The sequence below is a fragment of the Triticum aestivum genome, chromosome 2B, assembly GCF_018294505.1.
Source record: "Triticum aestivum cultivar Chinese Spring chromosome 2B, IWGSC CS RefSeq v2.1, whole genome shotgun sequence".
Taxonomy (NCBI): Eukaryota; Viridiplantae; Streptophyta; class Magnoliopsida; order Poales; family Poaceae; genus Triticum; species Triticum aestivum.
In genome coordinates, this window is record NC_057798.1 from 207067856 (window position 1) to 207139944 (window position 72089).

The 72089-nt window shown below is 44.5% G+C and overlaps 2 protein-coding genes and 1 pseudogene across 2 annotated transcripts; 1 reads left to right on the plus strand and 2 right to left on the minus strand.

Moving 5' to 3' along the window:
• The first annotated feature begins 39630 nt into the window (after positions 1 to 39630).
• Positions 39631 to 48211, plus strand: LOC123044381 (SUMO-activating enzyme subunit 2). Its single transcript, XM_044467109.1, has 11 exons — positions 39631 to 39901; positions 40070 to 40159; positions 40841 to 40924; positions 41026 to 41244; positions 42171 to 42272; positions 43033 to 43473; positions 43553 to 43782; positions 44092 to 44185; positions 44279 to 44461; positions 44617 to 44714; positions 47619 to 48211. The coding sequence occupies exons 1-11, from the start codon at positions 39851 to 39853 to the stop codon at positions 47920 to 47922; spliced, it is 1896 nt and encodes a 631-aa protein (XP_044323044.1). The 5' UTR covers positions 39631 to 39850; the 3' UTR covers positions 47923 to 48211.
• A 771-nt stretch (positions 48212 to 48982) lies between these two features.
• LOC123044383 (uncharacterized) lies at positions 48983 to 49721 on the minus strand. The gene has a single exon (XM_044467111.1). It carries the CDS (start codon positions 49642 to 49644, stop codon positions 49114 to 49116), a length of 531 nt encoding a protein of 176 aa, XP_044323046.1. The 5' UTR covers positions 49645 to 49721; the 3' UTR covers positions 48983 to 49113.
• A 235-nt stretch (positions 49722 to 49956) lies between these two features.
• On the minus strand, positions 49957 to 53004 carry LOC123044382 (protein EFFECTOR OF TRANSCRIPTION 2-like; annotated as a pseudogene).
• Positions 53005 to 72089: the final 19085 nt, after the last annotated feature.

Sequence of the window (72089 nt, forward strand, 5' to 3'; positions counted from 1 at the left end):
CCCTTGCCCCATGACGCCGAATACCCCAAGGAGTTCTTTGTCCAGGACCTTGAGTACTTGCCCCACACAGTATATCATATTATGAGGCGTACTCAGTGGCCTATCAAAGGCAACTCTTCTGAAGCCAAACTCGAAGGCGCCCATGAAGACATTGGTCTTCTATTTCATCAATGGCATCAGATTCAATATCCAAGATTTCTTCGTCTGACAGCTTGTTGCTTCTGGCATTGATCTCTTTGGTCTGAAGTTTTATGCTCCCTGGGTTATGCACTTGATCAAGCTTCATTCCACGGTTAACTATCAACCTTCAGCTCGCAATCACGTTGTATTCTTGCCTAATGTTGACATGTCCTATGAAGCCATCTACACTGAGCTAGCAAGTAAGCCACTCCACTTGCAAAATGGAGAATATCAAAGCTTCACTCAGCCAACTGAAGGCATTCATGTGCCCAATTCTACTACTACTACTTATCCTCTGGCTGGCAACTTGCGTTTGCCGCATCATGCCAATACTGAAGCCGGTGCCAGCACAATTGCTCAAAGTCCTCAGAAGTGTCCCCGTGTCCTCAACGACCATGAGCTTCTGGTATCTCTACATCAAAAGCAGGATAGGCATCATGAATGGCTGAAGCACCAAATGCAGAGTCCTCTAGTTGATGTTAATCGCATTCGCAACTTGGCCACCAAGAATTCCTTCGTCGCGCACGAAGCCTGTCGGTGGTCCTAGAAGAACCTCACACTGCTTTGCTCTAAAGATGATCTTCGCGAAGATGGCTTCACAAAGAAATTCAAGTGTGACTCCAGGCCACTACAATCTGCAAGTTGGTGTCCAACACCTTCCATTGAAGATTCTGAGTACTCATCTTCGGTTGCAACTGTTGTTGCGAGAGTCTTCGATGAAGAAGACGACGCCACTTCACCGGCACTGGCTTAACTGCGTCAAGATTCTACACCAGGCCCGTCTACACCGCCCAACTCCAATGTCGACCATGTTGCTCCAACATCTACTCCACCTGGGAACGAGTAGGTACTCTATGTCTTCAAACCTTTTTGGTCCTTACTGACAAAATGGGGAGAAGCATATGAGGTTGGTAGTCTTAAAGCGAGTCCATATGGAGTGGTTGCCTTATTTTTGCAAAGTGCTTGCAACTCTCGTTCTGAAACTATTTGGCTCTTGAGTTGTAACACTTAAACTTGATGGTCGACTGCTACTTTTGCTGCTACTTTGTGATGCGATGATAAATTCCGCATGAAGTCATTCTGCAGACGTCCATTTCTCATTATGCATATTATTATCTTCATTTCTTTCACATATGCATGATGAATTGTCTTCATGATTGAAGAAGGTCTCCACAAACCAAAACCTGCCATGTGCATTTGCATTCAAAGGCAAACTACTTATATGCACATCTTCAGGGGGAGCCTCTTTTAATCTATGAAGACAATGCATATGTACCTGAACTTTCGCATACTTTTATCCCCATTGAAAACTTCAACCAGTTTGTCATCAATCACCAAAAAGGGGGAGATTGTAAGTGCATCTAGTGCCACCCCTAGTTGGTTTTGGAGTATTGATGACAAACGTGGTTGAGGGACTAATGTGTTTGTGAGAATTGCAGGATAACACATGTAGTAATCCCTCATTGATTCGGTTTACCTACCAGAGATGACCCCTAAAAATGTGTGAAGACATTGAAGACAATGGTGGTTAGTGAAGACATTCACGATGAAGATTATGACGTGTGAAGACATTCACTTGAAGACTATGGAGTGCGAAGACATAGTTGTTTCATAGTTTCCTTTTCTTATTTATTGAGTCATAGGAACCACCGTACTGTTAAGTGGGGTCCAAGTGAACAAAGTCAGAGTGACTGATGTGATGCTCAACCAAATCCTATGTCTTCGAGCGAAGACAATGAGATCAAATCTTATCCAGAGCTGGTTGAGTCAGCTTTGCTTGTAGCCCAAGCCAAGCTGTCGCGTGTGTTTGAAATCTGACCATTGGACACATGTCGGTTCCTAAGTGATCCAGAGTCATTTCAGACATATCAGGTCGGGTTCCCACTTGGCTATAAATAGCCCACCCCCTCCATAAATTGGTGGCTGCTCAGAGTTAGTGCACGACTTTTGTCGTTAGAGAGCAACCCACCTTCGAAGCCTTTGAGAGAGAGATCCTTGCAAGGACAAAGCCCAAAACACCCAGAGCCAAAGAGTGTTAGGGATCACTGAAGTCTTTCTATCCGCATGATCGAAAGACATGTTACACTTGAGGATTGTGCATCCTCCAGCCGGTTAGGCGTCACGTTCTGAGGATCCAAGAGTCATTGTGGATTGCCCATGAACGAGGTCTGTGAAGGTTTGGAAGTCTACCTTGAAGACTTACCTGAGTGATAGGGCGAGGACTAAGTGTTCTTAGCTCTGGGGGAATAAGGTGAAGACACAGTCTTCTGAGTTCAATCTTAGCCTCCCTAACCAGACGTACAGTTGTCACAGCAACTGGAACTGGTCTACCAAATCCTTGTCTTCACCAAGCAACTGGTTCTATCCCCTACACTCCTTACTTTTCAGTTTGTCTTTGTGAAGTCATTGCTAGCCTGCCTGATCCATTTGACTCCACTGAGTGAAGACTTATATCTGTTTGGCCTCATACTGTCTTCCATTCTGATCCTGTCTGCCTAGTTGCTGTTAGTCTTTGTGCTTTCACTGAACTGCTCGCTTGACTATCACTTGCCTAGTGTAGTTTACATTCCGTTGCATATCATATAGGTAGAGTATTACCTATTTGTCTTCAAAGCCCTCGAGTTTTGAAGACTTTCATAAAAATCGCCTATTCACCCCCCTCCTCTAGTCGATAACTAGCACTTTCACAAACTACCTTTTACGGACAATTTCAGTGCTTGGAGAATTACCTTGCTGAAAACCACTTGTCATTTCCTTCTGCTCCTCGTTGAGCTCGACACTCTTACTTATCAGAAGGACTACGATTGATTCCCTATACTTGTGGGTCATCAGTATAAGCCATGGTAAAGTTAGAATACAGTCGGTATAATGCAATGATAAAATATGAATGGGTTTGTAGCAGTACTTAAAGTGGTGATTTGCTTTATTATACTAACGAATCTCACGAAGGTTTTGTTAAGTTTTGTGTGATTGAAGTTTTCATGTTTTGGGTGAGATCATGATGGATGAAGGAATAAGGAGTGAAAAGAGCCTAGGCTTGGGGGTGCCCATGGCACGCCAAGGTAATATTCAAGGAGTACCAAGCAAGTAAGCTTGGGGATGCCCGGAAGGCATCCTCTCTTTCTTCTAACGACCATCAGTAATTTTACTTGTAGCTATATTTTTATTCGTCACGTATCATGAGTTTTGCTTGGAGCGTCTTGTATTATATGAGTCTTTGCTTGTTTTGCTTTTTAGTTTGTCACAATCATCCTTGTCGGACACACCTATTTGAGAGAGCCATAATGATGCTATGATTTGTTAGAATTGCTCTTTGTGCTTTACTTAATTTTTTATAGCTACGGAATTGCTCTAGTGCTTCACTTATATCTTTTTTAGCACGATGGTGGTTTAATTGAAGAAATACTCTCATTATTCACTTAGATCACTTTGAGAGTTAGAAAATTTTGAAGAAATACTCTCATTCTTCACTTATATCATTTTGAGAGTTAGTAAATTTTTGAAGAAATACTCTCAAGCTTCACTTAGATCATTTTGAGAGTTAGTAAAATTTGAAGAAATATCCTCTCATGCTTCACTTATATTATTTTGAGAGTTGAAAAAGGAAATTATTTTAAAGAAATTTATGCTCTCGTGCTTCACTCGAAATTGTTTGAGAGCTTGTTATTAGCAATGGTAATTTGCTTAAGATATGAAATTGGTCCCAAAGTGATAGATATTCAAGAGGGATATAATAAAAACTTTCATGAAGGTCATTGGATATTATAAATTTAATTCCTTGTATCAGTTTTGAGATATGGATGTTGGTGAGTAATTATGCTTTAGTAAGAATATTGGTGTTAAGATTTGTGATTCCCTATGCAAGCACGAAAGTCAATAGTTATACAACAAAGTTACATCCTACTTATGGTGCATTATTCCGTGTTAGTTATGTTTAATGCTCATTTATGATCATTTTTATTTCTTGGTTGGTCGCTTCTCAATCTATTTGCTAGCCTTCATTTGTACTAAGCGAGAATACTGCTTGTGCATCCAAGCCAATTGAGTCCATCATACCTACCTATATGCGGTACCATGTCATCCAAGTAAATTTGTATGTGCCAACTCTAATTTTCAAAATGAATTTCCTTTTTGTGTGCCTGTACTGCTCATTAAGCGGTAGGGAGTGGCCAATATTTTCCATGCTAGGTATGTTATTCTCAAGATGAGTGTTTATTCACTTTTCATTGCATGAGAGTGTGGCAGGTAATAGGGATGCCCAGTCCCAAAATGAAAAAAATATGTTATCAATAATAAATTCCTTGGAAAGTGTTGGTACGGAAGGCACCCGTGGATACGGCTAGCCATGGATTGTGAAACAATGCTGGGAAAGGAAATAAACTGTATTTTATGATTGGGAACTGCCGATAGTTTATCTAGCATGGAAGGTATTGGGAATTCTCAGTCGTTTTCATTGACAGGAAAAACATGCCTCTCAAAATAATTTTATCTCTCAATTTAAGCTTTGAGCTCTGACACCTCTACAAATCTCCTCTTCCCTCTATGAAGGGCCTTTCTATTTACTTTTATGCATTTTTTATTTTTATTGAGTCTCCATCCTCTCTTATAAAGCACCAACTAGGGAACACTATTATCATACTTGTGCATTGGATATAGCTAATATTTGAGTGTGTTTCATGAATGGATCAATGATTGAGCATAATGGGCTAGGGATAGCTTTCTTTAGCGTTGATATTTTGAAAGACATCGTTGCTTGTTGATATGCTTGAGTATTGATGTCCTCATGTCAATTATAGAATATTGATTTGAATCATCTAAAGTCCAAATGTCCATGCTACAAAAGAAAAGAGTATGTGATGAACATGTTAGGCAGCATTCCACATCAAAAAATCTATTTTTATCATTTACCTACTCGAGGACGAGCATGAATTAAGCTTGGGCATGCTGTTACGTCTCCAACATATCTATAATTTTTTATTGTTCCATGTTGTTAGATTATCAATCTTGAATTTTTTATATACATTTACTAGCAATTTTATATCATTTTTTGGGACTGACCTGTTGACATAGTGCCCAGTGCCAGTTGTTGTTTTTTTGCTTGTTTTTTACTTCGCAGAATATCAATACCAAACGAATTCCAAATGCCACAAAACTTTTTGGAGTTTTTTTTCTGGCAGGAAGACACCCAGAAAGGTTCTGGAGGGCATGAGGGGACGATCATGGGCCCACTAGGCACCAGGGCGCGCCAGAGGCCTCCGGCGTGCCCTGGTGGGTAGTGGGTCCACGGGTACCCCCTTGACCTACCTCCACCTCCATAAATACTCTAAAATCCCAAAAACCCTAGGGGAGTCGACGAAATACTTCTTCCGCCACCGCAAGTTCCAGAACCACGAGGTCCAATCTAGACGCCTTTTCCGGCACTCTGTTGGAGGGGACAACGATCATGGAGGGGTTCTTCATCATCCTTGTTGCCCCTCCTATGATGCATGAGTAGTATACCACAGACCTACAAGTCCCTAGTTAGTAGCTAGATGGCTTTTTCTCTCTTTTTGATCTTCAATGCAATGTTCTCCTCGATGTTCTTGGAGATCTACTTGATGTAACTCCTATTTGCGGTGTATTTGTTGGGATCCGATGAATTATGAGTTTATGGTCAGTTCTATCCATGAATATTATTTGAGTCTTCCCTGAACTCTTTTATGCGTGATTGTTATAGCCTTGTATTTATTCTCCGATTTATTGGCTTGGTTTTGTTTGTTTTGGCCAACTACATTGATTTATCTTGCCATGGGAAGAGGTGCTTTGTGATAGGTTCGATCTTGAGGTGCTCAATCTCAGTGACAGAAAGAGACATGACACACATGTATCATTGCTATTAAGGGTTATAATGGGGTTTATTCATACGTGAGTTTATCTTGTCTACATCATGTCATCGTTCTTATTTCATTACTCTGTTTTCCCATGAACTTAATACAGTACTAGATGCATGATGGATAGCGGTCGATGTGTGGAGTAATAGTAGTAGATGCAGACAGGAGTCGGTCTACTAACATTGGACGTGATGCCTATATACATGATCATTTCCTTGGATATCGTCATAATTATTTGATTTTCTATAAGTTGCCTAACAGTAATTTGTTTACCCATCGTATGCTATTTTCTCGATAGAAGCCTCTAGTGAAAACTATGCCCCCCCCAGTCTATTTCCTATCATATATTAAATCCATAATACCTTACTGCAATTTTTCTTTATTTATTTTATTTTGTATTTTTGTTAGATCTATTTATCAAAACCTACACAATTTAATCTATCTCAATACCGTTGAGGGATTGGCAACCCCTCTTATGCGTTGGGTTGCAAGTTTTTGTTGTTTGTGTGCAAGTGCTATTTACATAGTGTTGCTTGGTTCTCCTACTAGATTGATAACCTTGGTTTCATAAGTGAGGGAAATACTTACCTCTACTTTGCTGCATCATCCTCTCCTCTTTGGGGAAATACAAACGCATATTACAAGCATCAATTGTATTGCATATCTCTCCTTCGGAATAATCTGAGATTTTGTTGTGCTGTAAACATGTGTATGTGCAGTTGATTCCCAAATGTTTTCATGATGCACCCCCTCTTAATAGTGCAGTTTCCCTATGGACTCAATAAACATCAAAGAAATGAATATGGCAACACAACTTTTCCTTTGTTTTCAAGGAGAGGGGGAAGCCTAACCATCCATGCATGCTTTTTGATTTGGCGGCGCCGTTGACACTAGAGCATGTGGTTAGAGACACACATATATGTTGTCATAGATGTCAAAAACATTTAGGGCTCAAATGAACTTTCACTGTTAACAGGCAAAAAGTTACACGGGCATGGAATGGGCCCAACTCTTTAACGGGTCACTAAAAGACCAAACAATAGACGTGATAGAAAATGGCCCAATTCTAGGATGGGTCGTTAATAGGCCGAGAACACACTGGGCTGTAATTGGTCCATATACAAAGTGGACTGTTAACGGGCCTGGAGTGCCGATGGGCCACAATGATGTTGAATGTACGATGTGCCGGTGATGGGCCCAATTGATACCCTTCTTATGGGTCGTGGCTATAAATGGGCCATGTGCAAACAGGCCGTAACTGGGCCCACCTTTTTAACCTAAATGGGCCACTACTGGGCCGTACCATGTGTCACTGTTTCATAGGCGCGTCTTGTCCATTGGATGGATGACATCTGTCACAGCACTGAGCTGACACATGGATCCATTGGCGAATGAGAATCTTACACGTGGAAAATCCCCATTGGTCCGAGCTGTTAACAGCTTATCGGGTCGAAAAACGGACCCGATAGCTTAATGGCGACCGTTACGATGGGTGCAACATGTCAGTTACCCTTGATGAAAACACTTCCATGATGCGCCATTTATCATCATGGAAGTGGACACTTCCGTGATGATAATTTGAATATTTTCATGGAACACTTCTACGACATCACATGTATGAGTATCTTGATTCTATCATAAAATCGCCATGGTTGTACATGCATGACAGAAAACGTGACCCACTATGGCAAACACGTATCATCACAGAAGTGGTTTTTTGTAGTGTCTAATTGCTCCTATAATTCTCGATTGACCTTTTGTAAGGACTATAAAAGTTGTGATAAATGTGTTTGAGGGGAATGTAAGATTTGACTTACCTGCAAAAGACCCTTTTGTGAGACATTTCCCCTGGAAAACGAAAATGAAGACCTACACTGGAAATGGCATTGTCGATAATGCTCGAATCTATGGTCTCGGTGTATTTGCACCTACATGATCTTCACTATGGTCGAGCTATCCGATCGAAAACAAGAGCTTCGTGGGAGGCAACCCACACGAATAAGGTAGAAAAGTGCTACTTGTGATAGGCGTTGGGATTTCCCCGAAGAGGAAGGGTGATGTAGTATAGTAGCAGATAGTATTTCCCCCAGTTAAGAACCAAGGTTTATTGAAACAGTAGTAGACACCACACAAACAAGGTAAGAGGTATCTGCACACACAAAAAGCAAATGCTTGCCCACAAAGGCAAGAGGGTTGTCAATCCCCTTGTTCTCGCCAATTGCAAGGATTAAATCTGACAGTGGTAGATAGATAAAATAATAAAATAAAAAGGGAATAATTTGCAGCAAGTATTTTTAGGGTTTAAGTAAATATGAAGAGGACCCAGGGGCATAGTTTCACTTGAGGCATCTCTCTCATGAGCATAGCAATGGTGGAGAAACAAATTATTGTTGGGCAATTGATAGAATAGCGTATAGTTTTGATGATTCTTCATGGCATTACCTCTGTGACAAGTAGACTGAAAATGAGCCATGACTGTTCCACATCCTCCTCCCGTGTACCACATCTGCCATGATCGCGAGCGCGAACGCGTTGTGGGAGAGCCTCTCGATGGAGCAGAAGCTCGAGGTGGTCGCTGATATGTCTCCAACGTATCTATAGTTTTTGTTTTTCATGCTATTATATTGTCACTTTTATATGATTTATATGCAATTTTATATTATTTTTATGGACTTAACTAGTGCAAATGTCAGTTCTTTTTTTGCATTTTTTGTTTCGTAGAAAAAACATACCAATCGATGTCCATACACGATGAAACTTTACAGGAGGGGTCGAGGCACATATTTGTATTGTTGCTGCTAAGCATAAAACAACGGGGCTTGGTCATATTAATTGGTCTTACTTTGTCTACATTATGTCATCTTGCTTAATGTGTTACTTTGTTTGTCATGAACTAATACTTTGAGATGCATGCTGGATAGCGGTCTTGGGGTGGAGTAATAGTAGTAGACGTATGTAAGTTTAACGGTCTACTTGTCATGGATGTAACGCCTATGTATGGATTATGCCTTGGACGATCATCATAACTATGGACAATTCTGTCAATTGCCCATCAGCAATTTGTTTACCCACCGATGTTATGCTTATGAGATAGATGACTCTAGTGAACCTACGGCCCCGGGTCCATTCTTAGTAATTATAAAGAAATCCTACAATTACCTTGTTGTTCTATTTCATTTCCTTTTTATTTTATTTGTTGCCTATCACTGCCAGATTTGATACTTACAACTGGCAAGAATAAGGGGAGTGACCCCCTTGCATTTGTTGGGTGCAAGCATTTGCTTTGTGTGTGTGCAAGTACTACATGTTGTTTGTATGTTGTATCCTTCTTGTTTGATAACCTTGGTTCTTTACTTAGGGAAATATTATCTGCTACTATACTGCTTCACCCTTCCTCTTCAGGAAAATCCAACAACTCCATCACGAGTAGCAGCCGCCATTGTGGCCACCTGGCAGAGCCCCCGTGCTAGACGAATGGATGTTAGTATGTCGGTCAGCTCCCCAGAGGTCTCCGACAACAACCCCGCGATGGAGACAAGCTTCGACAATGACTCAGGGTCGCTGCCTATGCTGGTCCATACCCGCTTGACCATGGAGCAGATGCACTTCAACGCTGCCATGGCGGAGGAGCAGTCGGAACCGTTGCCTATGTTGGTGTTCCGGCATGCACAAGAGGAGCAACAAGAAAACCTCTTCCTCCTCGAGTAGCACCGACCGGCAGAGGGTCTAATCTACGGCGAGCTCGTGAGCGAGGAAGCCATGGCGTCTGAGGGAGTCCTGGATTAGAGGGTGTCCGGATAGCTGAACTATCACCTTTGGCCGGACTCCTGGACTATGAAGATACAAGATTGAAGACTTCGTCCCGTGTCCGGATGGGACTTTCCTTGGCATGGAAGGCAAGCTTGGCGATACGGATGTGTAGATCTCCTACCATTGTAACCGACTCTGTGTAACCCTAACCCTCTTCGGTGCCTATATAAACCGAAGGGTTTTAGTCCATAGGACGAACAACAATCATACCATAGGCTAGCTTCTAGGGTTTAGCCTCTCTGATCTCGTGGTAGATCTACTCTTGTACTACCCATATCATCAATATTAATCAAGCAGGAGTAGGGTTTTACCTCCATCGTGAGGGCCCGAACCTGGGTAAAAACATCGTGTCCCTTGTCTCCTGTGACCATCCGCCTAGACGCACAGTTCGGGACCCCCTACTCGAGATCCGCCGGTTTTGACACCGACATTGGTGCTTTCATTGAGAGTTCCTCTGTGTCGTCATCTTTAGGCCCGATGGCTCCTCCGACCATCAACAATGATGCGGTCCAGGGTGAGACATTTCTCCCCGGACAGATCTTCGTATCCGGCGGCTTTGCACTGCGGGCCAATTCGCTTGGCCATCTGGAGCAGATTGAAAGCTACGCCCCTGTCCATCAGGTCAGATTTGGAAGTTTGAACTATACGGCTGACGTCCGCAGAGACTTGATCTTCGACGGGTTCAAGCCACAGCCAAGCGCGCCGCACTGTCATGATGGCATGATCTAGCTCTACCGCCGGACAGTGCCCTGGAGGCCGCACAAGTGTCCGCTCTGACCCTTAGCTCGGAGCCGACTGCGCCGATCGAGGATGGGTGGCTGGACACCGCCTCGGGGGCGGCTATCTCTACGGCGATTGAGCTGAACACCAACCCTGTCCTTTGCGAATCTTGTGACTCCAAGGTGTCGGACTCCTCTTCAGACTCCGAACCTTCCGTGCCCCTGCCAATCGAATCCGATTGGGCGCCGATCATGGAGTTCACCACCGCGGACATCTTTCAGCACTCGCCCTTTGGCGACATCCTGAATTCACTAAAGTCTCTCTCTTTATCAGGAGAGCCCTGGTCGGATTATGGTCAGTAAGGTTGGGATGCGGATGACAAAGAAATTCAAAGCCCACCCACCGCCCACTTTGTAGCCACTGTCGAAAGTTTAAACAACGTGCTCGATTTCGACTCTGAAGACATCGACGGTATGGACGACGATGTAGGAGATAAGCATGAACCAGCACCTGTAAGGCACTGGACAGCCACCCCATCTCATGATGTATACATGGTGGACACACCTAAAGGAAGCGACGACGAGGAACAACGGGACGCCACGAGGGGTCATTCACTCGAAAAGCAGTCAAAACGGCGACGTAAACGCCGCTCAAAATCCTGCCTCGACAAAGACAGTAGCCATACAAACCCAGCCATAGAGCAGGGCGAACCGGTGGACGACAAACATGCCATCGAGCAACCATCCGAACAGGACAACCTAGATAAACAATCCATCCCCGGCGAAGATAACAGTACGGACGATCTCACGCCGGACAAGTTGCTGGAGCAGAAGAACCTCCACAAAAGGCTCGTCGCCACTGCGCGTAGCCTGAAAAAGCAGAAGCGGAAGCTCCAAACAGCGGAAGATGTGCTCAGAATCAGATGGAGCAAAGTACTCAACACCACAGACAAATACGGCGATAGTCGCCGAACAACGAGCTACCCGAAGCGAAAACTACTGCCCGAATTTGATGAGGAGGCCACAGAGCCCCCGCAATCAAAGAACAAGGAGATCACCCGGTCAGATAGATGACCCCATGGCAAACATAGAGTGGCAAACGGTGCCGCACACAAGCCGACATGCGACCCGCACACGGATTCACATCAAAAAGATGGCCCAGTTAGATCTATCTACGGGCCAAGAAAGCAAGCTCTAGTAAGCAATGCAACACATCAAGTATCCGAATATTATGGTACACCTAAATATAGGGGTGCCGCACACCCCCTATGTTTCACCGATGAGGTTCTGGATTATGAATTTCCAGCGGGATTCAAGCCCGTAAACATAGAGGCATACGACGGAACAACAGACCCTGGAGTCTGGATTGAGGATTACATCCTCCACATACACATGGCTAGAGGAGATGACCTCCACGCCATAAAATACTTACCCCTCAAGCTCAAAGGGCCAGCCCGGCATTGGCTCAAAAGCCTCCCCGAAAACACCATTGGAAGTTGGGAAGAGCTCGAGGATGCTTTTCGGGCAAATTTTCAAGGGACCTATGTCCGACCTCCGGATGCAGACGATTTAAGTCACATAACTCAACAACCCGGAGAGTCAGCCCGAAAATTCTGGAACAGATTCCTTACTAAAAAGAACCAAATAGTCGACTGTCCGGACGCCGAAGCCTTAGCAGCTTTCAAACACAACGTCCGAGATGAATGGCTCGCCAGACACCTCGGCCAAGAAAAGCCAAGAACAATGGCCGCATTAACAAGCCTCATGACCCGCTTTTGCGCGGGAGAGGATAGCTGGCTGGCAAGATGCAGTACCAGCGACCCAAGTACATCCGAAGTCAGGGATGGAAACGGGAAACCGCGACGCAGCAAGGACCAGCGCCGGACCAAGGGAAACAGCCCGAAGAGCACGGCAGTCAACGCCGGATTCAAAAGCTCTCGGCAGAATCATAAAAAACTGCCCCTTAAGGATAACAGGGACGAGCTATCTAACTTAAACAAAATCTTGGACAAGATATGCCAAATCCACAGTACTCCCGGGAAGCCTGCAAACCATACCCACAGAGATTGTTGGGTCTTCAAGCAGTCCGGCAAACTCAACACCGAACACAAGGGGCTCGACACACCAAGCGAGGACGATGACGAACCCCACAAGCAGAGCACCGGAAAACAAAAGAATTTCCCACAAGAAGTCAAAACAGTAAACTCACTTTACGTGACAAAAGGGAAAAATAGAATGGCGCCCATAGAGGTACGCGCCATACGGCCTATCCCAGAGGAGTCCCGCCACTGGTTGTTAAAACCAATCACCTTCGACCATCAGGATTACTCTAGAAGTATCCGGAATGCAGGATGGACTGCCTTGGTATTAGATCCGATAATTGACGGACTCCAATTTACACAAGTCCTAATGGACGGCGGCAGTGATCTAAACCTGCTATACCAGGACACAATCCGCAAAATGGGGATAGACCCAACCAAAATTCGCCATAGCAACACTTCCTTTCAAGGGGTAATGCCAGGCCCATATGCCCATTGTACGGGCTCTCTACTGCTAGAAGTTGTGTTCGGCTCACCCGACAACTTCCGCCGCGAAAAGTTAACCTTCCACCTCACCCCATTCGCAAGTAGCTACCAAGCACTACTGGGACGCGAAGCTTTCGCCCGCTTTAACGCAATACCGCATTATGCATCCCTTACACTTAAAATGCCCGGTCCGCGAGGCATCATCTCCTTAAAGGGAAATACCGAGTGTTCCTCGAGCGCGGAAGATTGTGTGACTGCCTTGACAGCCACACACTAAACCGGCTTCACCAACCAAAGCACCTAAACAGGTCGTTCAGACCCCGGACACGGCTAGACGAGTCCGGCGTAAACATACAAGGGCTTACTAGCCGCATACCCCTGTACAAGGGGCTCCGCGCATGTACAACAAGAGACAATAAAGCTCAATTTTATTCATTTTTTGAATCGTACTTTGTTTATTTAGTATAACGTACATTTTCGCACGATCTTTTTCAACTAAGTTCCTCTCTTTTACAGATGAACACCGTGCTACACCCGTCTAGGATACGACACAACGGAGACACAGCCGCAGACGTGCAATAGGGACCCGTGACAAGGATTCTTTTCAGATTAAGACCCTGCGTAAACCTTTTTTACTGTCTCTTGTTGATACACATCCCCTGGTTTCTTGCCATAACCGAGGAGGAGGCTGGCGTTTTGGCATGGGCCACGTCAGAATTTTGCGCGTACCTGGACACCAGGGGCTTATTACAAAGGGCGTTGTTCGGCCCGTTTTCATAAAGACCGAATACCTTAGGGAGTGTTCGGCGTCTCGAGTTAGGCCTTATATGCATCAGCTCTGAATCATGTCTTTGGTCAAATGTTGGGTTTGCCCGGCTCCTGTGTTTTGCTGCCTTACGTTCCGCTCTATCGGCTAAGGCGGCACCAGGAGAACTACTGCGATTGTGCCCCGGTTCGGCCAGGCGAGCACCTCAGTAGAGAAAGCCGAAAACTGACTGTCATGATATAGCGTGAGACTGGTCAACCACTCGATGACCCGCCGGAATCTATAGGATTCCTCCGCATTGACGAAGGGCCGTTTCCCGGTCAGGCACATACGCGCCCCGAATTCGGGTGAGCGCGGTGCCCCTAGGGGCTATATAGTAGCCCCACTGTCAAACTCCTATGGCTAAGTGAAAGTGATAAAGCATTATAGTCCGGTTGCCTAGTTTGCTGCGCTACCACCTCCTTTATAGGACCAAGACGTTGGATCAAGTGTGAAAATGCGCCTTTTGCAAACACCCCCGCATTATATGCGTGGGGGCTGAAGCCGAAGACTGCCATCTTTCAGGTTATATATACATATACATTAGCGGCCGCACAGGAGGTATTTTAATTCTTGAAAGGCACAAGTATAAAAAGCTTTTATATTCCATCGATACATTGTTTCACAATAATACATGTTATTCGAACATAATATCCTTCGAGCACTGCGTCTCTATTAAACGAGCGCCCTGCAGAACTTCCTGAAAATAGTGCTCGACAGGTACTCGGCTTCCGTCCGAATCTTGGGATGCAACATCGGTGGCCTTCATCTCCGCCCAGTATGTCTTGACACGGGCAAGAGCCATCCGCGCACCCTCTATGCATGCCGACCTCCTCATTGCATTGATATGCGGCACCGCACCAAGGAACTGCTGCACCAAGCCAAAATAACTCTTCGGCTCGGGCCTTTTCGGCCACAAAAGACTCACGACATCCTTCATGGCAAGTCCGGATAACCTATTCAGCTCCGCCCATTCGGCCAAGCGATCGGTTAATGGAAGTGGGCGCTCTGGATTATGGAACTGCGACCAAAAAACCTTTTCCATTTCGTGATCCTTTTGATCTCGGAAGTGTTCGGCCGCGTCCGCGGCACTTGCCGCCAAGTCCAGATAAGCATCCTCCGCACTCCACAGCCGGTCCAACTGAGCATATTTAGGATCCACGAATTTCCTCCGCAGCAGAAAGGGCTTTCCAGCCGCGATATCTCCGGCCTGACGCAGCTCCTCCTTCATAGCTCTCATCGCAGAGCGAGCATCCTTGGCCTCGGTAGTGGCCTTCTTCAGGTCCTCTTGCACCGCTCGATCTTCTTTTTCAAGAAGCTTGCAGCGGTCGGCAGCATTCTTCAACTTCACGGCCATCTCGGCCATTTCCTTCTTGCTTCGGCAGTGAGCAGCCTGTTCGGCTTTTAGCTCTTCGGCCGCCTTTAAGGCAGCCGCATCACTCTTTCTGGCCTGCTCCTTGGCTCGGGCGAGCTCCGCCCGAAGGTTCTCCATGGCAGCGGCACCATCTGCATCAAGCATACATGTTGTAAGGCACGGGCATCAAGCTCCCTTACCAGGTGTCCGCGGAGAAATTGCATACCTTGTGACTCGTCAAGTCGCTTATTGACAAGCGCGATGTCGGCATCCGCCACGTCAAGTTGCCGCTTTAGTTCGGCAAATTCATCAGTCCGGCTAGCCACCGGACCCTTCGCCACCTACATAGGAAGGGCGACACATTATACCTGGGATTATGATCCTCGGCGCGCTGTCATTTTTGACAACACACCGAGCCTCAGGGGCTACTATCTACACAGGGCGCATTTTATATGCGGAACTGTCAGAAGGTACATCATTTTGCGTACCTCAAAACCTGTCAGTAAACTTCTGACGGCTTCGTGCAATCCGCTCTCAGCGGATGAAATCCTTTCAATCACCGTACCCATTAACGCACGGTGATCTTCTGAGATAGACGCTCGCCCGAGCAGATCCTTCAGCTCCTCCGACCGTACACCAGGTGGTGCCGGACTCGTCCGATGGCCTTTTTCGAAGGCCGGACACGGAGGGCTTTGAGGGGACATACGACTGCCTTCCGGCCCCGCCGGACTCGGAGAAACCCTCCGCGACGACACCTCAGGGTCGCCCGCCTCGCAAGACGGTACGGCAGGGGGAGGCGTTTCGCTCTCCATCATCTCCGGACGAAGATCCCCCGAAGATGAGCTCTGCTGAGAAGGGCTGAGATCCGAACTACAAGGTAAAATTTCGGTTATCTTCATCAGAAATAGGGCAGGGATATCCTTTATTTAAAAAAACTCCCCTTTTTACTTACGGCTCGGTGGAGGGCTGATCCCCTTGGGGGCACAATGCGGCCGAGGCATCTCTCGGCGCAGGACCCTCTGACGAAGATTTCTTCCCCCGCTTTGAGACCATGGTCTCCGGGTCTTCAGAGGCGGTCCTCTTCTTCCCTTGGATGGAGGGATTCTCGATCCCTCCTTTCCTGACAGCCTCCTTCGCGGAGGCGGTAGCTTCCTTGTTCCCCCCTTCACCTTCTTCCGAAGGCGCAACCTCCAGCATCCTGGTTAACACGGGATCCGGCGTGGTCTCAGGGAGGGGGGCCGGACACCTGATTAACTTTGCTTTCGCTATCCACTCCTGTTCAAGGAACAACTCTTTTAAAGGGCAAGTTCGTGATAAATATGGGATAGCGTGTCCGGGTACAGGGCTACTTACTTGAGTATCCGGGCGATTGCAGCTCAGACCTGCGTCCTCGGTCAAGTCCGGACACATCGCTTGTGATCCGAAGAAAAGCTTGTACATCTCCACGGGCGTCGCGCCCATAAAATGTTGGAGAGCTCGTGGTCCCTCCGGGTTAAATTCCCACAGGCGGAGGGGGCGACGTTTGCAGGGCAGGGTGCGACGAATCAGCATGACCTGCGCTACTACGACCAGAGTGATCTCTCTCTCTAGGAGGTCTTGAATGCGGCCCTGCAACAAGGGCACGTCCTTGGACGGCCCCCAGTCAAGTCCTTTATTGACCCATGACGCCAGCCGCGGTGGAGGACCCGAGCGAAAGGCAGGTGGCGCCACCCATTTGGTGCCCCTGGGAGCTGTGATATAAAACCACTCTTGTTGCCATAGGCTGAGCTCCTCTTGAAAAGAGCCCTCGGGCCATGGAGCATCAGCATTCTTGCTTATAACAGCCCCTCCGCACTCTGCCTGCTGCCCCTTGATCATCTTCGGCTCCACTTTGAAGGTCTTGAGCCACAATCCGAAGTGAGGGGTAATGCGGAGGAAGGCTTCGCATACGACAATGAACGATGAGATGTGGAGGATGGACTCCGGATCCAAGTCATGAAATTCCAACCCATAGTAAAACATGAGCCCCCTCACGAAGGGGTCCGTCGGGAAGCCTAGCCCCCGAAGAAAGTGAGACGCGAACACCACGCTTTCGCCAGGCTTGGGAGTGGGAATAACCTGCCCTTGGGCAGGCAGCCTATGCGAAATTTCGCCGGTTAGATACCTGGCATCTCTTAGCTTTAGCACGTCTTCTTCCGTAACGGAGGAAGGCATCCACCGGCCTTGCAGGTCGGAGCCGGACATCATCGAAGGTCCGAAGCGCCTGAATCTGGAGCTTTGGGTGTTGGAACTCGAGGCGAGGGGCGGATTCGATTGAGATTGAAAGAAAGGAGTGGAGCCTTGGTCTCTTTATAAAGAGGTTGAATACCAAGAGCCTTCCCCGTGACCGTTCGGGACTCGCCTTCGATAGAGGAGACGTGCCAACGGGCACGACTGGGTTACCCGCGCCCGTATTAATGAGAATCCCGGAATAAGGGGACACGATCTCTGCTTTGACAAGACGTGCTGAGGTGGGATAGTAAAACGATTCGAATAAAGGCTTGGCCGTGGTGTGATGTCACGCCATGGAATACGTCAGCAGATTGAATTTGTGTAAATATTATTCTCACTACGGTGGTATGTGGAATTTATTTTGCAGAGCCGAACACTATCCTTGTGTTCAAAATCTTCTATGAAGTATTCGAAGGAGGAACCCGCCTTGCAATGCCGAAGACAATATGCGCGCCGGACTCATTGTCATTGAAGCCTGGTTCAGGGGCTACTGAGGGAGTCCTGGATTAGGGGGTGTCCGGATAGCCGAACTATCACCTTTGGCCGGACTCCTGGACTATGAAGATACAAGATTGAAGACTTCGTCCCGTGTCCGGATGGGACTTTCCCTGGCGTGGAAGGCAAGCTTGGCGATACGGATGTGTAGATCTCCTACCATTGTAACCGACTCTGTGTAACCCTAACCCTCTTCGATGCCTATATAAACCGAAGGGTTTTAGTCCGTAGGACGAACAACAATCATACCATAGGCTAGCTTCTAGGGTTTAGCCTCTCCGATCTCGTGGTAGATCTACTCTTGTACTACCCATATCATCAATATTAATCAAGCAGGAGTAGGGTTTTACCTCCATCGAGAGGGCCCGAACCTGGGTAAAAACATCGTGTCCCTTGTCTCCTATTACCATCCGCCTAGACGCACAGTTCGGGACCCCCTACCCGAGATCCGCCGGTTTTGACACCGACAGCATCCATGGTCGCTGTGAACCCCAACTTTGTCGCCGAGCAGCGGCTGCTCTACAAGACCGCCTGCACTCATGCCGTTGCTCGCAACGCGTTTGATGCGCGGTCGGACGGGGTTGTAGTGAAGCCCGAGGCATAGGTGGCGCTAGTGACTAACGGTGCAAGATTTGGTATGTACCCTTAGTAAGGCTGCTAACATGGCCGTAAGTCTCATATTGGAGGTCACATGAAGGTTTTACCCAGGTTTGGGCCTCCCGTGAGGAGTAATACACTATGTATTGCTTGTTGTTATTCATGGTGGGTATACCTCGTGTGAGGTATTACAATGGAGAGTATGAGATGTTACCGAGAATTGAGTCTACGAAGGAGTACATGGGAATGAGAGCCCCACAGCCTCCACCTTATATGCTCGGTGAGGGCTAGGGTTTTACAATATAGAGATGCGATCTAGCCCGACGTGAGGATGGCTTGTTGGATAAAGATGATATATTGGTGTCTAACCTACCATTCAGGCTCCTAGCTGCAGCTAGGGCACAATGGCTTCTCGTGGCCTTTGGAAGGCCTCCTGTCGGGCTCCCCATGGAGCCACCCTCGGTGTATTACACTGTCAGTATCCTCCGAGCATGTCAGAGGTCAAGCTTTGAGATTTCTAGCGGCCTCCTGGCCTTCATGTCAGTTTCCAGGTCATAACTTGGGGAGCTCAGCCTTTCAAAGATTCTGTTTTGGCTCGCTTCTTACGAGGGCTCCGAAAAAGCCTTCGTTACAAGGGATAGCTCACGGAGAACCAAGCCCTAGAGGTCAGATTTTACTGTCTGACCTCTCGTGAGCCAAAGCGCCACTAACCCGTGATATGTCTCCAACGTATCTATAATTTATGAAGTATCCATGCCATGTTTACAATAATTCTATATGGTTGTGGTGCACTGTTATATGATTTTTGTGGACTAACATATTAATCTACTTCCGAGTGCCAGTTGTTGTTTCTGCTTGTTTTTTGTTTTCAAGAAAATCCATACCAAACAAAGTCCAAACACGATGAAACTTTCTCATTTTTTTGGAACACACGAGACCCTCAAAGCTTCATGGGAGGACCAAAAGACCCACGAGGCGGTGACAAGGAAACACAACGCCATGGGGGGTATGGAGGGGGTTGTTGCCTTGTGGGACCCTCGTAACTCCTTTTTGCTGAAACCAATGTTGAAAATTCTTATAAATAGAGAAGCCCCCAGAAATAAATGTAGAACTTCGACTCTGCCACTGCAAGCCTCTGTTGTGGATAGATCCCATTTGGAGGCCTTTTCTAGCACCCTGCCAGAGGGGAAAACCATCACCGGAGGACATCTACATCATCCTGTCGGTCTCCATAAGGAGGGAGTAGTTTACCCTCGGGGCTGAGGGTATGTACTAGTAGCTATGTGTTTGATCTCTCTCTCTCTCTCACGTGTTCTTGATTTCTCACGATCTTGATGTATCATGAGCTTTGTTAATATAGTTAGATCATATGTTGTTCTTCCCTCTCTATTTTTGTTGTGATGAACTGAGTCTTGCTCTTTGAGGTTTTGATGTTGGGTTGAATATTGGATTTGAGATCACTTAATGTATGTCTTGCATGTGGATACCCGTGGTGACAATGGGGTATTCTATTGAGCCACTTGATATATGTTTTGGTAATCAACTTGCGGATTCCCGTAGTGACATTGGGGTAATCTAGGCATAGAAGTTGATACACATTTTCGTCCCACTTTCTCCAATAGACACTTTGGAGTGATTCTTTGTCGCACGTTGAGGGATTGTTATGTGATTCAATTATGTTAGCATTGTCGAGAGATTGCACTAGTGAAAGTATGAACCATAGGCCTTGTTTCTAAGCATTGATTTTGCTCACTTTTATCACTTGCTACCTTGCTATTTTTATTATTTCAGATTACAAAAAACTGTATCTACTATACATACTACACTTGTATCACCATCTCTTCGCTGAACTAGTGCACCTATACAACTGACGATTGTATTGGGTTTGTTGGGGACACAAGAGACTCTTTGTATTTTGATTGATGGGTTGTTTGAGAGAGACCATCTTCATCCTACACCTCCACTTGAGGGAAATTTGTTGTTGTCGTACAAAACTCTGCGCTTGGAGGCCCAACAGAGTCTACGACAATAAAAGTTGCATAGTAGACATCAAGGTATTTCTAGCGCCGTTGCCGGGGAGGTGAGTGCTTGAAGGTATATCTTTAGATCTTGCAATTGAATCTTTTAGTTTATTGTTTTTCACTAGTTTGGTTTTATAAAAGAAAAATACACAAAAAATGGAAGTGAAGTTGTGCCAAATTGCTTATATTTATAAAGTCTTTCTTGAAAATAATGGATCGAAACAATGTGCCAAAGTGTTAGAAGAACTAGATGAGACCCCGTGCGTTGCTGCGGAGACTTGTTGGAGTAATTTTTTCTACAATGAACGAAGAGAAAAGTTGCATTTGGGTAGACATGAAAAGATTCGAGAGGTAAGCAAAGGACAGTACATCATAACATAATAACACATTAAAAACTATATGTGGCATGGTAAATAGATCAAATGTAATGAAGTAAGATTGTCTAGAAATATTTTTACTTTTCTTGCCACAATATTAAGTGCACGACTAACATGATAATCAGTAGTGCATGAGTTAGAGTAAAACTTGCATCAGAATATAACACCAATATCATTGAATTAGTTGACTAAACACTCCATATTTTGAATAGGTTTAACGGTTGTCTTGGACTTTACATCAACAGGGAAGAGATTATTAATGAAGATTACCATTGAAAGGAAAGTAATGGAAGCAATATATTTCAATCTTTCAAGCTGAAAGGACCTATGAAAGATTAACCAAGAAGTGATGAAAGATTTTCATACCACACCGAAGGTCCCTGATAAAATATTTACAATACGCTACAAATCTAATAACCCGTATTTACTCTCTTCCTAGAACTCGGCTTTAGACTAAAACAGTAAATAAATAAATAGGTGGAAGATTAACCGAAAAGTGATGAAAGATTGTGATACCATATTGAAGGTCCCCAATCACAAATTTACAATAGACCATAAATCTAATAACTTGTATTTACTCTCTTCCCAAAGCTCAGCCTTAGAACAAAACAATAAATAAAAAAATATGTGATGCTGGAGAGATATTCACAGTTGTCCTGCAAGAAAAATCATTTAAAAATGGGTAATCAACGTACCGTAGTTAATGGAAAATCTAAGATAAACTTCCAGCATTACTTACGATATGTATGTCAGAAAAGTTGCAACCCTTTGGGGGCAAAGATATACCTGATACAGTGATGATTGATAAAGGTAAATTTCCAGTATAAACTTAAGATGTGCAGGTCAAAAAAGTGTAACCCTTAGGAGGCAAAGGTGTACCTGGTATATAGAGATGACTGATAAAGAATTGTAACCCTTTTAATATATAATCATGATGGTCACTCGTTGAGATGGTTATATATCAAAAAAAAACTTTGTCACTACCATATTAGAACTGAATAGTAAAACGCATCTGTACATGGATCTTCAAATACGATTGTCATGCAAAATATATAGGTGTGTAAGCTGAAGCTTGCAGCAGCACCTCTTGAGCCAGATACCTTGAAGCAACAGGTTTGTTTTAGCCTTTTTGGTACATATACACAAAAGAGTAAAATGGCCTTTTCATACAGAAAGTCACTCTCATGGAAATATAATATGTGTAAGGAGGACAAAAACATACTTCCGTTGCCGTCCCAAAGTCGACAATTTTAACAATACCATTCGTCAGTCGTCACCAACATATTTTCTGAAAGAAAAGAATTCTCTTTAATTTTTGTCATATTATAGGTATTGGGGCATATATAGTCCACCAAATTACCAGGTTTCATGTCGTGATGAAATTATCCATCATGTACATATATCTCACAGAACCATCTGGTACTGACTATATAAATTACACTAAGAGCACCTTACCTGCAACATGTTACTTCTGCTAATTCAGATCAAAGCTTCAGTTTGGGCAAAGACAATGGTGAATGTACAACAAACAAAAATAAGCTTAAACAAATTATAATAGTGATACTGCATATGTAAATTTGGGATAGCAATGCATAAGATGAGATGGCATATGTGAGGTTCAGAATATCCATACCCGTACATGCTGGAGCATCAAAGGGGTTTGGTCGTCCTAGACTGCACAACTATGCCAGTCAATAGTCAAATTCATTTGTTCTTGAGGGTTCGGTCCAGAGCTGCGGAATCGACATGAACTAACACACCTAGCCTTACCGGACAGAGCTGCGGAATCGACATGAACCAATGCACCTGTCCTTACGCGAGGATAAGTAAGGGAGATTGTACGGCTTTGGTGAAATCGACGTGAACCAAATCAGCTAGTCTTACAGTGGTTGCCATCCGGATCTTGGTGGCATGGTGACCTGTCATCTTTCATTGGAGGTCATGGGCAGCGGCAAGACGGAGAGGGAGGGAGAGCGAGACTGCAATGGGCGTCACCACTGTAGTCGCAGGTAGACCTAGTCGGGGCAACCAGAGGCAGTCGGCCCGTCGATCATGCCGGAGGTGCTCCCTGATGCAGAGATCAGTTTCCATCCGCTGCACCCTATTGTAAACAGGGGAAACGATTGATTCATTTATGGGGGAAGGGTGTTCTGATTCATTGAGACAAAGGGCTTGATTGCTTCGTTTCTTAATTATCTAGGGAGACGAGGGAGGGTCTGTGCTTTACGGAAATGAAGAGATGGTGTTCCGTGCGTTCCCTACGTTGGTAACAAAACGTTAGAAGTTGAAGAGCAAATTAAAAAATGTATCCAGTGATTTGTCAGAAAAAAATTTGCGAGGTGGCATTTGTGGGCCATGTATGGTGATGTGGATGGGCTGCATGTCAAGGGAAATAACATAGTGGGGATGAACTATTTAGGTATTATAGATAATTCAATAAAATGTATGGCATAAAATCTCTGAATGATAAGTACGATAGCAATGTTTCTTGTATGGATTCTTTGAATATCCATGATGCTAATGATATGCAAAGCCATAAGCTTGGGATGATATATTGAGTGGAGATGATATTTTTAGTCCCTCTACTTTTGATGAGCAAATTTATTATGATGATAGCATGCCTCATATTTATGATGATTACAATGATGAAAGTGGGTTTGGAAGAGTGTCAACTTTATGTAGTAATGATCCCACTATTTGGGAGGGTGTTGAATCTTTTACAATATTGATAAAGGTGGATTTTGAGAGGTCATGACTTTATTTAATGATGATTCCACTATTTTGGAAGAGGTTTCAATTGATTATGACAACAAAATTGCTATTTATGATGATTATGGCGATGACATATATGTTATAAAGATTAATGGTAACCATGAAACTTGTCATCATGATTTTAATGCTCAAATTGATTATTCCAATCTAGTTCACATGATAGTTATTTTGTGATTTTGCTCCCACTATTATTGATCAGAATAAATTTGCTTATGTGGAGAGTAATAAAAAATGCTTGCGGATCATGAAAAGAGTGCTTTATGTGATAGTTATATTGTTGAATTCATTCATGATGCTACTGAATATTATTATGAGAGAGGAAGCTATGCTTATATATATTTCAACAACATCAAGTTTCCTCTCTTTGTGTTGAAAGTTTCAAAGTTACACTTGCTTTGCCTTCCTATGCTAATTGATTTTTGTTCCAAAAAATTGTTTGATTATAAAATCCCTATGCATAGGAAGTGGGTCGAGCTTAAATGTGATAATCATATGTTTCATGATGATCCCCTTATGTTTTAATTCTTTACTTTTATGTGAGCATCATTGAAATCATCATGCATAGCAAAAAAGGCATTAAATAAAAGTGCTTGTTGGGAGGCAACCCAATATTTATACCTAATGTTTTTGAGCATTCACATGATTAAGATACTGTAGTAATCATGTTTTATAGCTTTTGTTTCAATAAAGTTCCAAGTAAAGTCTTTGAGATGATCTAGATGATAGTTGAACTGATTCTGTGCAAAATCACAAACTTTTGCTCTCAATACAGGAATTACTATAATTCAATGGAACATGCTTTTGATCTGAAATTTTTACACATAATTGATATACAGATTGCATACGTTGTCCTAATTTTTCAGAAGTTTAGAGTTATAGAAGTATGTTTTTGTTCAGATCATTACATATTATTCCATTTTTGACAGATCCTGTTTTCAATGCATAGTTTACTTGTTTTATAGTTTCTATGGCTTATATTGTTGTAGAAATGATAGTGTACCAAAGGAATTACGTGAGAACAACTATGAATCATGTCTTCACAGTACCAAAGTGAATAATTTATTCTTTATCATACCAACGCATCTCATGAAGTTCCGTTAAGTTTTGTGTGATTGAAGTTTTCAGGTTTTTGGCGAGATATCGATATGAGGAGAATAATGAGTGGCAAGACCCTAAGCTTGGGGATGCCCAAGGTAATATTCAAGGAAGACTCAAGCGTCTATGCTTGGGGATGCCCCCGATGGCATCCCCTCTTTCCTCTTCAACATTATAGGTAACCTCACTTGGAACTATATTTTTTATTCGTCACATGATATGTGTTTTTCTTGGAGCGTCTTTTCGTTTGCCGCTTGAATAAATACTTGGTTGTGAAATTTTGATTTGGAGCGAGTCTTTACATAGCTACGTATACATAACTACGCTTTACGCTTCACTTATATCTTTTGGGATAGTTTGTCATTCACTCTTGTGCTTCACTTATATCCTAAGAATAAATTAATGAATGTATTGAATATCATAATCTGAAATTATATATGCTTCATATGCTTGTCCCATGGGGAGTAGTGACTTCACATATAAGAAGTATAATTGGTAAAATTTATTGGAAGTTAACCAACATAGCATTGGTCACAAAAACAATTCATAGAAGAATATTGAAGGGGGAGAGATTTCACATATAAATATACTATCTTACACATCTTCTATGATTGTGAGCCCCTATTAATTATTCTCAAGCTTGATCAAGTAGTTAATGTTGGACAAGGAGGACAACATAATGGGCTATGTTTGTTTATATTCACATAGAAGCTATTTTGTCATGGATCCTCTAACATGTGGTGCTTGCTCATAATCTTTTGCTAGCCAAAATTTCATACTAAGTAGAGATACTGCTTGTGCATCCAAAAACCCTTAAACCCAGTTTCTTGTCATGATAGTCCATCATATCTACCTATGGATTGAATAAGATCCTTCAAGTAAGTTGTCATCGGTGCAAAGCAATAAGTTTTTTGCTCTTAAATATGTATGATATTTTATTGTACAGGAAAATAAGCTTTGTACGAACTTGTGATGGTAACGCAATAAAAGCAACAGACACATAATAAAAGTTGTTCTCATAAGGGGCAGTATAAAGTGACATCCCTTTACATTAAGAGTTTGCACGTCCAAAAATCAAAAGCGCATGGCAACTTTTGCTTCCCTCTAAGAAGGGCCTATCTTTTACTTTTCAGTTTTTACTTTTATGCAAGAATCAATAGTATTTCTCATTTCAACCTCAATTGTTCTCCACTTGGCAAGCATCATATGGTAGGGAACGATCCAATCACATATATCCAGTTGAATATAGGTAATCATGAGTTATTATTGTTGACATTATCCCTGAGATAAATAAGTTGGGAGGCCAAACATTAAGCCCCTATCTTCCTCTGTGTTTGATTGAAACAACTTGTTCTAAAAATATGCTTTGAGTGTCAGCAATCATGGAAGACTAAATGACAGTTGAGTACGTGGAATCTGCTAAATCAAAGCTCTTACATAGACCCTTCCTGAAAATAAGATCAATTGTAATTGTTTGATGACTGAGAACATAGTTTGTTAGTTTTCAAGAAAGTTTATGGTCTATAGTTTAACATGTGAATAACTTGCCACTTGATCATGAGAAGTTTTATGAGAAATGAGATACTATTTATGACATATAATGGTGCTAGAAAAAGTGATTAGAATTATAATTGATCAAACACATGCACTATGCTAGCATTCACACTTCATACATTATTTCTTTCATCATTTACCTACTCGAGGACGAGCAGGAACTAAGCTTAGGGATGTTGATACATCTCCAGTGTATCAATAACTAGATGATACCCCGCACGTTGTCGCGGAAATGTTTTACAATATATTCAGCCAGAATTGGTTGTATGAAACATGAATATTTACAGTAATAATATGAGATCTAAAACTGAAAATGAATATGATTCGTGGTGTTTGACTATGTATAGTATAAATATCATAAGAGAATGTAAATCTTCATCACATGCATGTTTGTATCTTGAGGTGACTTTTTATTATGCATGGTTGCATGTTGTGGTGGACATTTCCCATGTATATTGAATGATGAGGTGGCATACTTGCATGTTAAGAAAAATAGGTTAATGGGGGCTAGCTATTTAGATGTAGAAGATTGGTTGTATGAAACATGAATATTACAGTAATAATATGAGATCTAAAACTGAAAATGACTATGATTTGTGGTGTTTGATTATATATAATATAAATACCATAACAGAATGTAAACCTTCTTCTCATGCAAGTTTGTATGTTGAGGTGGCTTTTTATTATGCATGGTTGCGTGTTGTAGTGGACTTTTCCCATGTATGTTGAACGATGAGATGACATACTTGCATGTTGAGAGAAATAGATTAGTGGGGGCTAACTATTTAGATATAGAAGATTTATGAAGCATTCATGCCATGTTTACAATAATTATATATGGTTTTGGTGTACTTTTATATGATATTGATGGACTAGGATATTAATCTAGTGCCCAATGCAAGTTGTTGTTTTTCTGCTTGTTTTTTTCCGGAAAATCCATATCAAATGAAGTCCAAATGCGACAAAACTTTTTGATGATTTTTTTGGAACATAAGAGACCCCCGAATCTTTGTGGGAGGACCAGAAGACATGAGGCGGTGACAAGGAAACACGGCGCTCCATGGGGGGTATGAAGGGGGTTGTTGCCTCATGGGCCCCTCGTAACTCCCTTTTGCATGAAACCAACACTGCAAATTCTTATAAATAGAGAAACCCCCAGAAATAAACCTGGAACTTCGGTTCCACTGCCGCAAGCCTCTGTTCTAAAAAGATCCCATCCGAGGCCTTTTCCGGCACCCTATCAAAGGTGGAAATCATCACTGGAGGCCATCTTCATCATCTCGGTGGTCTCCATGTCGAGGAGGAAGTAGTTCACCCTCGGGGGCTGAGGGTATGTACTAGTAGCTACGTGTTTGATCTCTCCTCTCTCTCTCTCTCTTGTGTTCTTGATTTGACATGATCTTGGTGTATCATGAGCTTTGTTAATATAGCTGGATCATATGGTGTTCTTCCCTCTCTATTTTTGTTATGATGAATTGAGTCTTGCTGTTTGAGGTTTTGTTATGTTGGATTGAATATTGGATTTGGGATTACTTGATGTATGTCTTGCATGTGGATACCCGTGGTGACAATGGGGTATTCTATCGAGCCACTTGATATATGTTTTGGTAATCAACATGTGGATTTCTCTGGTGACATTGGGGTAGTCTAGGCATAGAAGTTGATACATGTTTTCATCCTCTTTCTACGATAGAAACTTTGAAGTAATTCTTTGTCGCACATCGAGGGACTGTTACATGATTCAATTATGTTATCACCATTGAGAGATTGCACTAGTGAAAGTATGAACCACATGCCTTATTTCTAAGCATTAAAACATCGTTTGTGCTCACTTTTATCACTTGCTAACTTTTTTTTTATTATTTCAGATTACAAAACCTATATCTACTATCCATATTACACTTGTACTACCATCTCTTCATCGAACTAGTGCACCTATATAACTGGCAATTGTATTGGGTGTGTTGGGGACACAAGAGTCTCTTTGTATTTTGATTGCAAGGTTGTTTGAGAGAGACCATATTCATCCTACACCTCCCACAGATTGACAAACCTTAGGTCATCCACTGGAGAGAAATTTTCCGTTGTCCAACAAAACTCTGCGCTTGAAGGCCCAACAGAGTCTACAAGAATAAAAGTTGCATAGTAGACACAGCCCGCCTCGCGTGGTCTTGTCAAGCTGGGTTAGTGGACCGTCCTCTCACACATGATGTCCTTGTGTGGTCTTGCGAATGTTGCACCTCAACGGATAGGGTGTAATAATGGTAGCAGGCTCATCCTCGGTCCCCATGAGAGGTGGAGTACACGAGGGCAACGACGAAGTAGATGTCAGAGAGAACCACACCTTAATCCTCGGCACCAACGAAAGATGACGTAGACACGGGCGACATGGAAGATTTGCTCACAACTCCCCCTCCTAATGTAGAAGGCGAAGCGAACTATCCACGCATCTCAGCCAACCCTGCCGCACGACCAGCCAGAACCAAGGGGGAAAAGTCATGCCCCTGGATCTGTTGGGGAACGTTGCAGAAAACAAAAATTTTCCTACTCGTTTCACCAAGATCATCTAGGAGTTCATCTAGCAACGAGTGATTAGATGCATCTACATACCTTTGTAGATCGCGAGCGGAAGCGTTCAAAAGAACGGTGATGATGTAGTCGTACTCGACGTGATCCAAATCACCGATGACCAGCGCCGAACGGACGGCACCTCCGCGTTCAACACACGTACGGAACAGCCACGTCTCCTCCTTCTTGATCCAGCAAGGGAGGGAGGAGAGGTTGAGGGAGATGGCACCAGCAGCAGCACGACGGTGTGGTGTTGATGGAGCTGCAGTACTCCGGCAGAGCTTCGCTAAGCACTATGGAGGTTGAGGAGGTGTTGGGGAGGGAGAAGGAGGCAACCAAAGGCCGAGGCATTCAGGTATGAAGTCCCTCCTCTCCCCCACTATATATAGGGGTGCCAAGGGGGGGTGGCCGGCCCTAGGAGATCCAATCTCCTAGGGGGTGCGGCGGCCAAGGGGGGTTTCCCTCCCCCTCAAGGCACCTAGGAGGTGCCTTACCCTCCTAGGACTCTTTCCCCTTTAAACCCTAGGCGCATGGGCCTATGTGGGGCTGGTGCCCTTGGCCCATTAGGCCAAGGCGCACCCCCTACAGCCCATGTGGCCCCCCGGGACAGGTGGACCCCCCCGGTGGACCCCCGGGACCCTTCCGGTGGTCCCGGTACAATACCGATAACCCCGAAACTTGTCCCGATGCCCGAAACAGGACTTCCCATATATAAATCTTTACCTCCGGACCATTCCGGAACTCCTCGTGACGTCCGGGATCTCATCCGGGACTCCGAAAAACATTTGGGTTACTGCATATACATATCCCTACAACCCTAGCGTAACTGAACCTTAAGTGTGTAGACCCTACGGGTTCGAGAGACAAGCAGACATGACCGAGACGACTCTCCGGTCAATAACCAACAGCGGGATCTGGATACCCATGTTGGCTCCCACATGCTCCACGATGATCTCATCGGATGAACCACGATGTCGAGGATTCTATCAACCCCGTACGCTATTCCCTTTGTCTATCGATATGTTACTTGCCCGAGATTCGATCGTCGGTATCCCAATACCTCGTTCAATCTCGTTACCGGCAAGTCACTTTACTCGTACCGTAATGCATGATCCCGTGACCAGACACTTGGTCACTCTGAGCTCATTATGATGATGCATTACCGAGTGGGCCCAGTGATACCTCTCCGTCATACGGAGTGACAAATCCCAGTCTTGATCCATGTCACCCAACAGACACTTTCGGAGATACCCGTAGTCTACCTTTATAGTCACCCAGTTACGTTGTGACGTTTGGCATACCCAAAGCACTCCTACGGTATCCGGGAGTTACACGATCTCATGGTCTAAGGAAAAGATACTTTGACATTGCAAAACTCTAGCAAACGAACTATACGATCTTGTGCTATGTTTAGGATTGGGTCTTGTCCTTCACATCATTCTCCCAATGATGTGATCTCGTTATCAATGACATCCAGTGTCCATAGTCAGGAAACCATGACTATCTGTTGATCAACGAGCTAGTCAACTAGAGGCTCACTAGGGACATGTTGGTGTCTGTTATTCACACATGTATTACGATTTCCGGATAACACAATTATAGCATGAATAAAGACAATTATCATGAACAAGGAAATATAATAATAATGCTTTTATTATTGCCTCTAGGGCATATTTCCAACAGTCTCCCACTTGCACTAGAGTCAATAATCTAGTTACATTGTGATGAATCGAACACCCATGGAATTCTGGTGTTGATCATGTTTTGCTCTAGGGAGAGGTTTAGTCAATGGATCTGCTACATTCAGGTCCGTATGTACTTTACAAATCTCTATGTCTCCATCTTGAACATTTTCACGAATGGAGTTGAAGCGACGCTTGATGTGCCTTGTCTTCTTGTGAAACATGGGCTCCTTGGCAAGTGCAATAGCTCCAGTGTTGTCACAGAAGAGTTTGATCGGCCCCGACGCATTGGGTATGACTCCTAGGTCGGTGATGAACTCCTTCACCCATATTGCTTCATGTGCTGCCTCCGAGGCTGCCATGTACTCCGCTTCACATGTAGATCCCGCCACGACGCTTTGCTTGCAACTACACCAGCTTACTGCCCCACCATTCAAAATATACACGTATCCGGTTTGTGACTTAGAGTCATCCAGATCTGTGTCGAAGCTAGCGTCGACGTAACCCTTTACGACGAGCTCTTCGTCACCTCCATAAACGAGAAACATTTCCTTAGTCCTTTTCAGGTACTTCAGGATATTCTTGACCGCTGTCCAGTGTTCCTTGCCGGGATTACTTTGGTACCTTCCTACCAAACTTACGGCAAGGTTTACATCAGGTCTGGTACACAGCATGGCATACATAATAGAACCTATGGCTGAGGCATAGGGGATGACGCTCATCTCTTCTATATCTTCTGCCGTGGTCGGACATTGAGCTGAGCTCAATTTCATACCTTGCAACACAGGCAAGAACCCCTTCTTGGATTGATCCATATTGAACTTCTTCAATATCTTATCAAGGTATGTGCTTTGTGAAAGACCTATGAGGCGTCTCGATCTATCTCTATAGATTTTGATGCCTAATATATAAGCAGCTTCTCCAAGGTCCTTCATTGAAAAACTTTTATTCAAGTAGGCCTTGATGTTGTCCAAGAGTTCTATATCATTTCCCATCAAAAGTATGTCATCTACATATAATATGAGAAATGCTACAGAGCTCCCACTCACTTTCTTGTAAACGCAGGCTTCTCCATAAGTCTGTGTAAACCCAAACGCTTTGATCATCTCATCAAAGCGAATGTTCCAACTCCGAGATGCTTGCACCAGCCCATAAATCGAGCGTTGGAGCTTGCACACTTTGTCAGCATTCTTAGGATCGACAAAACCTTCCGGCTGCATCATATACAATTCTTCCTTAAGGAAACCATTAAGGAATGCCGTTTTGACGTCCATTTGCCATATTTCGTAATCATAGAATGCGGCAATTGCTAACATGATTCGGACGGACTTCAGCTTTGTTACCGGTGAGAAAGTCTCATCGTAGTCAACCCCTTGAACTTGTCGATAACCCTTAGCGACAAGCCGAGCTTTATAGATGGTCACATTACCATCCGCGTCTGTCTTCCTCTTAAAGATCCATTTATTTTCTATGGCTCGCCGCTCAACGGGCAAGTCAGTCAAAGTCCATACTTTGTTTTCATACATGGATCCTATCTCGGATTTCATGGCTTCTAGCCATTTGTCGGAATCTGGTCCCGCCATCGCTTCTTCATAGTTCGAAGGTTCACCGTTGTCCAACAACATGATTTCCAAGACAGGGTTGCCGTACCACTCTGGTGCGGAACATGTCCTTGTGGACCTTCGAATTTCAGTAGGGGCTTGATCAGAAGTATCTTGATCATTTTCATTAACTTCCTCTCTAGTCGGTGCAGGCACCTCAGGAACATTTTCTTGAGTTGCGCCATTTTCCGGTTCAAGAGGTAATACTTCATCAAGCTCTACTTTCCTCCCACTTACTTATTTCGAGAGAAACTCTTTCTCCAGAAAGGACCCATTCTTGGCAACAAAGATCTTGCCTTCGGATCTGAGGTAGAAGGTGTACCCAATAGTTTCTTTTGGGTACCCTATGAAGACGCATTTTTCCGATTTGGGTTCGAGCTTTTCAGGTTGAAGTTTCTTGACATAAGCATCGCATCTCCAAACTTTTAGAAACGACAGCTTAGGTTTCTTCCCAAACCATAATTCATACGGCGTCGTCTCAACGGATTTCGACGGAGCCCTATTTAAAGTGAATGCGGCAGTCTCTAAAGCATAGCCCCAAAAAGAAAACGGTAAATCGGTAAGAGACATCATAGATCGCACCATATCTAACAGTGTGCGATTACGACGTTCGGACACACCATTACGCTGAGGTGTTCCAGGCGGCGTGAGTTGTGAAACTATTCCACATTTTCTTAAGTGTGCCCCAAACTCGTGACTCAAGTATTCTCCTCCACGATCTGATCGTAGAAACTTGATTTTCCTGTCACGTTGATTTTCAACCTCACTCTGAAATTCCTTGAACTTTTCAAAGGTTTCAGACTTGTGTTTCATTAAGTAGATATACCCATACCTACTTAAATCATCAGTGAGGGTGAGAACATAACGATAGCCACCGCGAGCCTCAATACTCATCGGACCGCACACATCAGTATGTATGATTTCCAATAAGTCGGTTGCTCGCTCCATTGTTCCTGAGAACGGAGTCTTGGTCATTTTATCCATAAGGCATGGTTCGCACGTGTCAAATGATTCATAATCAAGAGACTCTAAAAGTCCATCAGCATGGAGCTTCTTCATGCGTTTGACACCTATGTGACCAAGGCGGCAGTGCCACAAGTATGTGGGACTATCATTATCAACCTTACTTCTTTTGGTACTCACATTATGAATATGTGTAGCATCACGTTCGAGATTCATAAGGAATAAACCATTCACCATAGGAGCATGACCATAAAACATATCTCTCATAAAAATGGAACAACCATTATTCTCAGATTTAAAAGAGTAGCCATCTCGAATTAAACGAGATCCCGATACAATGTTCATGCTCAAAGCTGGCACTAAATAACAATTATTAAGGTTTAAAACTAATCCCGAAGGGAGATGCAGAGGTAGCGTGCCGACGGCGATCACATTAACCTTGGAACCATTCTCGACGCGCATCGTCACCTCGTCCTTTGCCAGTTTCCGCTTATTCCGCAGCCCCTGCTTTGAGTTACAAATGTGAGCAACTGCACCGGTATCAAATACCCAGGAGCTACTACGGGCACTAGTAAGGTACACATCAATTACATGTATATCACATATACCTTTTGTTTTGCCGGCCTTCTTATCCGCTAAGTACTTAGGGCAGTTCCGCTTCCAGTGACCGCTTCCCTTGCAATAAAAGCACTCAGTCTCGGGCTTGGGTCCATTCTTTGGCTTCTTCCCGGCAGCTTGCTTGCCGGGCGCGGCAACCTCCTTGCCGTCCTTCTTGAAGTTCTTTTTACCCTTGCCTTTCTTGAACTTAGTGGTTTTATTGACCATCAACACTTGATGTTTCTTCCTGACTTCTACCTCTGCTGATTTCAGCATAGCAAATACTTCAGGAATGGTCTTTTCCATCCCCTGCATATTGAAGTTCATCACAAAGCTCTTGTAGCTTGGTGGAAGCGACTGGAGGATTCTGTCAATGACCGCATCATCCGGGAGATTAACTCCCAGCTGAGTCAAGCGGTTATGCAACCCAGACATAGTGAGTATGTGCTCACTGACAGAACTGTTTTCCTCCATCTTACAGCTAAAGAATTTGTCGGAGACTTCATATCTCTCGACCCGGGCATGAGCTTGGAAAACCATTTTCAGCTCTTCGAACATCTCATATGCTCCATGTCTCTCAAAACGCTTTTGGAGCCCCGGCTCTAGGCTGTAAAGCATGCCGCACTGAACGAGGGAGTAGTCATCGAAACGTGCCTGCCAAGCGTTCATAACATCTTGTTCTGCAGGGAGAACGGGTGCGTCACCAAGCGGTGCTTGTAGGACATAATCTTTCTTGGTAGCTATGAGGATGATCCTCAGGTTCCGGACCCAGTCCGTATAGTTGCTGCCATCGTCTTTCAGCTTAGTTTTCTCTAGGAACGCGTTGAAGTTGAGGACTACGTTGGCCATTTGATCTACAAGACATATTGCAAAGATTTTGGACTAAGTTCATGATAATTAAGTTCAACTAATCAAATTATTAGTGAACTCCCACTTAGATTAGACATCCCTCTGGTCATCTAAGTATTACATGATCCGAGTTAAACTAGACCGTGTCCGATCATCACGTGAGACGGACTAGTCAACATCGGTGAACATCTTCATGTTGATCGTATCTTCTATACGACTCATGCTCGACCTTTCGGTCTTCTGTGTTCCGAGGCCATGTCTGTACATGCTAGGCTCGTCAAGTCAACCTAAGTGTTTGCATGTGTAAATCTGTCTTACACCCGTTGTATGTGAACGTCTGAATAAAACACCCGATCATCACGTGGTGTTTTGAAACAGCGAACTGTCGCAACGGTGCACAGTTAGGGGGAACACTTCTTGAAATTATTGTGAGGGATCATCTTATTTACTACCGTCGTTCTAAGTAAACAAGATGCAAAACATGATAAACATCACATGTAATCAAATAATAAACGTGACATGATATGGCCATTATCACATAGCTCCTTTGATCTCCATCTTGGGGCTCCATGATCATCTTGTCACCGGCTTGACACCATGATCTCCATCATCGTGTCTCCATGAAGTTGCTCGCCAACTATTACTTCTACTACTATGGCTAACGCGTTTAGCGATAAAGTAAAGTAATTTACATGGCGTTTCTTGATGACACGCAGGTCATATAAAAGAATAAAGACAACTCCTATGGCTCCTGCCGGTTGTCATACTCATCGACATGCAAGTCGTGAATCCTATTACAATAGCATGAACATCTCATACATCACATATAGATCATTCATCATTCATCACAACTTTGGCCATATCATATCACAAACCACTTGCTGCAAAAACAAGTTAGACGTCCTCTAATTGTTGTTGCAAGTTTTACGTGGCTGAATTAGGGTTCTAGCAAGAACGGTTTCTTACCTACGTTAAAGCCACAACGTGATTTGTCAACTTCTATTTACCCTTCATAAGGACCCTGTTCATCGATTCCGCTCCAACTAAAGTAGGAGAGACAGACACCCGCCAGCCACCTTATGCAACTAGTGCATGTTAGTTGGTGGAACCGGTCTCACGTAAGCGTACGTGTAAGGTTCGTCCGGGCCGCTTCATCCCACAATACCGCTGAAGCAAGAAAGGACTAGTAACGACAAGAAAGTTGACAAATCTACGCCCACAACAAATTGTGTTCTACTCGCGCAAGAAGAACTACGCATAGACCTAGCTCATGATGCCACTGTTGGGAAACGTTGCAGAAAACAAAAATTTTCCTACTCGTTTCACCAAGATCATCTAGGAGTTCATCTAGCAACGAGTGATTAGATGCATCTACATACCTTTGTAGATCGCGAGCGGAAGCGTTCAAAAGAACGGTGATGATGTAGTCGTACTCGACGTGATCCAAATCACCGATGACCAGCGCCGAACGGACGGCACCTCCGCGTTCAACACACGTACGGAACAGCCACGTCTCCTCCTTCTTGATCCAGCAAGGGAGGGAGGAGAGGTTGAGGGAGATGGCACCAGCAGCAGCACGACGGCGTGGTGTTGATGGAGCTGCAGTACTCCGGCAGAGCTTCGCTAAGCACTATGGAGGTTGAGGAGGTGTTGGGGAGGGAGAAGGAGGCAACCAAAGGCCGAGGCATTCAGGTATGAAGTCCCTCCTCTCCCCCACTATATATAGGGGTGCCAAGGGGGGGTGGCCGGCCCTAGGAGATCCAATCTCCTAGGGGGTGCGGCGGCCAAGGGGGGTTTCCCTCCCCCTCAAGGCACCTAGGAGGTGCCTTACCCTCCTAGGACTCTTTCCCCTTTAAACCCTAGGCACATGGGCCTATGTGGGGCTGGTGCCCTTGGCCCATTAGGCCAAGGCGCACCCCCTACAGCCCATGTGGCCCCCCGGGACAGGTGGACCCACCCGGTGGACCCCCGGGACAGGTGGACCCACCCGGTGGACCCCCGGGACCCTTCCGGTGGTCCCGGTACAATACCGATAACCCCGAAACTTGTCCCGATGCCCGAAACAGGACTTCCCATATATAAATCTTTACCTCCGGACCATTCCGGAACTCCTCGTGACGTCCGGGATCTCATCCGGGACTCCGAAAAACATTCGGGTTACTGCATATACATATCCCTACAACCCTAGCGTAACTGAACCTTAAGTGTGTAGACCCTACGGGTTCGAGAGACAAGCAGACATGACCGAGACGACTCTCCGGTCAATAACCAACAGCTGGATCTGGATACCCATGTTGGCTCCCACATGCTCCACGATGATCTCATCGGATGAACCACGATGTCGAGGATTCTATCAACCCCGTACGCTATTCCCTTTGTCTATCGATATGTTACTTGCCCGAGATTCGATCGTCGGTATCCCAATACCTCGTTCAATCTCGTTACCGGCAAGTCACTTTACTCGTACCGTAATGCATGATCCCGTGACCAGACACTTGGTCACTCTGAGCTCATTATGATGATGCATTACCGAGTGGGCCCAGTGATACCTCTCCGTCATACGGAGTGACAAATCCCAGTCTTGATCCATGTCACCCAACAGACACTTTCGGAGATACCCGTAGTCTACCTTTATAGTCACCCAGTTACGTTGTGACGTTTGGCATACCCAAAGCACTCCTACGGTATCCGGGAGTTACACGATCTCATGGTCTAAGGAAAAGATACTTTGACATTGCAAAACTCTAGCAAACGAACTATACGATCTTGTGCTATGTTTAGGATTGGGTCTTGTCCTTCACATCATTCTCCCAATGATGTGATCTCGTTATCAATGACATCCAGTGTCCATAGTCAGGAAACCATGACTATCTGTTGATCAACGAGCTAGTCAACTAGAGGCTCACTAGGGACATGTTGGTGTCTGTTATTCACACATGTATTACGATTTCCGGATAACACAATTATAGCATGAATAAAGACAATTATCATGAACAAGGAAATATAATAATAATGCTTTTATTATTGCCTCTAGGGCATATTTCCAACAGGATCGCCCCGCGAGATAGTGTTGAGAAACCCAAGTCCACGCCGCCCACTGCATATCTCATAGTCGAGCAACTTATATTCAAAATTTCCTTGTTTACCTCAAATCAGCTGTTGTCGCCCACTGCCCACTACATATCTCGTAGTTGAGCAACTTATATTCAAAATTTCCTTGTACCTCAAATCAGCGGTTGTCGCCCACCGCCGCCGCCTATGCGTGAGAGGTTGATTATTTCCTCTGTTCTTTTTTGTTCCTAGCCGATTCCCACGTGCACGCCTCTTTTTCTGTTGTTTGTATCCCACCGGTAAGAGAACATGACACCACATTTGTTTAGCGGGCCCATATGTAAGAAGGAGTGGAATGGTCCACAAATGCCTAATTCATGGTCAAATGCCTTTGATTGGATGAAAAGGAGGAGATGTGTATTTCCATAAGAGCACACAATAGATTAAGGCAAAATCGATCATAGATGAAAACTAAGTGTAAAACCATTGGCTAAGAACCAATCGAGGAGAAGGATGTTAAAAACCCTAGCAAAAAAAAATCTATGGATAGGAAAGATATATAAGAATCTGATGTCATGACAATTCCGATCATATAGAAATAGAAATTGAAACACATGAATTGGCAGTACTATTTGTTTGGTTGGCCATATGATTTCCCCCATCTATACCTAATAATAGAGCACGGATTGCTTCTGCAGGCTCACCCGTTGTGGTAATTTTGCAAAAAAAACCGTGTTTTCTTCAAATCAACCCGCAGTCCGGACTTAAGTGACAAAACGAATCATTTTGTATATGTTTCGGAACCACCCCCTGTGTTCTCGTGAAATAAACCCACACTCCAGACTTGAGTAAAAAACAAAACGTTTTCTGTATGTTTTCAGAAAACCCCTAGCATGTCTATTAATTAACCCGCAGTTCAACTATAAGTGACAAATACTTTTTAAAAAAGTCATATATTTTAAATGGCAACTCCATTTTTAAATTGTTATATATGAAATTGATTAGAAAAATATGTAGTATCTGAATATGATGTTCTTTTACCTATTTAACATTTTAAAAACCTATTTATGGTGTAATTTTAATCAATAGCAATGTGTACAATCTGAATATGATGTTATTTTATGTATTTAATATTTTAAAAATTCTACTTATGATGTAGTTTTGGTCAATAGTGCACCAGCCGTCTTTTTCCGTATCGAGGCCGATACATGTTGCAAATGAACACCTCATCAAAATCCAATTAAAGACAAAAGAAATCATCAATAACCACACATACATGCCTCGACAAAACATCGCAGGGAAAAAATAAAGTTGATGTTGATGAGGTGTGATTATTAGGGTCTTGAGTCATGATTATTGGGTTAGGGGCGTGTCGTATTGCTTTCTCCCGTTACAACGTATGAGCTCTTTTGCTAGTAAAATATTAAGTATATTATAATTTCCACTGAAGTAAAGAAGATTTCCACAAGGTTGCATTATATGGATTTTTTTCTTTTAAAATACATACAAAATAGACTGCAGGAAACAATGATTTGTTTTCAGTCACACAAAATCAAAATTTTAAGAAATTAACTCCTCCAATATTGCTAGGAGAATCTTCAAACCAAATTGACCCTAAATTCGAGGAAAAAAGCCCCTTGTATTTTAATTTTGTTACCTCTAGACTTTTTTTTTTGCGTTCAATTACCTCTAGACTGGAGGGAGCAGTTTTGGTTGAGCAAAAGACCACAGGGAGCAGAGATTTCAAAAGCCAAAGGTCAACCAGCAGTTCCCAAAGGCTCCTAGCAGGCCCCACCGCCCGCCCGCCCACAGATCGTAGCATATCCATCCATCCAGTCCAACCGTCCCGTCGTCCTGCAAGGCTGCAACCAGGCCGCGCAACTGACCAGCAGCCGCAGCAGCGCGACGGACCCCTCAATTTCCACGACGCTTCCTTTCCTTCTTCCCTCCCCCCCTCCGGGTGCGGAGCGACGCGACGCGACCCGCCCCTCACCTCATCAAAGCCTTCCTCCATCTCCCCCCTCCTCCCAAATCTCCATCTCCCAAATTCCTTTCCCACCCAAACCAAACCCTCGGCGCCTCAAAACCCTCGCCTCCGCCGGCGCCCCCTCCCCCATGGCCTCCGCCGCCGCCCCCGCCTCCGCCTCCTCGGAGGAGGCCGTCAAGGTAGGCCCCACCGCCAGCCCCCTCCCTCCGCCCCGCCCCCGTGCTCCCGCCGCCGCGGGCGCTCGTGGGGATCTCCGCGGCCCTTGTTTTTTTTCCCTCTTCCTGTTTCTGGGATCTCGGCGCCTGATTCGGTTCGTCCGGTGCTGCTGCTGTTCGCTTTGTGCGCAGGCGGCGAAGGTTCTCATGGTCGGGGCTGGAGGCATCGGGTGCGAGCTCCTCAAGACCCTCGCCCTCTCCGGCTTCAGCGACATACACGTCGTAAGTTTGTTATCTACCACATGCCCCCTTGCTTCCGCGCCCTCTGTTGACACCGTGCCTAGGTTTAGTTCGAATCTAGCTCTTCACATTAGCTGTTGTCGGCGGCACCGCGGTGGATTGCTGGTGCGTCTATGTGTCGGTAGCGGGATCTGCGATGGTGTTAGCGTTGACTTGAAGCTGAAACATAGATGCATAAACTGCTTGGGCCGCTACTCTATCCAAGGTTTTCCTCTAGGCTGTGCTTACCTGCATATGCGCTTGCTTGATTGTATTGATTTTAGGGCGCTGGTACTGCCTTCTTAGATTGTGCATTATGAATTTGATAACACACCTTTGTTTGGCTTTGGCAAAATGGTACACCCTTGTTGTCACTGACATGTGGTGTCAGGGGCCACCTGCCAATGTCACAAAGTGTGTCATTTGTGTCAAAGTTACAAACAAAGGTGTGTTGTTGTGTCAAAAAAAAATCATTGTGCATTGGGCGAGCCCAGTTGGCTCACGTTTTTGTACTGTTATGAAAGGTGATATCTTCACAGTAGTTCCTTGAGGTTGATGTACCTTGTATGCAAAATAGTCTTTAAATAGACACGGAGTAATCCATGTTCAGGCAACTAAAGTTATACAAATCAATTTGCTTGACACACTTCTGAAATGGTTCATCTTGTTGCTTTTCTTATGCAGATTGACTTGGACACCATTGAGGTCAGCAATCTTAACAGACAGTTTTTGTTTCGGAAGAGTCATGTGGGACAGTCAAAAGCCCATGTAAGTATATTTTCTACATGAACATATGATGGTATAGTTATCTTGGGGACTTCTTCATAATTGATGCCTGCTTATGATGTTTCCACCATTGATTTTGTCAGGTTGCTCGTGATGCTATTCTGAAATTTAGGCCAAATATCAATATAAAGTCACACCATGCAAATGTTAAGGATGCCCAGTTCAACGTTGACTTTTTCAAGCAGTTTAATGTAGTTTTGAATGGCCTTGATAACTTGGATGCTAGACGACATGTGAATCGCCTCTGCCTTGCTGCTGAAGTTCCTTTGGTTGAAAGTGGGACCACTGGGTTTCTCGGACAGGTGAGTGGACCAAATATCATGTTTTTTTTTCTCTTTATATCTTTGCATCTCCCTTGTAACTAGTGCCTGTGGGTATTCATATGTTTGTCTTTTGCTCGTAGTTCTCCTGTTACAAGGTATTCCATGATATTTGATTGTTGGCCAGTGTGCTAACCATTGGTGGTCCCTTCTCATTTTGTTAGTAAGATAGCAGTAATATTTACCCCAGGTGTACAACCTTCCACTTGAGATGGCCATTGTGTACACTCTGATAACATGGCTAAATGTTTGGTCTGGACCTTTGCACAATTACGTTAGGACACATGCGGAAATGCATTGTCATTTCTAAACTCAGCCTTCCTGGTGTAGATAAGCTCAATGTATAACAGAAAGTAGGCATCTGCCCACTCTCTTCCATAAGAGCTGCTTATGCATGCTTTTAAAAAAATGACGTATTTAGAAATCCTATATACAACCCGCAGCATGTAGTGCTGGTATTTATGCTATATTTTGTGTATGCTTTGCATATGGTTGACATTTGTTTGGTAGTTGTGTACATATCATTGCATTTCATAATTGACTTGAAGCTGAAAAATTGACCATCAAGAGCCGAATAAGTGACATAATCTGTAAACTTGTACATCAAATAGTTGTGCCACGAGCATCCAATATGAGTCGGCATTTGATTCATGCACATCAATTGTCAAAACCCAAGTGTTACTTTGATATAAATGCATACCATTTAGTGGCCAGGCCTAAACTGCTTGGTATAAAATGAGTTTTCTGTTTTTGTCTGTACCTCACTGTTGTTTTTACCATCCTCGTTACTTGTAGCACATCTGTCAACTGTGAAAGCAATGGTCACTGAACTAATCAAGGAGTCTGGCTCTCTGCTGAATAGGTCAAGTTAATGCTTTACTAAAAGCAATTGTCATTCTATTTTGCAGGTTACTGTTCATGTCAAGGGTAAAACAGAGTGCTATGAATGCCAACCTAAGCCTATCCCAAAGTCATATCCAGTCTGCACAATTACAAGCACCCCATCAAAGGTTCCTCTTTTTGCCGCTGCATGCTGATTATTTTCATGTCTGCATTTCTTATCATGATACTCCCTCCGTCCCAAAATTCTTGTCTTAGATTTGTCTAAATACGGATGTATCTAGTTACGTTTTAGTGTTAGATACATCCGTATCTAGACAAATCTAAGACAAGAATTTTGGGACGGAGGGAGTATTAGTTAAGTTCTGCTATTTCTTCTGAAGCTAAGTATTATGTTGGTTTGTATGGTCTTAATATGCATAGTTTTGTTTAATGTGGGAAGGAATATTTCTTATATAAATAGTCAGTATTCTTTTGTATTAAATTATTAATGGCTTCATACCCCTGTAACCCAGTTTATATCTAGAAATAAGCTTATTTATTCGGCCTTTGTTTCTTGGATTAGTTCTGATGAAACCTTGCAAGAAAAGTCATTTAAACTCGATGCTTTTTGACCTAGTTGCCTAATATTGTACTCCCTCCGTTTCAAACAGATGTATCTAGCACTGAAATACATCTAGATACATCCATTTCAACGACAGGTAATTCCGGATGTGAATGCTGCATATCTTGGAATCCTCAAAATGCGAGTTTAATGCACAGAGGATACATTCTAAATTTCTAACAAACATTCATTTGCTTGCTTTTGGTAATCACAGTTGTCACGTAATTAGTATTTGAAGTATCAACACTTTTTACTTGGTAAATTTGGTAATATTTTTTGAAACACACAATGAGCTTTAATGGCATTATTTAATTTCCTTTTTGCAGTTTGTGCACTGCATTGTTTGGGCAAAGGAGCTTCTTTTTGCTAAGCTATTTGGTGATAAGAACCAAGATAATGACCTTAATGTGCATTCAAAAGATGGCAGCAGTTCAAAATTAGATGTATTTGAAAGGGATATTGATGAAGATCTTGATCAGTATGCTCAGAGGATTTATGATCATGTATTTGGTTATAATATCGAAGTTGCCTTAGAGAATGAAGAAACCTGGAAGAATCGGAGAAGACCAAATCCAGTATACATTAGAGACACATTACCTGAAGCAGTAAAGCAAAATGGTAGCTCACGGGACTGCAGTAATGATCATGAAGAGCCTTCTGCTATGGCATCTTTAGGTCTTACAAATCCTCAAGAGATATGGACTCTGGCTGAAAATTCAAGAGTGCTTTTGGAGGCTTTTAAATTGTTTTTTGAGAAAAGAGAGAAGGTCTGTATGTGTTATGTTCAAGTTCTGTAACTTTTAAGAAATGATTTTCTTGTATATGATTCATTTTTTCTGATCTCAGGAAATAGGGAACTTGGTTTTTGACAAGGATGACCAGTTAGCAGTTGAGTTTGTTACTGCTGCGGCTAATATCAGAGCTCACTCTTTTGGTATACCACTACATAGCCTATTTGAAGCTAAAGGTGTTGCTGGAAACATAGTTCATGCTGTGGCAACAACAAATGCTATAATAGCTGGTCTTATTGTTATCGAAGCAATCAAAGTTCTCAGGGATGATTACAAGAACTACAGGTGACTATACTTAATTTGTTATCTCACATTGTTTTTGCCTATGTTTCTTCCTGATGTTGTTACAGTTCGGTGTACCTCTTTTCTGAATATGGTACTCCCTCCGTCCCATAATATAACAGCGTTTTTGACACCGCACTAGTGTAAAAATGCTCTTATATTATGGGACGGAGGGAGTAGTTTGAAAAGAGTGCTGCGATTGCCACTTTTTCGGCACCCCTTTTTACATGGTATCATATGTTCTTCATGCGTTTCTGTGCCCATCTCACCGGCAATACAGTAAATACTACTTAATTTTTTGAAATGTTACAGAATGACGTATTGTCTTGAACATCCTACAAAGAAGTTGCTCCTGATGCCTGTAGAACCTTTTGAACCTAATGAATCATGCTATGTCTGCTCTGAGGTATTTTGCACTGTCTAAGATGTCTCGGTTCTTACATGTTATTCCTGTCTTTTGTATTTATATCTGACATGAAACTAAAACTGAATGCATCAGACCCCTCTTCTGCTGGATGTTAACACTAAGGTCACAAAGCTTAAGGAGGTTATCGACAAGATTATAAAAAGCAAACTTGGAATGAACCTACCGTTGGTAATGATTGGCTCTACACTTGTTTTTGAGGATGGCGATGGCTTAGAGGAAGACGAGGCTGCAAACTATGCTTTAAACCTTGAGAAGGTACTATCCTCATAGACTCATAATGTTTCCTGTTCAAGGCAAGGGCCAATGCACTCCCATGTCATTTGTCCCCTCTCTAATCTGTGGCCCTTTTGTTTCTACATTGTCGATTACAATATATTTGTTGCCAGCTTAGTGTTGATCAACTGTTACAGGTCTTGGCTGAACTGCCAGCTCCAGTTATTAATGGTACAAAGCTTACTGTTGAGGATTTCCAGCAGGAGTTGTCATGCAGCATTAACATCAAGCACAGGTTCATATTTGTATTTTCCTAGTATTAATGCCAGTGATGTCTTTTAAAAACTATATACCTTAGCTGGATGTTTGCAACAACAACAACAACAACAACAAAGCCTTTAGTCCCAAGCAAGTTGGGGTAGGCTAGAGGTGAAACCCATAAGATCTCGCAACCAACTCATGGCTCTGGCACATGGATAGCAAGCTTCCATGCACCCCTGTCCATAGCTAGCTCTTCAGTGATACCCCAATCCTTCAGGTCTCTCTTAACGGACTCCTCCCATGTCAAATTCGGTCTACCCCGCCCTCTCTTGACATTCTCCGCACGCTTTAGCCATCCGCTATGCACTGGAGCTTCTGGAGGCCTGCGCTGGATATGCCCAAACCATCTCAGACGATGTTGGACAAGCTTCTCTTCAATTGGTGCTACCCCAACTCTATCTCGTATATCATCATTCCGGACTCGATCCTTCCTCGTTTGGCCACACATCCATCTCAACATACGCATCTCCGCCACACCTAACTGTTGAACATGTCGCCTTTTAGTCGGCCAACACTCAGCGCCATACAACATTGCGGGTCGAACCGCCGTCCTGTAGAACTTGCCTTTTAGCTTTTGTGGCACTCTCTTGTCATAGAGAATGCCAGAAGCTTGGCGCCACTTCATCCATCCGGCTTTGATCCGATGGTTCACATCTTCATCAATACCCCCATCCTCCTGCAGCATTGACCCCAAATACCGAAAGGTGTCCTTCCGAGGTACCACCTGACCATCAAGGCTAACCTCCTCCTCCTCACACCTAGTAGTACTGAAACCGCACATCATGTACTCGGTTTTAGTCCTACTAAGCCTAAACCCTTCCGATTCCAAGGTTTGTCTCCATAACTCTTAACTTCCTATTTACCCCCGCCCGACTATCGTCAACTAGCACCACATCATCCGCAAAGAGCATACACCATGGGATATCTCCTTGTATATCCCTTGTGACCTCATCCATCACCAATGCAAAAAGATAAGGGCTCAAAGCTGACCCCTGATGCAGTCCTATCTTAATCGAGAAGTCATCAGTGTCGACATCACTTGTTCGAACACTTGTCACAACATTATCGTACATGTCCTTGATGAGGGTAATGTACTTTGCTGGGACTTTGTGTTTCTCCAAGGCCCACCACATGACATTCCGCGGTATCTTATCATAGGCCTTCTCCAAGTCAATGAACACCATATGCAAGTCCTTCTTTTGCTCCCTATATCTCTCCATAAGCTGTCGTACCAAGAAAATGGCTTCCATGGTCGACCTCCCAGGCATGAAACCAAACTGGTTTTTGGTCACGCTTGTCATTCTTCTTAAGCAGTGCTCAATGACTCTCTCCCATAGCTTCATTGTATGGCTCATCAGCTTAATTCCACGGTAATTAGTACAACTCTGAACATCCCCCTTGTTCTTGAAGATTGGTACTAATATACTCCGTCTCCATTCTTTTGGCATCTTGTTTGCCCGAAAAATGAGATTGAAAAGCCTGGTTAGCCATACTATCGCTATGTCCCCGAGACCTTTCCACACCTCAATGGGGATACAATCCGGGCCCATCGCCTTGCCTCCCTTCATCCTTTTTAAAGCCTCCTTGACCTCAGACTCCTGGATTCGACGCACAAAATGCATGCTGGTCTCATCAAAAGAGTCGTCCAGTTCAATGGTAGAGCTTTCATTCTCCCCATTGAACAGCTTGTCGAAGTACTCCCGCCATCTATGCTTAATCTCCTCGTCCTTCACCAAGAGTTGGCCTGCTCCGTCCTTGATGCATTTGACTTGGCCAATATCCCTCGTCTTCCTCTCTCGGATCTTGGCCATCTTATAGATGTCCCTTTCGCCTTCCTTCGTGCCTAACCGTTGGTAGAGGTCCTCATACGCTCGACCCCTTGCTTCACCAACAGCTCGCTTTGCGGCCTTCTTCGCCATCTTGTACTTCTCTATGTTGTGTGCACTCCTATCCAGGTATAGGTGTCTAAAGCAATCTTTCTTCTCTTTAATCGCCTTCTGGACATCATCATTCCACCACCAGGTATCCTTATCTTCGCTTCTCCTTCCCTTGGACACTCCAAACTCCTCTGAGGCCACCCTACGAATGCAAGTCGCCATCTTCATCCACACATTGTCCGCATCCCCTCCTTCCTCCCAAGGGCCCTCCTTAATGACCCTCTCCTTGAACGCCTGAGCTACCTCCCCCTTGAGCTTCCACCACTTCGTTCTAGCGACTTTAGCCCGCTTATCCCGCTGGACACGAATCCAAAAGCGGAAGTTAGCAACCAACAGCTTATGCTGGGGTACAACACTCTCTCCAGGTATCACCTTACAGTCTAGGCACGCACGCCTATGTTCCCTTCTCGAGAGGATGAAATCAATCTGGCTAGAGTGTTGGCCACTACTAAAAGTCACCAGATGTGATTCTCTCTTTCTAAAGAGGGTGTTGGCTACAATCATGTTGTAGGCTAGAGCAAAGCTTAAGACATCTTCTCCTTCTTGATTCCTGATGCCATAGCCAAAGCCCCCATGCGTTGTATATAAAATTATCGGGTTTCCCTTGCCTTCCAACAGTCTTTATAAAATACATAGAACACCTTCATACATACAATTTGCTAATTAAAGTTGGCAGATGATTTCCCACTGTCCTAGAGTGGTAGCATGATGCTGAAACTGGTTGTTTTACAAAATGGTTTCACATACAAATTGGTTTTTTCATGTACAGTAATGTTCTTCACACATTCCATGCTTAATATCATACCTCATATACATGGATAGATTGCAGTGCTGTAGAGTCAGAATGTGACCTGAATACTTTGTTTCTGTCATATGTGTACTTTTTCAGTTAAGTACCTCTGTCAACGACCAGAGCTTAATTTCTTCTGTCATCCATGCAGGGAAGAGTTTGACGAGGAGAAAGAGCCTGACGGAATGGTTTTATCTGGATGGTCTGCTCCGGTGGAGAAACAGATTAATAGTAATGGGGAGAACAAATTGGCAGCTTCTTCATCCAGTGCACATGCCACTGATGACGCTGTTGAGGATCCATCTAAACCTGGGATGAAGCGCAAGCTGGATGAACTGTTGGAAACAAAGGAAAACTGTGACGCATCTAGTAGTGCTCAGGTTGTTGAAGACGACGAAGATTGTACGATTCTCGACGGGAACCCAGCGTTAATCAAGAAAAAGAGATTGCAATAGCAGTCGTTACTGTCTTGCTCGTCTAGAGATAATAGCTGTCATGGCTAACTCATTGTTCCAACGTAGCATCTTTGGTAACTTATCTATGTGGTGATGTTAGGCTGATGATGATATTGAGCTATCAGTGACTACCCCTGGGACATTTTTGGCTTTAGATACTGCGCCATAGGAATGTAATTTGTAGTTGAGTTTGTAGGCACAGGAGCGACTAATGCCCCGCTGACAGTCAGCTGTAAGGGTGAAATTGTGTTTCTCTGCGAAGGAGAATGGACGATAATTTTTGCTCTTCTTTCTGTATCGTATTGGTAATGTTATCGGGTGAACGTCAGCTGGGAGGGTTTTTTCTTTCAATATGCGCCCAAAAACTGCCTTGTGTGCTAAAATTCGGGTTTTTTGGGTGCTGGACAGCTTCAGCAGAACCTGTAAAATAGCTCGTGTTAAAAAAGGTGAAAAAGGTTGGGTAAAAAAAGGTGAAAAAGGTTGGATACAAGTGAAAAAGCGCTAATGCATGCTGTAAATTTGGTTGGGGTGCTGGATTATGCGCGCATCACAATTTGCATTGCGTGTTTTTGTGCGTCTGTTGGAGATGCTCTGAGGTCAAATGCTCTTGCTGGCTGTTTTAGTTGCTGGTGAGATCAAATGGTGGCAGTTTTCAAAAAAATATCTTCTTGGAAGAAAATGTTAATGTTGTTCCGAAGAAGTTGTCATCTCAGTTGGAAATGCCACCGGCCCACCTCCTCCTAGCTAACGTTCGCTAACTAAGAGGGTCCTATTTCGGTTATGTTTTGTTTCTTTTAACAGTTCTCTGGTAAAAAATCAAACAATATGCACTCAAATTGCCAAGATCTAGAGTTGATTCTAAGAAGAAAAACCTCTAAACTTGGTGAGAGCACGTCCGCTAGTTAGCGGCAGCAAATAACTGAACTACCATTTCAGCAACACATAGCCATTGCAACAAATGAATTCGTTGATGCTTCCATCTCAACCAGCAAAACCAGACGAACAAGATGCTCCAAATCAACAGTCGAGTTCATCAGGACGCCAACAGAATGCCTCCAAGTAGAACAGCAGCCGCAACAAAATCACATCAACAGTTGAGGAACACAATCCATCCGCACAAGGAAACCTACAATTCTGTCGCCGTTTCGGGCAAATGCATACTAAAGAAATCGAACGGGGAAACAAAATCAATCAGTGCAGGAAAATCCGCGCTAATTTCCGGCCGCCGCCCGTCTTCCGGAGGCCTTCCAAGAACGCCGCCCCTCTGAAATGCGACGCGAGCGCGCAGAACGCGATCCCGAGCAGCAGCGCCGCGAGCCTCCGGAGCCCGCTCGTCCTCTTCCTCCTCCTCGCCCGCCCCCACACCGCCGCCCAGATGCCGAGCGCCTGGCCCAGGCCCGACGCGCGCCAGGCCTCCGCGAGGACGGCGAGCCTGTCGCCCAGGGCCAGAGAGAGGACGAGCAGCACCACGTCCTCGGCGGGCGCCTTCCGCCTCCCCCTTCGCCCGGGCCATCCGCCGCCGAGCGGGCGCGGGCGCGGGAGGAGTCGGCGGATGGAGGAGGAGACCAGTCGGCGGAGCGGCGGGGGTGGGAACGCGATGCGCTTGTGCTTCGCGCGGCGGCGGCGGCGGGAGCGGCCGATGCAGCTGATGGCGAAGGAGGCGGTGACGGCAAGGGCGAGCCGGAGGTGCCCGGCGGGTCCGGGGAGTTGCGGCGGGAGCATAGTGATCCGCGGAGTTGAGCGGAGGTGGAGGGTGCTCGCGTCCTCGGATGTTCCCTTTTGATTTTGGAGGCTCCAAATAGGCGGAGGCGCAACGGCACGAGGATGACCTCTACCCGCATGACACGTGTGCTCTCCCCGCAAGTTGTAGAGGTAATTGCTCTGCTTTCTCTACACATTTACAGAGATTTGTATATGTGGTGTGCACACAGATAAAGATGAAGTAATGTGCATAGTATAAGCTCAAAATCATGTTAGTGCGTATAATGTTCAGAGGGTGGTCACAGGCAGAACCAATTGTTCTCCAACATTCCATCAGCTAACCCAATTATCCATAGCTCCGAAATTTCATCAACACAGTTACACTTTCTTCTTATCTATCATCAACAATGTTGTTTACAACATGAACAGCAAATCAAAACCTTATAAAATGGAATAATCAGTAATTTCAAAATCCGTATCAGAAATGCTATTACAACACACAACAGGATCAATGGGACAATGTTTTTATTTGATGGATGGCGTGGAGGCGCAGCACCCTCTTTGACCTTTGTGCAACGCACATCTCTTCCTCCTTGCGATTGGCTGATTCTTGCAAGGTGAACCATCGGATGCTCGAGCTCCACAGACAGATGGCCATCCCGACCTTCCGGAACATGGTGCCGATGAAGCACCAGTGACCTCAATTCCTCCGTGCTCCTCGCATCTTTCCCTTCCTGTCACTGGTGCCAGTTTGCAGTACCCATTATCTGTCACTACTCCACATATGGCTGATGCGTCGTCGTTTGCTTCTCTCGTCTGACATCCTTGGCCTCTCAACGATGGTGCGCTGGCTGATTTCTGTGCTTTGAGTAGCTCAAACCACTTTCTTCCAACAGGCTCATCTTGGTGGAACTGAGATTCTGCATGGGAGGTTCCATATGCCTCATCTTCTGTAGGAGCTTCTCCGATTTTCATCTCCTTTGCTTCCAAGCTGTTCCTTTGCTGTGATGGCTCCTTTACATTTGTCGACAGATTTTTGGACTGGTCTGCATTGGTTTGCCATGCTTGATCTGGTTTACTTGGATTAGCAGTTTGTTGAGGTATGGATTCAACAGTTGGAATAGCAACTTGGCAAGTGGAGCTAGAAGAGGATACTTTGCGACTGTATGCGACTCTTGACTCTTCTACCTTTGTGCAACTCACACCTTTTCCTTCCTTCCATTGGATCCTCTAGACAAGAAGAACCATCTTCTAGCATTACACCACAAACAGCTTCGGCTTCTCTTGTCGGCACAGTTTGCCGTTTAATAACATCGATCTTTTTCACCTTGTATCCTTCAGACTTTCTACGTGCTTGTTTATTACCAGCAGTATTGGTCTGAGGTGTGCATTTCCGGTGAATATCAATTGCCTCATTTAAACCGTCACCAGAGTTAACTAAACGAGGTCTGAAGCCGACAAACCTACGTACTCTTGGAAGCATATTTTTCATACTGCCAGATGAAATCTCAACAGACCCACTGCTGTTAATCTTTATACCTGCTTTCTCTCCAAACACCCTCTGTTTGAAGTGCTGAACTCTGCCAAGCAAAGATAATCTATGGCTTCCCTGTTCTAACTTGAGCAGTATTTCTTCGCGACGACACACACCATTCTGCAGTTTGTTCCATGCATAATCAAATACTCCCAGTAGCTGAGCTTCAGTCTTCTCAGCTGCTTTTTTGGAACCCATCTGTTTTTGCCCACAGTAACGAAGACATTAGGCACAATGGCAAGTATATTTTCAACATAATCACAATACAAACGGCTAGAGATAAAAAATGATCCGTTCTGTTTCTGTACAAGATACTAAGAAGCATTGTTTATGGATCTCCCTTCATGCATCACTTTCAACGGAAGATTTCACATACTCACTTTAAACCACTACTTACAAAATATGGCTAGGTAAATGCCGTACAAATAAATTTCCAAGAACAGTGTGCATGATTTAATTAGGTTCATGACCAACCAGGCAACCACATAATACATACATATTGTCAAGTATCAACTACAGTCCATTAAGTGCTGAAGGCAATATTGTGGAAACAGTTAAGACGAGACTGCACAATGACAAGTCTGCACCAAACAGCCAACACGTAAACTTTATAACTATAAAAACATTAGCAAGGGTTCAAAGGAAAGGACATATTAACACGACACTCTTATATGCACATTTGAACAGCATGAGCATGAGAATTTGAAGAAACTTCAAAAGGAAGTCTCCGAAACAATATCAACAGAGAACACCACCAAGTAACTACTTTGCAGGAGGCTATGATGCTGTTCTTGAAACCTAAAGGGCACGAGAACTTGCAGCCTTGATTGACATATTTTAATAACTCTCATAATAGATGCGTGCACTTGTTTATCATCAAACTATGAGGCATCATTGGTGTGTTAGTGCAGATTTTTGTATGACAGTTCAACAAACCCCTTCTCATCGTAAGAAGTGGGAAACAAGCATGAAAACACTTACCAGCGCACATCGAAACATCACGGAGTAACCTCTGGAGAAGACTTCCCTGAACAATCCAGGTCCTGCCGTGAGCGCGTTCATCTCAGCTTTACCGACAGCAGCCAACGGATTCCCGGTGTCCAGGTGTGACCCTGTCCGTCCGTACTGCTGGAGCCTCGCCCTGACACTATCGGCCTGCCCGAGGTACACCACCACGACGACGACTGATCGATTTCTGCCAGCCCTGACACCATCATAGGAAGGCCTTGCAACGCCCAGCTCGTAGAGACCAGGGAAGTTATCCGGGAGGTTGCGTGTGTGATACCTCTGGACCCCCTCCTTGCCGGCGGAGTGGTCCTCCCAGTCCGACGGCCCCACAAGAACCTACAAACGGGGGAATTCAGGAGCAAATCAAGCTATAATCAAGAACCCAAGATTTTCCAATCCGACCCTAGAATTTGAGGCGCGGGGTGGAAATCGCGTAGCAGTGCGGATGGAGGCCACGGGCCGGATCTCGTCAACTAAGCTCCCAATCAGGAAAGCTTGCAGCGGCTGCCGACAGTAGCAGATGGCAAGCAGGAGAGGAGGAGCACGCACGCACCTTCCATGGGGAGAAGAGGGAGTCGTGTTTGGTGCGGGGGCAGTCCTCCCGCTTCAGTCTGGCGGCGGCGACTGCAGGCATCGCTACGCCGCCTCTGCCTAGCGCACTCCCTGGTAGTGTCTGGCAGGTAGGCTCAGCGCCGCCGCCGGTCGCATCGCCGCCGAGAGAGGGGCTGTCGTCTTTCGAGAATCGTGGCCGATTTGGAATTTTGAACTTTATCGCTCGGCCGGGATCGGTCCAGCCGTTCACACAGATGCGGGTTAGAGCAACTCCAAGGCAGCGACCGTGTTTTGTACTCGTTTGAGTCGGCTGAGCGTACGTTTGTATTCGTTTTTTTTTCGATTGTGCGCGGAGACTAAAAACACCCAACATTAAGAAGTCCAAACTATAACTAACATTAAGAAGTCCAAACTATAACATAATTAAACATTAAAACTCCGGCCAAACGCCGATCAAAGTCTACTTAAACTTAATTGAACATTAAAAAAGGACATTGCCTTCCCGCGCGCTGCTCTAGGCGTCGTCGTCCTCCCCCGGGCTGGTGAGGTCGATGAGCTCCCGCCGGCACCGGGCCAACGCAGTGGAGGTCGATGAGCTCCGGCACCGGGCCAACGCAATGGAATGATGCCCCGCGCCGCATCCACCGATGGTTGCGGCGCCGGCTGGCGGGCGCGCTCCTCTGACGCCCTCTCCCGGCGCTCCTCCGCCTCTTCCTCCCGCGCCCAGCGGCGCTCAAGCTCCGTCTGACACTCACCGTTGGCGTGCTCCTCCACCAGCACGCGCGTCCTCCATTGTTGCAGGTATGGCGTCTCCTGCTCCGTCGTCGCGCCAAGCCCCATGGGCGGCACGCAGACCCATTCGCGGACCTGGACGGTCCACTGATACCGCACTGACTCAGGCTCCTGTGGAGGTGGCTTGACCTTGGGCTCGGGAAGCGCAAGAGGCGGCGGCTGTGGCGGGGGAAAGACGCAGTCGCCGGCCGTGGACAGTGCGACGACGTTCTCCAGGCCTTCTTAGTGCGCGTCCTCGTCGCACCTGCTCTCCTCGAGAGCGCACTGCAATGCCGCCTCAAGCGCGGCCCGGTAGGCTGCTTCCTCTGGCTTGACCTCTGGCGGCGGCGGTGGGACAACGTGGTCGAGCTGCATGCCGTGGAGGCGTCCTGCTCGTGCTCCATGGCGAACCAGATCTCCCGGTTGGGGGAGTCGGCCGCATAAGCAGGGTGCCGCCGCTGCTCCAGTGTCCGCAACTCATGGTGCCTGCGCACCTCCTCGACGTGCGCACGCCATGACCGTGGCACCGTCGACACTGGGGTACGGTGTGGGTCCAGATGCCAACCATGCGGCAGGGTGACATCTGGATAGGGTAGCGCCTGCTGGTACTGCCAGTGCCACCTCGTGTAGTGCACTGGGATGTACATGCGCTCCCTTTCCCGCAGTGGCGCTCCGCAGTGAGGTGGTGGCGGCATCAGGGAAGAGCTGGCGGCGGGGTGAGCTTGCCCTTGCCCTTGCTAGAAAACCCCATGGTGGACATGCACAGACTAGACGAGCTAGGCAAGCTAGGGTTTGTGTCATCGGTGAGGGAGCAAGGATGGCTAGATGTGGACGGGGAGAGAAGTGGATGAGGTCGGTCTCGCCGCACGCTTCCATTAAAAAGGACGACGATCGACAACTTCCACCCATTGCCAAGCGGGCCTGAGTTAGGTGTCCGCGTTTAATACCACCACATGCGGTGGTTGGGCGACAGACAAGTGGGGCCACACGGACACCGAGAGGACACACACCTTGTCTGTTTTGTTTCCTCGTGGATGCAAACCAGGCGCAAATTTGGGCTTGAAATGCGTCCAGATAAACACTGAGCGAACGCTGCTTGGGTTTGGGTTCGGGCGTTGGGCCAACGATTTGGTCCATTTCGATCCAAACGAACACGCTCGGACAATTTGGGTCGACCCATTAGAGTTGCTCTTAAAGCTCTATAACCGGACTTGACAATCCGACCCCGCGGGCACGTCCGGACACGTCTACGACAACGCCGGGCGGTCTCTTATGGTCTGCTGCACATGTTGGAAATATGCCCCAGAGGCAATAATAAATTGGTTATTATCATATTTCCCAGTTCATGATAAATGTTTATTATTCATGCTAGAATTATATTGACTGGAAACTTAAATATATTTGTGAATACATAAACTACACCGTGTCCTTAGTAAGCGTCTACTAGAGTACCTCGTTGATTAAAGATGGTTAATGTCATGGGTTTGTCACGGCAGATGCCCTAGTGAAAGGATTTAGGTGTGGAACCATCGCGACTAGGTTAGCTTGAAGGGGTTGAAGGGGACAAAGGACACAAAGAATTTACCCAGGTTCGTCCCCTCAAGGTGGAGGTAAAAGCCTATGTCCTGCTTCTAGTTGTATTGCTTGAGTTTCGATTACAAGGGAGCGAATACACTTGACCTAGTTCTCGATTGCTTGTTTCTTGAGTTAACCCGCCACTGGATCTCACCTTTATATACACAGCTTGAGACCCGGAGGCTTACAGAGTCCCGGCCGGCCTACATACCGTGGTCGGCTCGGTTTCTAACTAGCAATAACTTACAAGGCAAGTCATCATACGACGGTTCACAGGTTCGGGTCTTGGGCCTTTACCAGGCCTACCTCTATGAGCCGCCGTCTTCACACCTTGGGCCTCCTTAGGCATTCTTCATATTAAACCGTCAAAGGTGTAACCCGGCCCCTCCTGGGCGGGTCACACCTCAAAACTATATCTCCAACATTAGGCTCCAGGTTGACTTGAACTTGTTCATGTCAATCTTCAGTATTTTAACTTAACAAAACCGCACCAATGTCTAATTTTGTGCAAACCACTGTAACCCGCCATGATGTCTTATAACCCTCCATGACGTCATGTGCATTAAGGTCGCACATGACCCAGGATATCTTAACAGATCTTTGTCTTTAATGGGCCTCCCGAAAATCGAGGCGCCCGCATCGTAAACATAATCATTTTGCCCCTCGATTTCCACATGTGCCATCTTATCATCTGCTTATAAATAGGGACAGGGGCCCTCCTTTTCACTTTTACCCCTGCCTCTTCTTCTTTTTCCTCCCCACGACGACCAATGCCAACAGAGCTCCGCCACCGCCGTCCCCCGCCAGCGACTTCAGCACAGGCCGCTGCATCAACCTGACCGGACCAGATAACGGCGGTGCACCCCCGCTCTTCATTCAAGCATCCAGGTAAAGTTCTCCCTTTGACCTAGATTCATGCTGGATCATCCTTGTTCATAGGGTTCAGCGGAGTTCATTGCAGTTCCACCGCCACACTACTTTAATCAATCCAAGAATGACACTGAAAACTTGCATCAGTAGCTCGTAATATTCGTCTCGAATCATAAATGTATCCCTTCTTTCCGAGATTCAACCCTCAATATAGCAGTTCGTCCTCCATGTTTTAGGTTCAACAATTTCCACCTATTTTTCGAACTGTCGTAGATCCAAAATTATAAGCAGAACCTGCGAAACTTATTTGTTCAACACTTGGCGAAATCTCACTCCACTCCAGATCTTTAGATAACTGCCTTGTCACTGTCGTAGGGGCGGCTTAAATGGTATTTTGTAACCCGCCAAATTCCCGCCGGCTTACTTATGAACTTTTTAACCGTCATCATTTATCTAAAGCTGATATTGCCTGACTGTGCCTTTTCGATTTTAATCATGCCATTCATCCTCTTTCATAGCAATCAATCCTTGCACATAACCAATTTTGCATAATAAAATTGCTTTCTTTAACCTTTGGGTGGCTTACCATCATGAATTTATCCCGCCAATATTTCCTTCTTAGGCCTTACGTGGTAAAAAATGACTAAGACTGTCACCTCGTGCAACTGGGTCGCTTTAACTTCACGAAGCAAACTCTTAATGAGTATGTTCAAACGAGCGTCTTAGCAGCCAAAAATGTCGTCCACTGGCGAGTTCCAGGGCTAGAAATTAGACCTCAACCAAAGGAAGGCAAAGTCATAATCTTTGCCGACCATATAAACCGGGGCTTCTCACCACCTTGGTCAAAATTCTTTCGCAATGTATTGAACTTCTTTCAACTTCACCCCATAGTTTCAAATAGCGAAGATAACATCCGCTATTGCATCCGCAATAGCGCCAGCGCAATAGCGTCCGCTGCTGCCCAAATTAAATATCATTACTTTTTCTTAATGATATAGAAATATACACAATAATCTAGTGGTTTTACAAATCCGCTGCATGGACATAGCGCCCGCAATATCTCCCGCTATCCACATTCCGCTACATGGACCCCAATCCGCTATCAACCCGCTTTCACCCTCAAGATATCGGACCCAACTCTGTCTCCAACATCTGCAACTTTCAAGTATTTTGTGAAGTATACCTTCAAAAAGAGCCAAGTGTTGATCTTTTTAGAGAGTATTATTATTTGAACCGCCAGACTGAATTCACAGACGGACCCAACTTAGAGCTTGGTGGGATCTCAATCCAAAGACAAAGAGATGCTATCTTTCCTGCAGCTGCACTTCCCAGTCACCCTAAAGACTGGAATTAGACCTGGTTTTACTGCCAGGACACATCTCCATCTGATGGAAATCCTATGTCGGGTTTCCGTGACTACCGGCTTAACCCAAAACATCCACTTCCAGATCAGATCAATACCGCGGAACAGGCTAAGTATATGCCCACCTTTCCAAAGATAAGAGCCTTGCTGGCTAACGAATTAACCGGAGTTGATCTGGTCCGGTGCTGGGTCGCTTGGAGGATCATACCTTTGAGCCGCCGACCCGGATTAATGTGCGAATACATTAGCATTGTTAAAGATCCTCAGTGTCACTGCCAAGTACGTTTGGATGATAAATCGATCAATGAAATGACCAAAACGCTGCTTGGGGAAAGCTTAGAAAGCTGAGCAAGGCGGGATTGAATCCCTTCTGCACTCTTAACCCGACTCCAGATGTAAGTGTTCAAACCCATTTACTCTACTCATTATTCATGTAAACTGCACACTCATCATCATTTGCTTTCTGCAGGTCGACTCTTCTTTTTGGAGCAAGAAGCTTCAGGATAAACCAACCAAAAAGGTCAAGGCAAAGACCAAGGCCTCAAAGAGAACCAAGAAGAAATCAGATACACCAGAACTTTTTGCCCTGGACAATGAGTCGGAGGTAGAACTCAATTCCCTTGGTTCATTTTTTATACATCTTACTCACGCTGACTCCTCTCAGGACGATGCGGAGACCAGCCAAGCAGACATTGAAGAGGTAACTATTATTTCCTCCGACTCAGAGCCTTTGCCAAGACAGAAAGTTCGACAAATGACCCAGAAAGTAAGGTTTTCTCACCCTTTAGCTTACTTGGATCCAAACTTTATTTTGAAGAAACAACAACATGAAGCCCGACGCATAACCCAAAACAGTGGAGGCGGAGATCTTTCTGCCGGCTTACCCAACACGCTAGTCCCTCGCAAACGTCAAAAAGAGGTGCCTCAGAGTTCAATCCCATTCTTTCCAAAGGCGGGTCTTATTCGTCAACCACTTAATCCTTCTGACTCAAATTATCAGGGAACTTCCCATTCATCCCCTGGCGACTCTACTGGGACTCAGATGCCTCCTTTCAAGATTGCCCCTGGGTAAAAACATTTTGACTTCTTTGCTTTAACTATTTTAAAACCGATATATTACATCCTCATATGTCTTATTCTCAGTGGTATAGCCAAACCAAGCAAGAAACTGAAGGTAGGCAAGCTGGTCGAAGATCCCAAGGTCATGAGCCGGAGAAACAGACCCCAGCATCAGAAGCTTCAAATTAGAACCCTGAAGACATTGCTGATGACCCGCCACCAGAGACTCATGACACACCCATGGATCCCATGAGTGTTGACCCGTTAAGTGCTAAGCTACCAAGCCCCATCAAGCCCGCCGAGGAAGATACTGAAGATGTCTTGATCATTGGCACTGGCTATGTAGAGCCGAGGAATCCCACGGTTTTGACTAAGCATTCTGCCAAGGAGGAATTAATTAAGAAGAGCAAAACCAAATTGACATTGCGAGCTACTCAAACTTGGATGCCAATGAGCTATATTCCGGCTATCTGAGCCATCTGCATACTGGTCATGATCTGAAAGCAGACATAATCAAAAGAATGTGACAGAAATATGAGGTATGAACATCTACTTCCTTTGTCTATACAGTCATCCAGCCCCAAGTCTTAGCCATAGGAAAAGATTAATTGAGTATGGTTAAGACTTTAATCAATATGTCATTCCAAATTTTGAGTCATAGCCCTCATGAGCCGGCTTTTCTGATAAAGATGAGTCGGATCATTTTTAATATCTTCAAAGCAGAACTTCTTCTCATAGTCCTCATAGTCCGACTTATCTGAGAAAGATGAACCAGATCTTCTGCAATGCTTGTATTATCTGTTTGACTTCACTGTGTGACTATCTGTTCTGATTGGCTTCATACTATCTTCCATCCTGATCTTTACTACCTAGCTGCTATTAGTCTTTGTCCTTTCACTCCATTGAATACTTGACTATGACTTGTCTAGTGTAGTCTACCTTCCGCTGCATTCGAACAGAGTTGTTTATATTGTTTGTCTTCGAAACTCTCATGTTTTGAAGACTTTCATAAAAATCGCCTATTCACCCCGTCTAGTCGATAACTAGCCCTTTCACTATATCTCCAACAGTTAAGGTTTTCTAACCATAGACATGAGTTGTCATTTGATAATGGGATCACATCATTAGGAGAATGATGTGATGGACAGACCCAACCGTAAGCTCAACATCAGATCATTTAGTTATTTGCTACAAGTTTCATCATGTCAAGTATCTGTTACTTGGACCATGAGATCGTGCAACTCCCTGACACCAGAGGAATAATTAGTGTGTATCCAAATGTCACTTTGTAACTGGATGATCATAAAGGTGCTCTACAGGTATCTCCAAAGGTGTTTGTTGGGTTTGCATGAATCGAGACTGGGATTTTGTCGCTTCGTGTGACGGAGAGATATCTATGGGCCCTCTCGGTAATACACCACCACAAGAAGCTTGGAAGCATGTGACTAATGAGTTTAGTCATAGGATCTTGTATTACAGAATGAGTAAAGAGACTTTCCGGTAATGAGATTGAACTAGGTAATACCGACGATCGAATCTCAAACAAGTAACATGTCGCCGGACAAAGGGAATTTCATACGGGATTAACTGAATCCTTGACATCGTGGCTCAACCGATAAAGATCTTCATGGAATATGTGGGAAACAACATGGGCATCCAGGTCCTGCTATTGGTTATTGACTGGAGAGGAGTCTCGGTCATGTCTACATGATTCTCGAACCCGTAGGGTCGCACGCTTAACATTCGGTAGCGCTAGGGTTGTATTGAGATATCAATAGTGGAAATTCTGAAGGTTGTTCGAAGTCCCAGATGGGACCCGGGACGTCACGAGGAGCTCCGGAGGTAAACATTTATATCTGGGACGTCATATTCTGGGTTCCGAAAGTTTGGTTTTTTCGGTATTGTACTGGAAAGGTTCTAGAAGGTTCCAGGGGTTCCACCGTGGGGCCCAACGACCTAATAAGGGTCCTCATGGACTGAGGGGTGGGGCTACAGCCCACATAAGCTGGCCGCCCCATTCCCCAAGGCACATGTTGTTTAAATAAGGTCTTATCTCTAAATTTAAAGGGTTGAATCTAGAGATAAGATGTTATCTCCAAGTTTAAAGGGATTTCTACCTTGTGGCTGACCCTAGATGGGTTTTGGACACCCTCTGCTGTCCCTAGCCTATACATAGATGGGGGAGGAGCATGGGGGCTGCTACGTCTTTAGCTTGCGTTGGTTTTCCTCGAAGAGGAGAGGGTGATGCAGCAATAGTAGCGTAAGTATTTCCCTCAGTTTTTGAGAACCAAGGTATCAATCCAGTAGGAGGCTCCTCAAAAGTCCCACGCACCTACACAAACAAACAAAGAACTCGCAACCAACGCAATAAAGGGGTTGTCAATCCCTTCACGGCCACTTGCAAAAGTGAGATCTAATAAAGATAGTAAGATAAGATAAATATATTTTTGGTATTTTATAATATAGATGCAAAAAGTAAAGATGCAAATAAAAGTATATTGGAAGCAAATATGATAAGAGATAGACCCGGGGGCCATAGGTTTCACTAGTGGCTTCTCTCAAGATAGCATAAGTATTACGATGAGTGAACAAATTACTGTCGAGCAATTGATAGAAAAGCGAATAATTATGAGATTATTTAGGCATGATCATGTATATAGGCATCAAGTCCGCAACAAGTAGACCGACTCCTGCCTGCATCTACTACTATTACTCCACACATCGACCGCTATCCAGCATGCATCTAGAGTATTAAGTTCATAAGAACAGAGTAACACATTAAGCAAGATGACATGATGTAGAGGGATAAACTCAAGCAATATGATATAAACCCCATCTTGTTATCCTCTATGGCAACAATACAATACATGCCTTGCAACCCTTTTTGTCACTGGGTAAGGACACCCAAAGCTAAGCACTTCTCCCATGGCAAGAAAGATCAATCAAGTAGGCCAAACCAAACTGATAATTCAAAGAGACTTGCAAAGATAACTCAATCATACATAAAAGAATTCAGAGAAGATTCAAATATTAATAAGAGATAAACTTGATCATAAACCCACAATTCATCGGATCTCGACAAACACACCGCAAAAAAGTTTACATCGAATAGATCTCCACAAGAGAGGGGGAGAACATTGTATTGAGATCCAAAAAGAGAGAAGAAGCCATCTAGCTAATAACTATGGACCCGTAGGTCTGTGGTAAACTACTCACAACTCATCGGAGGGGCAAGGATGTTGATGTAGAAGCCCTCCGTGGTCGATTCCTCCTCCGGCAGAGTGCCGGCAAAGGCTCCAAGATGAGATCTCGCGGATACAGAAAGTTACGGTGGTGGAAATTGTGTTTCGTCTGCCCCTGGATGTTTTTGGGGTACGTAGGCTTATATAGGAGGAAGAAGTACGTCGGTGGCTGCCCGAGGGGCCCACGAGACAGGGGGCGCGCCCTATAGGGGGGGGGGGCGCCCTCCTATCTCGTGGGAGCCTCGGCTGCTTCTTGACTTGCACTCCAAGTCCTCTGGATCACGTTCGTTCCAAAAATCACGTCCCGAAGGTTTCATTCCATTCGGACTCTGTTTGATATTCCTTTTTTTCGAAATACTGAAATAGGCAAAAAAACAACAATATGGGCCGGGCCTCCGGTTAGTAGGTTAGTCCCAAAAATGATATAAATGTGTAAAATAAAGCCCATAAACATCCAAAAGGGGTAATGTAATAGCATGGAACAATAAAAAATTATAGATACGTTGGAGACGTATCAAGCATCCCCAAGCTTAATTCCTGCTGGTCCTCGAGTAGGTAAATGATAAAAAGAGAATTTTTGATGTGGAATGCTACCTAGCATAATTCTCAATGTAATTTTCTTTATTGTGGCATGAATGCTCAGATCCAAATGATTCAAAATAAAATAAAAGAAATAGGAACACTTCAAGCATACTAATCAATGTAATCATGTCTTCTCAAAATAACATGGCAAAAGAAAGTTCATCCCTACAAAATCATATAGTTAGGCTATGCTTCATTTTCGTCACATAAAGATGTTCCCAACTTCTATACCCCCGATGACAAGCCAAGCAATTGTTTCATACTTAAATAATCTCAAACTTTTTCAACCTTCACGCAATACATGAGCGTGAGCCATGGATATAGAACTATGGGTGGAATAGAATATGATGATGGGGATTGTGTGGAGAAGACAAAAAAGGAGAAAGTCTCACATTGACGAGGATAATCAACGGGCTATGGAGATGCCCATCAATTGATGTCAACATGAGTAGTAGGGATTGCCATGCAACGGATGCACTAGAGCTATAAATGAATGCTCAACAAAAGAAAACTAGTGGGTGTGCATCCAACTTGCTTGCTCACGAAGACCTAGAGCATTTGAGGAAGCCCATCGTAGGAATATACAAGCCAAGTTCTATAATGAAAAATTCCCACTAGTATGAAAAAGACGACTTATGAGACTCACTATATGAAAAACATGGTGCTACTTTGAAGCACAATATATGAGACTCACTACATGAAGAACACAGTGCTACTTTGAAGCACAAGTGTGGAAAAAGAGATAGTAACATTGTCCTTTTTCTTTTTTTTTCTTTTTTTTTCTTTTTTTGGGCCTTCCTTTTTTTTGGCCTTCCTTCTTTTCTTCTTTTCTTTTTTTTCTTTGGGCAATGTCCTAATAATGATGATCATCACACTTCTATTGATTACAACATATGAATTACAACTCGAAACTAGAACATGATATGACTCTATATGAATGCCTCCGGCGGTGTACTAGGATGGTGCAATAAATCAAGAGTGACATGTATGAAAAATAATGCATGGTGGCTTTGCCAAAAATACGATGTCAACTACATGATCATGCAATGGCAATATGACAAAAGTAAAGTATGTCATGATGATGATGAACGGAACGGTGGAAAGTTGCATGGCAATATATCTCGGAATGGCTATGGAAATGCCATAATAGGTAGGTATGGTGGCTGTTTTGAGGAAGATATAAGGAGGTTTATGTGTGATAGAGCGTATCGTATCACGGGGTTTGGATGCACCGGCGAAGTTTGCACCAACTCTCAAGGTGAGAAAGGGCAATGCACGGTACCGAAGAGGCTAGCAATGGTGGAAAGGTAAAAGTGCGTATAATCCATGGACTCAACATTAGTCAAAAGAACTCATATACTTATTGCAAAAATTTAGAAGTCATCAAAAATCAAGTACTACGCGCATGCTCCTAGGGGGATAGATTGGTAGGAAAAGACCATCGCTCGTCCCCGACCGCCACTCATAAGGATGCACAAGCCAGGTACACTTCATGTTTCAAATTTGTTACACAACTTTAACCATACGTGCATGCTACGGGACTTGCTAACTTCAACACAAGCATTCTTTAAATTCATAATCACCCAACTAGCATGACTTTAATATCACTACCTCCATATCTCAAAACAATTATCAAGTATCAAATTGATCATAGCATCCAATTCACTTCCTATGATAGTTTTTATTATACCCAACTTGGATGCCTACCATTCTAGGACCAATTTTATAACCATAGAAAATACCATGCTGTTGTAAAAGACTCTCAAAATAATATAAGTGAAGCATGAGAGACTAGTAATTTCTTCAAAATTAAGTCACCACCGTGCTCTAAAAGATATAAGTGAAGCACTAGAGCAAAAACTATCAAGCTCAAAAGATATAAGTGAAGCACATAGAGTATTCTAGCAAATTCTAATCAAATAGGCTTCTCCCAAAAGGTGTGTACAACAAGGATGATTGTGGTAAACTAAAAAGCAAAGACTAATATAATACACGATGCTCCAAGCAAAACACATATCATGTGGCGAATAAAAATATAGCTCCAAGTAAAGTTACCAATGAACGAAGACGAAAGAGGGGATGCCTTCCCGGGGCATCCCCAAGCTTAGGCTTTTGGCTATCCTTGAATATCTTGGGGTGCCTTGGGCATCCCCAAGCTTAGGCTCTTGCCACCCTTTATTCCATAGTCCATAAAAGCTTTACCCAAAACTTGAAAACTTCACAACACAAAACTCAACAGGAAATCTTATAAGCTCCGTTAGTGAAAAAAAACAAAACCACAACATAAGGTACTGCAATGAACTCATTCTTTATTTATTTTGGTGTTAAACATACTGTATTCCAACTTCTCTATGGTTTATGAACTATTTTACTAGCCATAGATGCATCAAAATAAGCAAACAACACACGAAAAACAGAATCTGTCAAAAACAGAACAGTCTGTAGCAATCTGTAACTAACGCAAACTTCTGGAACTCTAAAAATCCTACCAAAATAGGAAGTCCTGGAAAATTTGTTTATTGATCATCAGCAAAAAGAATCAACGCAAAAGCACATTCCTGTGATTTAACAAAATTATATTCGCATGCGCAGAGTTTCTGTTTTTCAGCAGAATCAAATCAACTATCATCGCAGGTTATCCTATAGGTTCTACTTGGCACAAACACTAATTAAAAGATAAAGACACATCTAAAAAGAAAGTACATGCAAGATTTATTACTAAACAGGAGCAAAAACAAAAAAACATAAAGAAAATTGGGTTGCCTCCCAACTAGCGCTATCGTTTAACGCCCCTAGCTAGGCATAAAAGCAAAGATAGATCTAACGAGTGCCATCTTTGGCACTAAATTCATAAGTAGAGCGCTTATGATCTCTAGGGATCTCTCCCCTTTTTGAAATGGCTAAACCTTTAGGCAAAAATTCAAGAAATTCATTGGTAGCAAAAGGTTCCTTAACGATAGAGAGACAATTGGGAAGAACACTTATGGATTTGAGATCCGCATCTCCCTTACTAGAAGATTCACCCTTATTTTTAGGAACATAAATAAACTTGGCAGTATTGGTAGGGGTTTTTGGAGTGTTTTTCATGGAAGAAAACGCGGAACCTAAGTTGGTAATGATATCCTCAAGTTTACCAATTCTTTCAGAATCAAGATCTATTTTTTCATTGACTATAGGTTCTTTTTCTTTAAGATTTTTAAATGTAACTCCAACCCTAGATCCAAATTGGGTAATATGATTATGAATCTTTTTATCCAAATTTTCAATTGACTCAATAGTGGCAATTTTATTTTCAATAATATCAAGCTGTTGCATCACATGTTCTAAAGTTAAAACCATTCCATTAACCAAAAGAGGTGGTGGGCCAAACAAATCTAACATAGCATTATAAGCATCAAACGTATGGCTACTCATGAAATCACCTCCAGTAGCAATATCAAGAACACATCTATTCCAAGGAGTAATGCCTACATAAAAATTGCGGAGAAGAACGGAAGTAGCAAGCTTCCTAGTAGCTTTATATTGGGCGTTGCAAATTCTATGCCAAGCATCTTTTAAATTTTCTCTCTCCCTTTGCTTAAAATTGAGAATTTCTTGTTCAGGAGTGAGAATAAGATAGGAGGACTAGCCATACGACAAGTGACGAACTAACACACGGGCAAACGAAAAAGAGCAAGCGAATGGAAAGAGAGGGCGAATAAAACGCAAGGGTGAAGTGGGGGAGAGGAAAAACGAGAGGCAAATGGCAAATAATGTAAATGCGAGGGAGATGGGTTTGTGATGGGTACTTGTATGTCTTGACTTGAGCGAAGACCTCCCCGACAATAGCGCCAGAAATCCTTCATGCTACATCTTGAGCTTGCGTTGGTTTTCCTCGAAGAGGAGAGGGTGATGCAGCATAGTAGCCTAAGTATTTCCCTCAGTTTTTAGAACCAAGGTATCAATCCAGTAGGAGGCTCCTCAAAAGTCCCACGCACCTACACAAACAAACAAGAACTCGCAACCAACGCAATAAGGGGTTGACATCCCTTCACGGCCACTTGCGAAAGTGAGATCTAATAAAGATAGTAAGATAAGATAAATATATTTTTGGTATTTTATAATATAGATGCAAAAAGTAAAGATGCAAATAAAAGTAGATTGGAAGCAAATATGATAAGAGATAGACCCGGGGGCCATAGGTTTCACTAGTGGCTTCTCTCAAGATAGCATAAGTATTACGGTGGGTGAACAAATTACTGTCGAGCAATTGATAGAAAAGCGAATAATTGATGAGATTATCTAGGCATGATCATGTATATAGGCATCACGTCGCAACAAGTAGACCGACTCCTGCCTGCATCTACTACTATTACTCCACACATCGACCGACTCCTGCCTGCATCTAGAGTATTAAGTTCATAAGAACAGAGTAACACATTAAGCAAGATGACATGATGTAGAGGGATAAACTCAAGCAATATGATATAAACCCCATCTTGTTATCCTCGATGGCAACAATACAATACGTGCCTTGCAACCCTTTCTGTCACTGGGTAAGGACACCGCAAGATTGAACCCAAAGCAAGCACTTCTCCCATGGCAAGAAAGATCAATCTAGTAGGCCAAACCAAACTGATAATTCGAAGAGACTTGCAAAGATAACTCAATCATACATAAAAGAATTCAGAGAAGATTCAAATATTATTCATAGATAAACTTGATCATAAACCCACAATTCATCGGATCTCGACAAACACACCACAAAAAGAGTTTACATCGAATAGATCTCCACAAGAGAGGGGGAGAACATTGTATTGAGATCCAAAAAGAGAGAATAAGCCATGTAGCTAATAACTATGGACCCGTAGGTCTGTGGTAAACTACTCACAACTCATCGGAGGGGCAAGGATGTTGATGTAGAAGCCCTCCGTGGTCGATTCCCCCTCCGACAGAGTGTCGGCGAAGGCTCCAAGATGAGATCTCGCGGATACAAAGGTTACGATGGTGGAAATTGGTGTTTCGTCTGCCCTGGATGTTTTCGGGGGTATGTAGCTTATATAGGAGAAGAAGTACGTCGGTGGTCGCCCGGGGGCCCACGAGACAGGGGGCGCACCCTATGGGGGGGCGCCCTCCTTATCTCGTGGGAGCCTCGGCTGCTTTTGACTTGCACTCCAAGTCCTCTAGATCACGTTCGTTCCAAAAATCACGCTCCTGAAGGTTTCATTCCGTTTGGACTCCGTTTGATATTCCTTTTCTTCGAAATACTGAAATAGGCAAAAAAAACAGCAATATGGGCTCGGCCTCCGGTTAGTAGGTTGATAACCCACAAGTGTAGGGGATCACAACAGCTTTCGAGTGTAAAGTATTCAACCCAAATTTATATATTCAACACAAGGGGAGCCAAAGAATATTCTTGAGTATTAGCAGTTGAGTTGTCAATTCAACCCCACCTGGATAACTTAGTATTGCAGCAAAGTATTTAGTAGCAAAAGTGGTATGATAATAATGGTAACGGTGGCAAAAGTAAAGATAAATGTTTTTGGGTTTTTGTAGTAGTTGTAACAGTAGTAACGGAAAAGTAAATAAGCGAAGAACAATATATGAAAAGCTTGTAGGCAATGGATCAGGTGATGGATAATTATGCCGGATGCGATTCCTCATGTAATAGCTATAACATAGGGGTGACACAGAACTAGCTCCAATCATCAATTTAATGTAGGCATGTATTCCGTAAATAGTCAACGTGCTTATTAAAAAAAACTTGCATGACATCTTTTATCCTACCTTCCCGGGCAGCGGGGTCCTAGCAGAAACTAAGGGATATTAAGGTCTCCTTTTAATAGAGACGCTTGAACAAAGCATTAGCACATAGTGAATACATGAACTCCTCAAACTACGGTCATCAACCGAGAAGTATCCCGATTATTGTCACTTCGGGGTTGTCGGATCATACAAATAAGGTGACTATAGGCTTGCAAGATAGGATCAAGAACACACATATATCATGAAAACATAATAGGTCAGATCTGAAATCATGGCACTCGGGCCCTAGTTGACAAGCATTAAGCATAGCAAAGTCATAGAAACATCAATCTCAGAACATAGTGGATACTAGGGATCAAACCCTAAGAAACTAACTTGATTACATGGTAAATCTCATCCAACCCATCACCGTCTAGCAAGCCTACGATGAATTACTCACGCACGGCGGTGAGCATCATGATATTGGTGATGGAGGATGGTTGATGATGACAACGGCGACAAATCCCCCTCTCCGGAGCCCCGAGCGGACTCCAGATCAGCCCTCCCGAGAGAGATTAGGGCTTGGCGACGGCTCCATGTCGTAAACGCGAATGAACTTTCTCTCTGATTTTTTTCTCCCTGAACGTGAATATATGGAGTTGGAGTTGAGGTCGGTGGAGGTCCAGGGGGCCCACAAGATAGGAGGGCGCACCCTACAGGGGGGGCGCGCCCCCCTGTTGTGGCACCCCGGCTCAGAGAAACCGGAACACCCCGTATTCCAGCCCAGAGATCGAGGAGAAGTCTTCTGGAATACGTCACTGCTTAGCATAGAACAAACCAGCCTTCTATTATTACACGAATATGATTACAAGGTCTCCGATATTACAATGAATAACATCGGTACAACGACACTACGCCATCCTCAGTTGCTCTATGCAAGCAGCAGAACAACTCAAAGCAGCGGAAAACTCTAGCAGCGGAACAACGGCGACGGTGGTGAACTCCACTCCGCAGGGACTCTGGCTGAAACGCTTATCCTAGCTCGCACGAACGGAAACCACGACAAGCAAGCAATCAAATCCGACATGACCTGCAAGCTGGCATGACACGCCAGGTCAGTACATTGAATGGTACTTGCAAGCTCACATAACCAGAAGCATTCAAGACAGACAACAGCATGGCAATTACAGGTTAAACAGGGATTATCATGAGATCATCAGAATAACATGGCATGACCAATATAAACATGATACAGCTAATACAACATGAGCATATTAATCCGACAATACTAGCATGCAACATGATGACACTACATGCACCACTTATTCTCCACGGTTACTTGTAACCAACACATGCATCACTTACCAACCTCGGACATCACACGATCATCTCAGGTTCAAATCAAGCCTTGGTATAAAGAACCCGTAGCATCAGTAAATGACACAAGGAGCTTGAACTTTACCCCGCGATTCCTCGTACAACAACACGAATATACAACAACTAGGTATCCTCGATACCCTCGTGATCCTTACGGCAATCACAACCACGACCAACACTTAGTCTCAAACCGTGATCCTTACGGCGATCACAACCCGACCACTAAATGGCACGTGAATCCTTACGGCGACCACCCCGACAACACTGGCCAACTTATCTCACTGTTATAAGCACATATCTTATTACTGTTGACTCATGGTGTGACCTTTCCTCGACCTGGGCCCTTATCCACGAGCGCGGCTATCGATAGATTAATTATACATCTGTAGAGGTTACTACAACTGTACCCACTACATACCATGGCCTCGCACTCCCATTCGGGTGGACCAACGGCGTTCCGAATAAACCGATCTACTGCCATGACACCCTCCCGGCCACTCCGACTTCACTCCTCACTGAGCTAAGTCATGGGTGGCCCGTGCCTACCTCCAGACACAACGACCACCGTCGTGGCCCGTACCACTCTGGGACAGGATCCAAAACTAACTCAACAACGGGCACACAGGCTTATGTCCGCCTACCGGATCGGGGTAGCGCGGGCCCATATGAAGGAAATATGCCCTAGAGGCAATATAAAGTTATATTTATTTCCTTATATCATGATAAATGTTTATTATTCATGCTAGAATTGTATTACCGGAAACATAATACATGTGTGAATATATAGAACAAACAGAGTGTCACTAGTAATGCCTCTACTTGACTAGCTGTTAATCAAAGATGGTTATGTTTCCTAACCATGAACAAGGAGTTGTTATTTGATTAATGAGATCACATCATTAGTTGAATGATCTGATTGACATGACCCATTCCGTTAGCTTAGCACCCGATCGTTTAGTATGTTGCTATTGCTTCCTTCATGACTTATACATGTTCCTATGACTATGAGATTATGCAACTCCCGTTTACCGGAGGAACACTTTGTGTGCTACCAAACGTCACAACGTAACTGGGTGATTATAAAGGTGCTCTACAGGTGTCTCCAAAGGTACTTGTTGAGTTGGCGTATTTCGAGATTAGGATTTGTCACTCCGATTGTCGGAGAGGTATCTCTGGGCCCTCTCGGTAATGCACATCACTATAAGCCTTGCAAGCAATGTGACCAATGAGTTGGTTACGGGATGATGCATTACGTAACGAGTAAAGAGACTTGCCAGTAACGAGATTGAACTAGGTATTGGATACCGACGATCGAATCTCGGGCAAGTAACATACCGATGACAAAGGGAACAACGTATGTTGTTATGCGGTTTGACCGATAAAGATCTTCGTAGAATATGTAGGAACCAATATGGGCATCCAGGTCCCGCTATTGGTTATTGACCGGAGACGTGTCTCGGTCATGTCTACATTGTTCTCGAACCGTAGGGTCCGCACGCTTAAGGTTTCGATGACAGTTTCATTATGAGTTTATGTATTTTGATGTACCGAAGGTTGTTCGGAGTCTCGGATGTGATCACGGACATGATGAGGAGTCTCGAAATGGTCGAGACATAAAGATTGATATATTGGATGACTATATTCGGACACCGGAATAGTTCCAGGAGTTTTCGGAGAAAAACCGGAGTACCGGAGGGTTACCGGAACCCCCCCGGGAAGTAATGGGCCCTGATGGGCCCTATTGGAGAAAGAGAGGGGCCGGCCAGGGCAAGTGGCGCGCCCCCTCCCCTTGAGTCCGAATAGGACAAGGAAGGCGGGGGGGGGGGGGCGCCCCCCTTGCCTTCCCCCTCTCCTACTCCTTCCTTCCCCCTCCTTCTTGGATTAGGAAAAGAAGGGGGAAACCTACTCTTAGGCCGGCCCCCTCCTCCTTAGGCCGGCCCCCTTAGGCCAGCCCCCTCCTCCCTCCCTCCTTTATATACGGGGGCGGAGGGCACCCCATAGACACACAAGTTGATCATCGTGATCGTTCCTTAGCCGTGTGCGGTGCCCCCCTCCACGATATTACACCTCGGTCATATTGTAGCGGTGCTTAGGCGAAGCCCTGCGACAGTTGAACATCAAGATCATCACCACGCCGTCGTGCTGACAAAACTCCTCCCCGTACCTCTGCTAGATCGGAGTTCGGGGTGTGTCATCGAGCTGTATGTGTGTCAAGAACTCAGAGGTGCCGGAGTAACGGTGCTTGGATCGGTTGGACCGGGAAGACGTACGACTACTTCCTCTATGTTGCGTCAACGCTTCCGCTTCGGTCTACGAGGGTACATAGACAACACTCTCCCCTCTCGTTGCTATGCATCACCATGATCTTGCGTGTGCGTAGGAATTTTTTTGAAATTACTACGTTCCCCAACAGTGGCATCCGAGCCTAGGTTTTTATGGTTTGATGTTATATGCACGAGTAGAACACAAGTGAGTTGTGGGCGATATAAGTCATACTGCTTACCAGCATGTCATACTTTGGTTCAGCGGTATTGTTGGATGAAGCGGCCCGGACCGATATTACGTGTACGCTTACGCGAGACTGGTTTTACCGCCGTGCTTTGCACACAGGTGACTAGCGGGTGTCAGTTTCTCCAACTTTAGTTGAACCAAGTGTGGCTACGCCCGGTCCTTGCGAAGGTTAAAACTGCATCAACTTGACAAACTATCGTTGTGGTTTTGATGCGTAGGTGAGATTGGTTCTTGCTTAAACCCGTAGCAGCCACGTAAAACTTGCAACAACAAAGTAGAGGACGTCTAACTTGTTTTT

What these genes read in the sequence shown, in the direction of transcription:
- LOC123044381 (XM_044467109.1), top strand. Translation starts at nt 39,851, where the DNA reads ATGGCCTCCGCCGCCGCCCCCGCCTCCGCCTCCTCGGAGGAGGCCGTC. An exon ending in CCACTGGGTTTCTCGGACAG is followed by an intron (nt 41,245 to 42,170) that starts GTGAGTGGACCA and finishes TCTATTTTGCAG; the next exon opens with GTTACTGTTCATGTCAAGGG. An exon ending in CATGCTATGTCTGCTCTGAG is followed by an intron (nt 44,186 to 44,278) that starts GTATTTTGCACT and finishes TGAATGCATCAG; the next exon opens with ACCCCTCTTCTGCTGGATGT.
- LOC123044383 (XM_044467111.1), bottom strand. Translation starts at nt 49,644, where the DNA reads ATGCTCCCGCCGCAACTCCCCGGACCCGCCGGGCACCTCCGGCTCGCC.